General features: G+C 31.7%; 2 protein-coding genes across 2 annotated transcripts in view; both read right to left on the reverse strand.

Annotated features, from left to right (window-relative positions):
* Window positions 1-7,614: 7,614 nt before the first annotated feature.
* On the reverse strand, window positions 7,615-29,614 carry Rh2 (Rhodopsin 2). The gene is made up of 3 exons (XM_075307636.1): window positions 29,345-29,614; window positions 17,319-17,809; window positions 7,615-8,373 (listed from the first exon to the last, which is right to left on the reverse strand). Exons 1-3 carry the CDS (start codon window positions 29,411-29,413, stop codon window positions 7,827-7,829), a joined length of 1,107 nt encoding a protein of 368 aa, XP_075163751.1. The 5' UTR covers window positions 29,414-29,614; the 3' UTR covers window positions 7,615-7,826.
* A 35,344-nt stretch (window positions 29,615-64,958) lies between these two features.
* Window positions 64,959-72,089, reverse strand: part of LOC142236469 (uncharacterized) — a 9,119-nt gene continuing 1,988 nt past the window's right edge. The window contains exon 2 of the mRNA XM_075307715.1: window positions 64,959-65,498. Coding sequence (XP_075163830.1) covers window positions 65,139-65,498 — 360 coding nt within the window. The 3' untranslated portion in view covers window positions 64,959-65,138. The remainder of the gene's footprint in view (window positions 65,499-72,089) is intronic.

Raw genomic sequence — 72,089 nt, forward strand, 5'->3', positions numbered from 1 at the left:
TTTCTATAGAAAAACAAATTTGACAAAATTTTCAATTGAAAACAATTTTGACAAAATTTTTATAGAAATAAAATTTTGAGAAAATTTTCTATAGAAATAAAATTTTAACAAAATTTCCTATAGAAATAACATTTTGACAATATTTCCTATGGAAATAAAATTTTGACAAAATTTTCTATAGAAATAAAATTTTGAGAAAATTTTCTATAGAATTAAAATTTTGATAAAATTTTCGGTAGAGACAAAATTTTGACAAAGTTGTCTATAGAAAAAAATTTTTATAGAAATAATAAATATATATATCGTCTTAGAATATAGTTGGAAATAGTTATTTCGATATGCTACAAATGAAATGTCAAACTTATTATATTATCACCATTCAATAATGGTGGGTATAAAAAACCAGAGATAGTTTAGGTTCACAAATAGAGTGTGAAATGTGGTTTATAATTTTTATTCGATTTGTAGGAAATTAAAAACTGGAGTTATTTTAGTACCAGAAATAACTTTCATATAAATCGATGCACCGGTTTGACTTCTCGTTCTTTTAGACACCACAATATTTTCCTATTTGCCGGAAATTGTAGATCTAGAGGTATTTAGGTCTACCCTAGAGCTATTTTAGGACCGCAAATATTTATATGTCGAATTAAGTTTACAGCGGTCCATGGTTTGGTAAAGCCTTTTTATAGAGGGCATTGTGAAAACGCAAGTTTCATCGGATTTGACTGAAGCTAAACTTCTAGGGGCATTTTAGTTCCAGAAATAGGTGTGTAAAATATGTATTTATCGGTCTCTATTTTGATATAGCCTTTATATAAAATGATCCTAAGATATGAATTATTGTTCTTCTATACAGTGCAATATTTCCAATTTACTAAAGTTATAGATCTAGAGGTACTTTAGGTCTAACCTATAGATATTTTAGGTCCACAAAGATCTATGTTGAATATGGTCTATATTGTCTATATGGTACTCAAAAAAAGTTTATTGGAGTCCAAAGATTTAGAGCTTGCCTTAATGAGTTTCGTATTGATTCCGAGTTATCATGTACACCTCTACCAAATGTAACTTTTTGAAGGGACTAAAGGCTCACTAAAAAATATCCCAATTTTACATCCTAAATTCATTGCAGTAATGGAGATAGAAATCTACAGAACTTATATTTCAAATCATATGAATTGTGGTATTTAATCGGATTTACTTACACGCTGAGATGCGACATTCCTCTAAAACTCAAACCAAAAAAAAAAGTTCTTTTAAATCCAGATTCTGATGTTGTGTCCATATGAAGTCATTTCAAATTTTTCTTCGGAAAGCTTACTATTCCAACAAATCTTCTTGAGAGTGTATGTTTCATCAAATCCACCTGTAATTCTTTATATGTTCAAGTAACCCGCTACGTCGAGGGATTTCTCAAAGGAAACTATTATATTTGATTCATGATTTTGGATATTTAGATTCGTCACGGGCTAACTTACGGCCGTATATGCATGGTTTTACTTATAAAGGCCAAATAGTTTATTTTTTAAAAGCACTTCACCAGAAGCGAAAAAATGGCTAGAGGACCCCAGTAGGCGCTTAAAAAGAAATGTTTGTGGAACAACTTCCAATCTTTGTTGTGTTGGACAACTAAAGGCAAAGAGAACATCATTAGAGTAATTGCAATATTCCTGTATTAACTTCACTTACTAAAATATAATCGTATATCTCTATAGTGTGACTGTGTATATTTCAAGAAAACAATAATGATTTTTTTCTTCGTATTTTCTCTAATGAATGCCCATTGTAGTCGTACGTGTGAGGAACACATACCATATCATTCCTTTCCAATAAAAACAAACTTTGATGTGATAACTTTAAATGATTCCTTCATTTCATCTCAATTTTCTTGCCATTTCAATTAACCAAATTATACGAATGTCCATCCAGCACTGGACTTAAGTTAACTTTCACTTTTCTTTGTTTTTCTCCGAATTCTACCGATGAATGAAGTCTATGTCCTAAAGAGTTCTAATTGAACTAATTTATCCCCTGTGGAGAAAAGTAAACAAACTTTGTTTCATCCCCCTCTTTTTTCTTCTCCAGGACTCGACACCCACAATGAAATGCTTAATTATTACCAAAATATAAGAATAACACAATTTGAAAAGTTAACACTTCGGGGGTGAAAACCCCAACAGAAATTATGAAAGAAATCAACAGCAATGTTAGTTATTGTTTTTTTTTTCGTTTTGCATGATGAATGTTTGGAATACTTGGAAGTTTCCAAAAAGAGTTTGGGAGATCTCAAGAAAGATACATATACTCGTAGTATATAGAGATGATGTTTATTAAATTAACATTCTTCTACTTCCTATTTCATCATATTCCCTTTTCAACTTGAAATATTTTGTATTTGGGGCATTACTATCTATGGTTAGGCAAAGAGGATTGAGCACTGCCATTGTGAAACAGGAGGGACAAATTCATAAATCCTGGTCTTTTTTTTTTTGATATCCAAGATAGAAAGGTAGGAATTCTTCTTCATTCAATTGATGATTTAATCCCTAAAACTGTAGCAAATCTTCCACAAAGCTTTGCCCAATTACTCAAGACTTCTATCTCTAGAATAATAAAATTTTGTGTAGAAATAAAATTTTGACAAAATTTCCTATAGAAATACAAAGTTTTGGCAAAATTTTCTATAGACATAAAATTTTTAAAAAATTTTCTATAGAAATAAAATTTTGGAAAAATTTTCTATACAGATAAAATGTTGACAAAATTTTCTCTACAAATAAAATCTTGACGACATTTCTATAGAAAAAAAATGTCTATAGAAATAAAATTTTAACAAAATTTTGTGAAGAAATAAAATGTTGACAAACAATTTTCTGTAAAGATAAAATATTGACAAAAATTCGTATAGAAATAAAATGTTAAAAAAATTTTCTATAGAAATTAAATATTTACAAAATATAAAATAAAATTTTGACAAAATTTTCTATAGAAATAAAACATTGGTAAAATCTACTATAGAAATAAATGTTGAAAAAATTTTTCTATAGAAATAAAACTTTGACAAAGTGGAAATCACATTCATCTATGAAAATTTTCAATAGAAATAAAACTCGTACAAATTTTTCTATAAAAATAAAATTCGTACAAAATTTTGTGTAGAAACAAAGTTTTGACAAAATTTTGTGAAGAAATAAAATTTTGACAAAATATTGACACAATTTCCTATAGAAATAAAATTTTTGACAGTTTTCTATAAAAATATAAATTTATAAAATTGACTATAAAAATAAAATTTTAACAAATTTTTCTATAGAAATAAAATTTTGACAAAATTTTGTGAAGAAATAAAATTTTGCCAAAATTCTATAGATATAAAATTTTGGCAAAATTGTCTATAGAGATAAAATATTGACAACATTTTCTATAGAAATACAATTTTTGACAGTTTTCTATAAAATAAAATTTTCTATAGAATTTACTATAAAAATAAAATTTTAACAAAATATACTATAAAAATAAAATTTTAACAAAATTTTCTATAGAAATAAAATTTTAACAAAATTTTCTATAGAAATAAAATTTTGACAAAATTTTCTATAGAAATAAAACGTTGACAAAATTTTGTGAAGAAATAAAATTTTGACAAAATTCTATAGATATAACATTTTGGCAAAATTTTCTATAGAGATAAAATATTTACAAAATTTTCTATAGAAATAAAATTTTTGACAGTTTTCTCTAAAACCAAAATTTTCTATAAAATTTACTATAAAAATAAAATTTTGGCAAAATTTTCTATTGAAATAAATTATTGAAAAATTTTCTATAGAAATAAAATTTTGACAAAATTTTGTGAAGAAATAAAATTTTGAAAAAATTCTATAGATATAAAATTTTGGCAAAATTTTCTATAGAGATAAAATATTGACAAAATTTTCTATAGAAATGAAATTTTTGACAGTTTTCTATACAAATAAAATTTTCTCTAAAAATTACTATAAAAATATATAAATAAAATTTTGACCAAATTTTCTATAGAAATAAAATTTTGACCAATTTTCTATAGAAATAAAATTTTGATAAAATTTTCTATAGAAATAAAAATTTGACAAAATTTTGTGAAGAAATGAATATTTGACAAAGTTCTATAGATATAAAATTTTGGCAAATTTTTCTACTGAGATCAAATATTGACAAAATTTTCTATAGAAATAAAATATTGGCAAAATCTACTATAGAAATAATTTTGACAAAATTGTCCACAGAAATTAAATTTTGACAAAATTTTCTATGGAAATTAAATTTTGAAAATTTTTTTTGAAGAAACATAAATTTTGACAAAATTTTCTGTAGAAAAACAATTTTGACAACATTTTCTATTGAAATAAAATGTTGACCTATTTTTGATAAAAATAAAATTTTTGACAATTTTCTATAAAACTGATATTTTCTATAAAATTTACTATAGAAATAAAATTTTAACAAAATTTTCTATAGAAATAAAATTTTGACAAAATTTTCTATAGAAATAAAATTTTAACAAAATTTTCTATAGAAATAAAATTTTGAAAAAAAAATCTATAGAAATAGAATTTTAACAAAATTTTCCATAGAAATAAAATTTTGACAAATTTTTCTATAAAAATAAAATGTTGACAAATTTTTGTATAAAAATAAAATTTTGAAAAAAATTTCTATAGAAATAGAATTTTAACAAAATTTTCTATAGAAATAAAATTTTGACAAATTTTTCTATAAAAATAAAATATTGGCAAAATCTACTATAGAAATACAATTTTGACAAAATTTTCTATAGAAATAAAATTTTGGCAAAATTTCCTATAGAAACAAAATAACAAAATTTTCTATAGAAATAACATATTTACAAAATATAAAATAAAATTTTGACAAAATTTTGTATGAAAATAAAATTTTGACAAAATTTTGTAAAGAAATTAAATTTTGACAAAATTTTGTAGAGAAATAAAATTTTGTCAAAATTTTCTATAGAAATACAATTTTAACAAAATTTTCTATAGAAATAAAATTTTTGACGATTTTCTAAAAAATAAATAAAAAAGAAATAAAATTTTAACAAAATTTTCTATAGAAATAAAATTTTGACAAAATTTTCTATAGAAATAAAATTTTAACAAAATTTTCTGTAGAAATAAAATTTTGAAAAAAAAATCTATAGAAATAGAATTTTAACAAAATTTTCTATAGAAATAAAATTTTGACAAATTTTTCTATAAAAATAAAATGTTGACAAATTTTTCTATAAAAATAAAATTTTGACAAAATTTTCTATAGAAATAAAGTTTTGACAAAGTTTCTATAGAAATAAAATTTTGACAAAATTTTCTGCAAAAATAAAATTTTGACAAAATTTTCTATAGAAATAAAATTGTTGACAATTTTCTACAGAAATAACATTTTGTCAAAATTTTTTATAGAAATAAAATTTTAACAAAATTTTGTATAGAAATAAAATTTTGACAAAATTTTCTATAGAAATAGAATTTTGACAAAGTCGAGACCACATTCATCTATGAACTATGAACCTCCATCTGATCAGTGTCCGATTTTATTCTCTAATCCAAAAATTGTGTCACTATGGCCCTTAACCTACAGAATGTCGATTTGCAATATCACCCCAAGGAATTTATTTAGATGACCAAACAATGTCCTTTAAATGGTGAAGGAAATTATGCGCACACTAAAAAAAAGCATACTCGGTTCCAAAGATTTTGTCTTTACTTTAAAAAATTTGGTATTGATTCCGAGCCAAAGAAGCGGAGAATACAAGGAAGGATACTTTTAAGACACAATTCTCTTTTAAATTTAGGTTTTGTGTACTTGCTTCTAGGAAGCAAGTTTTAATTTTTCGCTTTCTCAGCTTTTTTCTTCATATGCTATAAAAGTCCTTTAAAAACGAGTTAACGGCAACATTATTTTCCAAACTAGGACTCGACTTCCAGTAGAAATTATGCTATGTCTGAAGTAAAAAACTTCTTTAAAATAAAGTTTTGAAAAACATGTCCTATATTTGAACGATTTTTTGCTTTGTTGTCAAGATGCAAAAAGACAACAAATTTAAAGACAATTTCATTAAATTTAAAGAATTTTTCTGAATTATTAAAGTCAAGTGGACCTTAGCCTAGAAATTTTTTCTTTCATGTTAAGATACCAATTTTTAAGTCAAATCACTTAATTATAAGGACAATACGACTTCATTGAAAAGTTTATCGACTTTTGGACAAGGAAAATAACTTTATTTTAGAGAAATGTGTCTCCTACGCTAAGCAACATTTGTATTCGTATTTTAAAGACATGAAATCTTTGACCTCACGACAATGTTTTTTTCAGTGCACATGCAGGTGTGTTGCAAACGGATTGACAAAGGTAGTATATCCCCCTATTAAATAATGAAGGGTATAAAAATACTTTCTAACGGCCATTTTCTTGTAGGCTTTAACTGCCACCCAGCAAAAAAAAAATTGGAAGTTCTTCCAAAGGCACAACTTTAAAAGCACTTCCACAAGATGCACTTCCAATGATGTTCTTTATTTTAACTACCCAGGAAGTTATTTTAAAGCAATTTTTTATAAATTGGGTTTTTTATACATTTAATGGGAATTTTTAACTTGGTTTGTTTCAAATAGATTAAAAACAGAGTAAGAACTCATAAATCATTTAAATTTTGTCGAAAAATATGCTAAATGCAATCTGAAAAAATTGTGAATTTTTGAAAATATTTGACAAGCGTTAGAATCCATTAAAAAATTATAAAAAATTATAAAAATTATTTATTTAACAAAATATCACAGAATTTTTTAATTTACATCTAAAACATTGAATTCGGATTACACCTAAAGAAGTGATGCAAATTCAGTGCAACGGCTGTTGAAATGGAGGAATTCCATCCTATGACAAGCCCATGTTAAATTCATCGCTTCTGCGTCAATTTTGCACTACTTCCGGATCCAAAAAGAACATTTTCGTTATTTTTTGGCGACGCTTTTTTTGCTGGGCAGTTAACAAAAAATAAATTTCAATTATCTTTTCTCCTGTTAACTTTAACTGAAAAATTTCCTGTAGTTAAGTTCCTAATTGGCATATGGAATATATAGGCAAATTGTCAGATATGTCCATAGTACGGTTTAAAATTCGTTAGCTAAGGGAGCTTCATGAAAATGGGGGTAAAAATAAGTTTTAAACTAAATGTTTAGATTTTTTCTCTTTAATCCCAAGATCCAATATCTCAGATAATTAAAAGTTTATTTCTGTAAATGAAGAATGTTTTTTTACTCTAAGGAAAATCTTCCTCAATTCAAAGAACTGCGACTTTATGCTAAATTGAATGAAAACAAATAATATGAAAATTTATGATTATTTGGTTTTGAGAAATTTGTCATAAAGCTATATTTTTTTTCAGTGCAATGTGGCTCAAGCTGTTTCAAAGTTAATTTTTATTAACTCGGTTTTCGATCTGGGCCAGTGCTTTAAATATGTTCATTTTTGGGCCAGTTTAGTTATTCATCATATACTTTGTTTAACCTGAAAAATAAGAATTGTAAGCATTACGTCCAAAACAAGATCTAAAGTATATTTAAATTTGCATTAATATTTTATTTGCTTCATTGCTTTGCTATTAAAATAATACATGTTCTTCTTTTATTTTTAGTATTTTTTCTGCTTCACAATATGTTTTTTTTTCAATTTTTGGCCATTTTTTGTTTGGCATTGCTTTGTTTTGCTTTTTTGTTCGCTTATTTCAAATAATATCATCATTTATCAAAACCATTAACACCCCGTTTAGTTTATGCTGTGGATTCAGCTTGTGATGTGGTCGTTGTCTCTGAATCTGGTTTAGGTTCCTCTGTTGAACCAAATACACACATAGGACATTTCTCTTTCAATACTAACCGATATTTAGGATGACTTATTCCATAAACTATTGGATTGTAGACAGCACTGGTTTTGGCAAATGTTGCTCCCAGGATGGTGGTTGTAGGTGTTAGACCATCAATTTTAAACAAACCATGATAGCAGATTACTAGGTAAGGTGTCCAGGCCAAAAACCACAGTGAAATTGTGGTCAATGCAACTTTGGCCAATTTTGCTTCAGCACTTTTATCACAATCTTCCGAAGACCTCAAGGATTTCACATTCATTTTTTTCGCCTGCTCACGCATAGCTTTTTCATGAGCTGACACTGCAGCTATGATGAACCAATACGAATAGCAGATCAAGAATAAAGGCGTGTAGTAAACCAATAGGGAATATGAGATTAAATATGAACGTGGATTCCAGCTACGTGTCATGTAGTCAATACTGCAAGCTGTTAAATTGCCTTCAGGAACATAACTGAAAGGTAATGACAGAAAAAAAAAAATTAATTTAACAGATACGGAGTGGAGGCTACATTGTACCCTACACAAATGCCGGTGCGAATTTTAAGTTTTTTTCCGGAGAGTCTTTATCCTACAACGAAATATTTTTATCTAATTCATTTTCGGGGGTATTAGTTATGCCTCACTGAGATTTCGGTCTGTAGATCAACCAACTTGTATTTTAAATTCCACCACTGAAATTTCGGTCTCTAATTGAAACTCTGACCTCCACAGGCTAAAGTTTTATCAATTTAACTTTAAATATAAATAATTCCATATCCAGGCCAAACACTGACAATTCAGTCTCTAACTTTATTACTGAAACTTAAATCAGAAGTGTGAGAGAGGTTGCTGTTTGTAGTTCAACCACAGACATTTCAATCTGAAGTTCTAACTCTATGGGAACCACTAACGCTTCCATCGGAATTTCTAGCACTAAGACTTCGTTCTACAGTTCTACCAAGGAGATTCAATTTATAGCACTTTGTTTTCCATTTGCAATTCAAACACAGGATATTCGATTTCCAGGTCACCTACTGAGACTTCAGACTCTAACTGAACCACTAAGGCATTGGACGGCACTTCTTTTACTGAGACTTCAATACGTCAATATGTCACTGCGAATTCGAGCTGTGGCACCGGAGGTCAAATCTGGGGATCGGTTTATATGGGGGCTATATATAATTATGGACCGATGTGGACCAATTTTTGCATGGTTGTTAGATACCATATACGAACACCATGTATCCAATTACAGCCGGATCGGATGACATTTGTTTCTCTTAGAGGCTCCGAAAGCCAAATCTGGGGATCGGTTTATATGGGGGCTATATATAATTATGCACCGATGTGGACCAATTTTTGCATGGTTGTCAGATACCATATATCAACACCATGTACCAAATTTCAGCCGGATCGGATGAAATTTGCTTCCCTTAGAGGCTCCGCAAGCCAAATCTGGGGATCGGTTTATATGGGGTCTATATATAATTATGGACCGATGTGGACCAATTTTTGCATGGTCATTAGTGAACATATACTAACACTATGTACCACATTTCAGCCGGATCGGATGAAATTTGGTTCCCTTAGAGGCTCCGCAAGCCAAATCGGGGGATCGGTTTATATGGGGGCTGTATGTAATTATGGACCGATATGGACCAATTTTTGCATGGTTGTTAGAGACCATATACTAACACCATGTACCAAATTTAAGCCGGATCGGATGAAAATTGCTTCTCTTAGAGCAATCGCAATCCAAATTTGGGGGTCCGTCTATATGGGGGATATACGTAAAAGTGGACCGATATGGCCCATTTTCAATACCATCCGACCTACATCAATAACAACTACTTGTGCCATGTTTCAAGTCGATAGCTTATTTCGTTCGAAAGTTAGCGTGATTTCAACAGACGGACGGACGGACATGCTCAGATCGACTCAGAATTTCACCACGACCCAGAATATATATACTTTATGGGGTCTTAGAGCAATATTTCGATGTGTTACAAACGGAATGACAAAGTTAATATACCCCCCATCCTATGGTGGAGGGTATAAAAAGTGGGGACTAAAACCGAAAATTGTGCATTGGCTATACACGGCAGTGGTTAGACCTAATGCAATATGGTATTGTAGTCTGGTGGCCGGCACTTCAGCAGCCGACAATTTTAGACAAAGTTCAGCGTGTGGCGTGCTTGTGTATCTCAGGCGCATTCAGTAAGACAGGAACAGATTCCCTTAATGTCATGCTGCATCCATTGCCTTTAGACATTTTGGCCAAACAGTCAAGCTGCAACAACGGCTGTGCGGTTGCGCCAGCTATCGCTGTGGTCGGAAAAAAATTACGTTCACAGTTCGGTCCTCAAAATAATGCCAGATGTGCCTAACGTAGTGGATTACACTCTGGCGAAACCACTTTTCGACAAAAAGTTTGAAACTCTAAACCCAACAGTGAGGCGTGGTGTACACAGACCCCGGGGAATAAAAGATATATAGATTTCTATACTGAAGGCTCCAAATTGGATGGACCAATGGGTTTCGGAGTATATTCCAAAGATCTGGAACTTCGAATAGCGAAAAGATTACCTGATCACTGTAGTGTTTTTCATGCTGAAATATTAGCAATAAGAGAAGTGGTGAATTGGCTAAGAAAAAGAAATGTCCCAAAAATGTTGGAATTAATATATACTCAGACAGTCAACCTGCAAAAAAATCCTTGGACTATGTGTTCCTTAACTGGAAAACGGCCATCGACTGCCGCAAATCTCTCAACATACCGGGGGACTGCGAAGCAGATGAGTTAGCAAGGCTAGGAACTACCTGACATATTCCAGGGGAACTAGAATCTGTTGGTATGTCTCTGGCAACCTGCAAGCTCTTACTGCGTTTGAAGGCCGTCATGATGGCAAATGCTCGATGGGAGAATTGCAAGGGTTGTAACGACACCAAGCAAATATGGCCCCATTTAAACTTGAACCGCACACTAGATATGCTATGTTAGTGTTCTCAAGACGTCAGATATCACTCCTGATATCTGCTATAACGGGTCGCTGCCTGATAGGTGAATATGCAAAAACTATTGGTGCGTATAATGACTATTGTACGAGCAGTCATGATGCGGAGGAAAAGGAATCAATTAAACACCTCTTGTATGAGTGTCCTGGATTTTGTGTAAGGTGTAAGCAAATTTTAGGGGCATATAGCTTTAGATTACTGGCGGACCTGGAAAACGTTAACTTAAGCAGTCTGTTAATGTTTTTGGAACAATCTGGTTGGTTCAACAAAAGAAAAAAATATAGAAGATTCAGTGGTTAAAACTAGAAGTGTCCATATGTAATAGGCACTTTTAGTTAATTGTGGTATTACAATGGACTGAATAGTCTAAGTGAGCCTGAAACTTAATCGGGCTGCCACTTTAACCTAAACACTGCCAGTCTCTAATTCAAACTCTACGTCTAAGGCCTGAAATTCCACCAGGAATTTATCCAGGAGACTTTAGTCCTGGATACGCATGCCGACGCTTTTGTTTTGAGTTTGAAATTCTCTCACAGAACCATAAGGCAGCAGTGAGTGAGAACTTGGTGCTTGTAGTTCAACCATCGATATTTCGATTTTAAGTTCCACCCCGAGACTTAGTTATCAATTCATATATTGGGAACTTGATCTCTCTAAAACGTCTATGGTTCTGTGGTTGGGTCTACATTTCTAACATTAAGATTTTGTTTCGAGTTCTACTACTGTGTCTGAATTTATATCTATTATCTGCCATTAACAGTTCGCTAGGCCACCGTGGTGCAATGGTTAGCATGCCCGCCTTGCAGACACAAGGTCGTGGGTTCGATTCCTGCTTCGACCTAACACCAAAAAGTTTTTCAGCGGTGGATTATCCCACCTCAGTAATGCTGGTGACATTTCTGAGGGTTTCAAAGCTTCTCTAAGTGGTTTCACTGCAATGTGGAACGCCGCCCGGACGCGGCTATAAAAAGGAAGTCCCTTGTCATTGAGCTTAACATGGAATCGGGCAGCACTCAGTGATAAGAAGTTCACCAATGTACCAATGTGGTATCACAATGAACTGAATAGTCTAAGTGAGCTTAATACATCGGTCTGCCACCTAACCTAACCTAACCTAGGCCATTCTATCCATGCGACTTTGCGCGATAGTCCAAGCAACTTAAATTCTATCACCGAGATTTCGGCCCCTGGTAGAAGCGGAGCGTAAAAAATTCCCCATCCAGGAGACCTCGATCTCCACATACGATTCGCAATTCAAACATCTGAAATCTTTCTAGTGGAACCACTGACGCTTCCTCATTTCTAACACTAAGGGCGTTTTCGATTCACAAAAAATATGTTGCCTTGGTGTTACACTATTTTTCCCTCATTGTATTTTCGCCCAAATGATAGTGCCATTCCAAAGTTATTGTTAATTAATAATATTATGAGGGATACAGGATACAAAATTTATGACATGCATTTCGAGAATGTTGCACCTATTTTTCCAATCGAAATCGCCATAAGACTTCGTTCTACTGTTATACCACCAACAGCGAATTTATAGCACTTCGCTTGCCATTTGCAATTCTAACACAGGAAATTCTATCTTCAGATCATCCTTCGGTTTCTAAATAAATACCTCAGTGGTTGGTTCGCAATTCTTCCACCGAGAATGTGTTACTGCGACTTCGCCCTGTGGTTAAACTGCCTAAAATTGAGTCTTCATTTCGACAACGGAGATTGCGGTATCCAAACAGAACACTGAGACTTTCGTATGCAGGTCTACGACTGAGACGTCGTTCTCTAACTATATTACTGACGCTTCGGCTTGCATCCTTGAATCAAGGAGAACCACTGATGCATTTCTAACACTAGTTCTACAGCTGAAGTTTAAGTATGTTATAACGAAATCCGATTTCATGTCAATTACTAACACTTCGGTCTCTAACTGTACAAAGGATGCTTCAGTTTGCAGTTTTTTCAGAGATATCTAAGACAGCAATCTCTCACTCATTGCTGTCTTAGATATCTCTGAAAAAACTGCAATTGCTGCTTAGTTCAATCACCGATATTTCGATCTTAAGTTCTCGGTAGAGACTTCGTTATGCAATGCAATCATCGGTAATTTGATATCTCTAGGCTCTGTATTTTTAACACCAGGACAAAAAATCGTGTATTTAGGTCTCTTGGGTTTCTAACTGAACCACTGAGGCATTGGGCCCACTGACACTTCGCTAGTCCATACTCCCACTTTGTGCTGAAGTTCACCCACCTATACTTGGGTCTTAAATTCTGGCACTGATAGTTCGGTGTCTAATTAGAATACAACGACTTCAACCTGCACCACTGAGACTACAAGTGAAGGGAGTTTAATTTCGAGATCATCCACTCAGACTTCGGACTATTGTTGTTGTAACAGCTTTTAATGTAGTTTAATCCATTTTGTTCTATGCTTGTGTAGTTCAGCTGGTAGCCAGATCAAGGAACTCTGCGACAAGGATGGGGTGTGTCCAGAGTGATTTGGTAGTGAGACGGGTAGGCTTAGCTGGGCAAGCACAAAGGTGACGAGTGTCATGTGGCCCCTGATTACAGATGGGACACACGTCAGATACGCTGCTATCAATCACTGATAAGTATGAATTGAGGCGGCTGCACTTGCCTGATCTTAGTTGGGCCAAAACTACCCTTGTCCGCCGTGGGAGGTCTCTCTCCTCCGGTGCAATGGGCGGCGGTCGGACTCCGAGAACAGGATTAACCTTGTAGCTTCTCACCGCTCATGAACCCTGTTCAGACCTGTCTGGTATGCTGCCTTATCTAGAGGCTCTCTTTTGTAACGCTGGATCTCGGCTCTAGAAGGTGAAGATTAACTCTTACATTCCTGGGTGGAGGTTGTCTATCCACAAGATGGAGATTCGGATGACAACTTCGATGGCAACCGAAGAGGTACAGCTTTGACATCATGTACTTGGATGATCTTGGTCTCCGCATAAAGGTGATACATGGGTGTATGTTATTCTACTGCGTATCGCTCGTTTGAGGTGTCCACACTGGCGCTGCATAGTTTACCACTGACCGGCCAATTGCCTTATATGTAGTTAACAAGGTTTCTTTGTCCGCATCCCAAGTGCTGCCGGCAAGCGACTTGAGGACATTGCTTCTACCGCGGAGCTTATCACAAATTGCAGTGGCATGGGCGGACGACTTAAAAAGGCTGTCGAATGTGACCCCGAGAATCTTGGGGTAATTTGTTGTCGGAATTGTTTCGCCATCGACTCTGACATTCAACTGCCTGCGTACTTCCGCCGTCCATGTAGTGAATAGTGTGCCTGAGGATTTGGCGGGAGATATCCTCAAGTTTCTTGCAGTGAAATAACTGGTAAGATCAGCGAGGTAGACATTCAATCGATCGCAAATGTCATCAACAATGGGCCCGGATGCCATGATTGTGCAATCGTCCGCATAAGACACAATCTCGATGCCGTCAGGAGGGGTGGAATCGAGGACAGGTAGAAGTTAAACAGTGCCGGAGATATCACCCCGCCCTGGGGAACTCCCTGTTTCACTCTACGGGGTTTCTTGTCCCTAGAGTTGGGTAGTTCGCGAACGAACTAGTTCAACTGAACGGATCACTGAAATGAACGGGTTGAACTAGTTCACATCAATCGTTCGTTTTCGTTCACCATGTCAATTTAGCAAACTAAACACATTGTATCAGTTTCTTCGCTCAGTTATTTTCGCTTCCCTTGGCACTGCCAAAATTTTCAGTCTTTATACTCATATCACTTTTTCCACACAGAAACTATTAGGTATTATTTTCGTATGCGTTTCTGTGGAATAAATCAACGCACGGCTAATACTCCTAACGGCTAATACTCAGCGGTGTATTATCCCACCTCAGTAATGCTGGTGACATTTCTGGGGGTTTCAAAGCTTCTTTAAGTGGTTTCACTGCAATGTGGAATGCCGTTCGGACTCGGCTATAAAAAGGAGGTCCCTTGTCATTGAGCTTAACATGGAATCGGGCAGCACTCAGTGATAAGAGAGAAGTTCACCAATGTGGTATCACAATGAACTGAATAGTCTATGTGAGCCTGCTACATCGGGCTGCCACCCAACCTAACCTTGTGTATGCAAGGCGGGCATGCTAACCATTGCACCACGGTGGCTCGGTCCCTATAATAATCTTTGGGACTTCGGTCCTCAGTTCTCCAACTAAACTGAGACTTCCATCTGTTAACCTCTCAAATTTCAGTCTGAAGTACTATCACTTAGGCAATTTTCTGCACATCGATAGTTAAACTTCTAGTTTAACCACTGAGGTTTCGCTCTTGTATTGTATTACTGAGTCTCTGGAATGGAATTTTATCGCGGTCTATAATTCTACTAACAAGTCTTTAGGTACTACGACTAAGACTTCAGTTTGCAACACATAGTTCAATGTCGACAATTACCACTCAATCCGATTATTCCGAAGAGCGGGAGTTTCTACTTCTAAACTGGCTCTATAGTCTAGCTCATATGTATGGCGAAGTTTCCACAAATACGATAGGATCACCTCATTTATTTCTATTTCGGTTCGCCTATATCTATCTATCTATATATATAAAATTCAAATTATGTTTGTTTATTTGTTTGTTTGTTTGTTTGCATGTTCCGGGTTGGCGCGAAAACGGCTGAACCGATATACTTGAAACTTTCAGAGATCGTGGGGGGCACTCATGTGCTGAAAATAGGGCACCTTATTTTTTGACATATGGTCGCGGAGAGGAACCTCCCCTTTGTCCGACTTTTTGAAAATTAAACCAAACTTGACCGATTTGCACGAAGTTTTCAGGGATAGTAGGGGGGTGATCCCTAGACAAAGATTCGCAATTTTTTTTCGAAATTTGATCGGGAGGGGGTACCTCCCCTTAAGCGACTTTTTGTTTGTTTGTATGGTCCGAGTTGGCTACGAAACGGCGGACCGATTTGCTTGAAATTTTCATTGAAGGTTGGGGTTGGCATCTAGAGAAAGATCCGCTACTTTATATTTCGCTATTTGGTGGCGGAGGGGGACCTCCCCTTTGTTCGACATTTTTTAAAGTACAGTGAAAAAACTAAAATTCTCTAAATTATCTGAGATTTACAGAGAACATGCGGTGAGGTTATTTAATTAATATCGGATACCTGATGATTTCATATGTCGACGGGGAGAGGGACCTCCCCCTTGCCCCACTTTTTGAAACTTGGAACAAAATTATGCGATTTGCTTGAAATTTTCATTGAATGTTGGGGTTGGCATCTAGACAAAAATCCTCTACATTACTTTTCGATATTTGGTCGGAGGGAGGGGGGGGGGGTTGGAACAACCCCTTTGCCCAACTTTTTTTTAAAGTACAGTGAAATTCCCCCGACTGAAATTTTACGGAAAAACTGGGCGAGGTTACGAAATTTATATCAGGTTCCTGATTTTTTAATAAAAACAAAGGGGCATAGGGAGACATCGGCTTCTCTTAAGTACATACAGAGAAACAATTAAACTTTACCGAGTTAATTGAAATTTACAGATGACTGGGGAGAGGTTACGATATTAATAGTTGATACCTGACTTTGTGATATTTGGACGGAAGAGAGGCCGCCCCTTTAGGCTTATAATTCCGATATCAGGTCGGTGTGGAGTGAAGGTGGGGAGAGGGTTCCCCTTTGTCCGTTTTTTTTTTTCTTAAATTGAAAGTAGAGGGTTGTCCATAAATGGGAACTCGGTACATAATTTTATGATTTTTGCACAAGCTTCTGCCAGACTTATTTTTAGTAACGAACTTAAATTTTCATGAAATTGGCAGCCAACATAGAGGGTTAATGCGGTAAGCTTTTTTACCACTTTTGCTTTTTCCGATTTATTGGATGGGAAACAGCAATTCTTTGTATGTTATTATAATATAGTGCTTAATTTTGAGGAGAAGGATACCTTTCCTTGACAAACCACACTTAAAATTCTCAAGAAATATAGAAGATTGTCCAACTACTTGAATACAGAACATTATTTAAAAAATTTGGAGGAAAGGGTACACCCTCTGCCAGACATTTATTAAGACGAACCGTTTTACATATGAATATCCTCCGTATTTTCGAATTTGTTTTCAGCACGAAGGATATGGTTGACTAAGTTAACGCAAATTGTTCCTACAAATATGCTTCGGAATGCGCAGCGAAGCAGGCCGGGTTACGCTAGTATGTCTATATATTTAACAACAAATGTTTTCAGAAGTAGATGAAAACTTGTCTTTTTAACATCACTCAAAAATTCAATATACTCCTCATTCAGTAGCAATGATGTAGGGTTCCGCCAAAACTGGATTTCCTCAACTATTGCCTTTTCACACTTTAGTTTTTCACTTTCTTAACAAACATATATGAAAATATCTTCTTTCGAAAACTCACCGACTCCATCCAATCAATGGCATCAATGTCCAAAATGTTGCAAACATCCATATGAATGTAATCTTCACCATAGCCAATTTCACTGTCATCGGTCGTCCAGAGACACCTTTCACTATGACATTGTAACGATCCAAGGCTATCATACACATCGACCATATCGATACACAGCCAAACATTGATCCACATATGGAATAAATGTCACACCACATTGGTCCCAAAATCCATGTTTCAAAATAAAAATTTATTATCATTACCGGTGACTGGGAGAGCATCATACAAAAATCGGAAAAGGCCAAATTTAGTACCAACAAATTCGCTGGGGTACGTAGAGATTTTGTACCGCCAAAAATGTAGACAACAACACCATTGCCACAACATGATATCACCATAATTGCCGCTGTGAAAATGCCGAATAGTTGACTGGTGGCCGAAGGCATGGGTGGAAAACGACCCCAATAGGGATTTACCAAATGGGCCATGTCAGGTGTGACCTGGAAAAAAACAGCAAGAGAAAGAGAAAATGTTTTTTACGAAGTCATAAAATTGCCACAAGTAAGGAAAGTGTTAAGTCAGACTGGGCCGACTATGATTATACCGCTTTGTAAATCTACATTTTCAATCACATATTTAAATCTGAACAGATATGGATAACAATTTTAGACTTCTACAAACTTTCATGTATTAGAGATATAGTAACATTTTAGTTATTTTACAAGTTTTTGACTTAGTAGTGGCGATTTTACAAGGAAGATGTGGGCACTTTTAGCCAATTTTTTCCAAATCGGAAGAATAAATGGGGCTTTATCTAACCCTGAGCCTCTCTATGTTAATTATGATGTCAATTGGACTAAAATCTCGTCAAATATCGGTGGTAAAAATTTAAGTATTCGAACCACACTTCCCCCGTCGAACAAACATATATATGGGGGTTATATTTAAATATGAACCGATTTTAACCAAATTTGCCAACTATTTCAGAATATTCGGAGTGAGTTGGAAATTTGGAGCTAAGAAAAGTATGCTTGTCAAATTTATTTCGTCAAAGTCTTGTGAACTGCAAGATGGTTGGAAAGACTACCTTTTCGAAATGACCACATTCATCATCAGCATCCTCTACAAGCAGCAAAACTATCAACTAATTATCAAAATAAATTCGGGTAATTCACTAAACCCAAAGTAAATTACAATTGAACCTATCGAAAAAAGATTTTTGATAGTTGGATTTGCCTAAACAAATTTACCTTTGTCAAAGTCAAATCATCCATTTACTCAACCATTATAAATAAAAATTTGAAAAAAAATTCTATATAAATAAAATTTTGAAAACATTTTCCATATAAATACAAATTTAAACAAGTATATACGGCCGTAAGTTCGGCCAGGCCGAAGCTTATGTACCCTCCATCATGGATTGCGTAGAAACTTCTTCTAAACACTGCCATCCACAATCGAATTACTTAAGTTGCGGTAACTCTTGCCGATGGCAAGGTATCTTTAAACCTCCTAACACCATCTTCTAAATTGTATGTAAGTCCATACGTGGTATATATTAAATCAAAAAAGATCGATCCAATACGTATATAATTCAGTTTGACAAAGTAGACATAAAATTTTGACAAAATTTTCTACAGAAATAAAATTTTAATAAAATTTTCTATAGAAATAACATTTTCACAAAATTTTCTATAGAAATAAAAATTTTCTATAGAAAGAAAATTTTGACACAAAATTTCTACAGAAATAAAATTTTAACAAAATGTTCTATAGAAATAAACTTTTGACAAAATTTTCTATAGAAATAAAATCTTCGTAGATTATTTTTGGCTCGAGTGGCAACCATTATTATGAACCGAATAAAATTTGAACAAAATATTCTATAGAAATAAAATTTTTACAAAATTTTCTATAGAAATAAAATTTTGACAATGATGAAAATTTTATTATGAACCGAATAAAATTTTAACAAAATTTTCTCTAGAAATAAAATTTTGACAAAATTTTCTATAGAAACAAAATTTTGGTAGATTATTTTTGGCTCTAGTGGCAACCATGATTATGAACCGATATGGACCAATTTTTGTGTGATTGGACCTATTTTGGTATGGTTGTTAGCGACCATATACTAACAACACGTTCCTAATTTGAACCGGATCGAAAGAATTTTGCTCCTCCAAGAGGCTCCGGAGGTCAAATCTGGAGAACGTTTTATATGGGGGCTATATATAATTATGGACCGATATGGACCAATCCTGGCACGGTTGTTAAAGATCATATACTAACACCATGTTCCAAATTACAACCGGATTGGATGAAATTTGCTTCTCTTGGAGACTTCGCAAGCCAAATCTGGGGATCGGTTTATATGGGGGCTATATATAATTATGAACCGATGTGGACCAATTTTTGCATGGTTGTTAGAGACCATATACCAATATCATGTACCAAATTTCAGGCGGATCGGATGAAATTTGCTTCTCCGCAAAATTTTGTCAAAATTTTATTGCCATAGAAGATTTTGTAAAAATTTTATTTCTATAGAAAATTTTGTCAACTATTTATTTCTCCAGAAAATTTTGTTAAATACTTATTTCTATAGAAAATTGTGTCATAATTTTATTCCTATAGAAAATTTTGTTAAAATATTATTTCCATAGAAAATTTTGTCAATTTTTAAAATTTTATTTCTTTAAAAATCTTTGTTAAAAATGTATTTCATTCAAAATTTTATTTCTATAGAAAATTTTGTCAAAATTTTATTTCTATAGAAAATTTTGTCAAAATTTTATTTATATACACAGAAAAAAATATCACCAAAATATTTCCAATTAAAAAGTTAATTGAAGTTGACAATTTTTTCAATTAATAAATTCATTGATACAATTAACTTTTTAATCATGATAGAAACATTAAGTTAATTAAGTCAATGATTGAAATTTTTAAAATGTTTAATTAAAAAATTAATTGATACAATTAACTTTTTAATCAAGTTCGGAAGACTAATTCAGTTAAAACAAGTATGTACGGCCGTAAGTTCGGCCAGGCCGAAGCTTATGTACCCTCCATCATGGATTGCGTAGAGACTTCTTCTAAACACTGCCATCCACAATCGAATTACTTGAGTTGCGGTAACGCTTGCCGATGGCAAGGTATCTTAAAACCTCCTAACACCGTCTTCTAAATTGTATGTAAGTCCATACGTGGTATGTTTTAAATCAAAAAAAAAAGATCGATCCAATACGTATATAATTCAGTTTGACAAAGTAGACATAAAATTTTGACAAAATTTTCTACAGAAATAAAATTTTAACAAAATTTTCTACAGAAATAAAATTTTCACAAAATTTTCTATAGAAATAAAAATTTTCACAAAATTTTCTATAGAAAGAAAATTTTGACAAAAATGTCTACAGAAATAAAATTTTAACAAAATTTTCTATAGAAATAAACTTTTGACAAATTTTTCTATAAAAATAAAATCTTGGTAGATTATTTTTGGCTCGAGTGGCAACCATAATTATGAACCGAATAAAATTTGAACAAAATTTTCTATAGAAATAAAATTTTGACAATGATGAAAATTTTATTATGAACCGAATAAAATTTTAACAAAATTTTCTCTAGAAATAAAATTTTGACAAAATTTTCTATAGAAATAAAATTTTGGTAGATTATTTTTGGCTCAGTGGCAAACATGATTATGAACCGATATGGACCAATTTTTGTGTGATTGGACCAATTTTGGTATGTTTGTTAGCGACCATATACTAACACCACGTTCCTAATTTGAACCGGATCGGATGAATTGTGCTCCTCCAAGAGGCTCCGGAGGTCAAATCTGGAGAACGTTTTATATGGGGGCTATATATAATTATGGACCGATATGGACCAATTTTTGCACGGTTGCTAGAGACCATATACCAATACCATGTACCAAATTTCAGCCGGATCGGATGAAATTTGCTTCTCTTAGAGGCTCCGCAACCCAAATCTGGGGATCGGTTTATATGTGCGCTATATATAATTATGGACCGATGTGGACCAATTTTTGCACGGTTGCTAGGGACCATATACCAATACCATGTACCAAATTTCAGCCGGATCGGATGCAATTTGCTTCTCTTTGAGGCTTCGCAAGCCAAATGTGGAGATCGGTTTATATAGGGGCTATATATTGACCGATGTGGACCACTTTTTGCATGATTGTTTGAGACCATATACCAACACCATGTACCAAATTTCAGCCGGATCGGATGACATATGGTTCTCTTAGAGGCTCCACAAGCCAAATCTGGGGATCGGTTTATATGGGGGCTATATATAATTATGGACCGATGTGGACCAATTTTTGCATGGTTGTTAGAGACCATATACCAACATCATGTACCAAATTTCAGACGGATCGGATGAAATTTGCTTCTCTTTGGGGCTCCGCAAGCCAAATATGGGGATCGGTTTATATGGGGGCTATATATAATTATGGACCGATGTGGACCAATTTTTGCATGATTGTTAGAGACCATATACCAACACCACGTACCAAATTTCAGCCGGATCGGATGAAATATGCTTCTCTTAGAGGCTCCACAAGCCAAATCTGGGGATCGGTTTATATGGGGGCTATATATAATTATGGACCGATGTGGACCAATTTTTGCATGATTGTTAGAGACCATATACCAACACCATGTAGCAAATTTCAGCCGGATCGGATGAAATATGCTTCTCTTAGAGGCTCCACAAGCCAAATCTGGGGATCGGTTTATATGGGGGCTATATATAATTATGGACCGATGTGGACCAATTTTTGCATGGTTGTTAGAGACCATATACCAACATCATGTACCAAATTTCAGCCGGATCGGATGAAATTTGCTTCTCTTTGAGGCTCCGCAAGCCAAATCTGGGGATCGGTTTATATGGGGGCTATATATAATTATGGACCGATATGGACCAATTTTTTCATGGTTTTTAGAGACCATATACCAACACCATATACCAAATTTCAGCCGGATCGGATGAAATATGCGTCTGTTAGAGGCTCCACAAGCCAAATCTGAGGGTCCCTTTATATGGGGGCTATACGTAAAAGTGGACCGATATGGCCCATTTTCAATACCATCCGACCTACATCGATAACAACTACTTGTGCCAAGTTTCAAGTCGATAGCTTGTTTCGTTCGGAAGTTAGCGTGATTTCAACAGACGGACGGACGGACGGACGGACGGACGGACGGACGGACGGACGGACGGACATGCTTAGATCGACTCAGAATTTCACCACGACCCAGAATATATATACTTTATGGGGTCTTAGAGCAATATTTCGATGTGTTACAAACGGAATGACAAAGTTAATATACCCCCATCCTATGATGGAGGGTATAAAAAGTGCTGATTTTTTTAAATTTTTAATTAAAAATGTATTTCAAACAATCATTTGTTAATCCAAATAAAAACTCTAAGCCAATCTAACTAAGTAATTAAAAATAGTTACCCTTTTTAATTAATAAATTAATTGCGTTTTGCAATCAACATCAATTAAATTTTTAATTGAATCAATTAAAAAATTAATTGAATTTTGCTGAAAAAATCAATTAATTTTTTAATCAAGAATTTTTTCTATGCCCAATTAAAACTGTGATTGATACTATCATTTTCGTGATTGAAGACATTTCAATTAAAAAATTAATTGGATCAATTAATTTGGTGATTGAATCAGAGAAAAAATTTTTTGTGTGTAGAAAATTTTGTAAAAATTTTATTTCTGTAGAAGATTTTGTCAAAATTTTATTTCTATAGAAAATTTTGTCATAATTTTATTCCTATAGAAAATTTTGTCAATTTTTAAAATTTTATTTATTTAAAAGACTTTGTCAAAATTTTACTTTGATAGAAAATTTTGTTAAAATTTTATTGCCATAGATAATTCAAATTAAATTTTTATCAAATTTTGTTGCCATAGAAAATTTTGTAAAAATTTTATTTCTATAGAAAATTTTGTCAAAATTTTATTTCTATAGAAACTTTTGTCAAATATTTAATTCTATGTTGTCAATTTTTAAAATTTGACTTCTTTAAAAACTCTTGTCAAAATTTTATTCGCATAGAAAATTTTTCAAAATTTTATTTATATAGAAAAGTTTGTCAAAATGTTATTGTCATAGAAGATTTTGTAAAAATATTATTTCTATAGAAAATTTTGTTAATTTTTAAAAATTTATTTTAAAAAATCTGTTTCTATACTTTACAAAATTTTCTATAGAAATAAAATTTTGACAATGATGAAAATTTTATTATGAACCGAATAAAATTTTAACAAAATTTTCTCTAGAAATAAAATTTTGACAAAATTTTCTATAGAAACAAAATTTTGGTAGATTATTTTTGGCTCTAGTGGCAACCATGATTATGAACCGATATGGACCAATTTTTGTGTGATTGGACCTATTTTGGTATGGTTGTTAGCGACCATATACTAACACCACGTTCCTAATTTGAACCGGATCGAAAGAATTTTGCTCCTCCAAGAGGCTCCGGAGGTCAAATCTGGAGAACGTTTTATATGGGGGCTATATATAATTATGGACCGATATGGACCAATTCTGGCACGGTTGTTAAAGATCATATACTAACACCATGTTCCAAATTACAACCGGATTGGATGAAATTTGCTTCTCTTGGAGACTTCGCAAGCCAAATCTGGGGATCGGTTTATATGGGGGCTATATATAATTATGAACCGATGTGGACCAATTTTTGCATGGTTGTTAGAGACCATATACCAATATCATGTACCAAATTTCAGGCGGATCGGATGAAATTTGCTTCTCCGCAACCCAAATCTAGCAATCGGTTTATATATGGGCTATATATAATTATGGACCGATGTGGACCAATTTTTGCACGGTTGTTAGAGACCATATACCAATATCATGTACCAAATTTCAGGCGGATCGGATGAAATTTGCTTCTCTTTGAGGCTCCGCAACCCAAATCTAGGAATCGGTTTATATGGGGGCTATATATAATTATGGACCGATGTGGACCAATTTTTGCATGGTTGTTAGAGACCATATACCAACACCATGTACCAAATTTCAGCCGGATCGGATGAAATATGCTTCTGTTAGAGGCTCCACAAACCAAATCTGAGGGTCCCTTTATATGGGGGCTATACGTAAAAGTGGACCGATATGGCCCATTTTCAATACCATCCGACCTACATCGATAACAACTACTTGTGCCAAGTTTCAAGTCGATAGCTTGTTTCGTTCGGAAGTTAGCGTGATTTCAACAGACGGACGGACGGACATGCTCAGATCGACTCAGAATTTCACCACGACCCAGAATATATATACTTTATGGGGTCTTAGAGCAATATTTCGATGTGTTACAAACGGAATGACAAAGTTAATATATCCCCATCCTATGATGGAGGGTATAAAAAAATCTATACACATAAAATTTTGACAAAATTTTCTATAGAAGTAAAATTTTGACAAAATTTTCTCTAGAAATAAATCTTTTACAAATAAATCTTTTTTATATAGAAATAAAATATTGACAAAAATTTTTAATGAAATAACATTTAAAAAATTGACAAAATTTTCTATAGAAATAAAATTTTCACAAAATTTTTCTATGGCAACAAAATGTTGACGAAATTATCTATAAAAATAAAATTTTGACAAAATTTTCTATTTAAATAAAATTTTGACAACGTTTTCTATAAAAAAAAAATTTCAAAACTTTCTTATATAGAAATAATAGTTTTACAAAATTGTGTATGGCAATAAAATTTTGACACAAATTTCTATTGAAATAAAATTTTCACAAACAAAATTTTAAAAATTGACAAAATTTTCTATGTAAATAATATTTTAACAAAATTTTCTTAGTAATAAAATTATGACAAAATGTTCTATAGAAATAAAATTTTGACAAAGTTTTCTATAGAAATGAAATTTTTACAAAATCTTCTATGGCAAAAAATTTTCTACATAAATAAAATTTTGACAAAATTTTCTATAAAAATAAAATTTTGACAAAATTTTCTATAGAAATAAAATTTTAACAAGGTTTCTATCTAAATAGAATTTTGACAACGTTTTCTATAGAAATCAAATGGTGTCAAAATTTCCTATAGAAATAATAGTTTTACAAAATTGTGTATGGCAATAAAATTTTGACAAAATTTTCTATAGAAATAAAGTATAGAAACAGATTTTTTAAAATAAATTTTTAAAAATTAACAAAATTTTCTATAGAAATAATATTTTTACAAAATCTTCTATGACAATAACATTTTGACAAACTTTTCTATATAAATAAAATTTTGAAAAATTTTCTATGCGAATAAAATTTTGACAAGAGTTTTTAAAGAAATCAAATTTTAAAAATTGACAACATAGAATTAAATATTTGACAAAAGTTTCTATAGAAATAAAATTTTGACAAAATTTTCTATAGAAATAAAATTTTTACAAAATTTTCTATGGCAACAAAATTTGATAAAAATTTAATTTGGATTATCTATGGCAATAAAATTTTAACAAAATTTTCTATCAAAGTAAAATTTTGACAAAGTCTTTTAAATAAATAAAATTTTAAAAATTGACAAAATTTTCTATAGGAATAAAATTATGACAAAATTTTCTATAGAAATAAAATTTTGACAAAATCTTCTACAGAAATAAAATTTTTACAAAATTTTCTATATAAATAAAATTTTGACAAAATTTTCTATAGAAATAAAATTTTGACAAAATGAAATACATTTTTGACAAAGATTTTTAAAGAAATAAAATTTTAAAAATTGACAAAATTTTCTATGGAAATAATATTTTAACAAAATTTTCTATAGGACTAAAATTATGACTCAATTTTCTATAGAAATAAATATTTGACAAAATTTTCTATAGAAATAAAATTTTTACAAAATCTTCTATGGCAATAAAATTGTCTATATAATATAACAAAATTGTGTATATAAATAAAATTTTGCAAATTTTTCTATGGGATTAAAATTTTGACAAAGTTTTTTAAAGAAATCAAATTTTAAAAATTGGCAACATTTTCTATAGAAACAAAATTTGGCAGAATTTTCTATAGAAATAAAATTTTGACAAAATTTTCTAACGAAATAAAATTTAGACAAAATTCTCTATAGAAGAAATTTTAACAAAATATTCGACAGAAATAAAATTTTGCCAAAATTTTTCTATGGTAATACAATTTTGACAAAATTTTCTATAAAAATAAAATTTTGACAAAATTTTCTATCAAAATAAAATTTTGACAAAATTTTCTATAGAAGAAATTTTAACAAAATATTCGACAGAAATAAAAATTGGACAAAATTTTTCTATGTTAATTCAATTTTGACAAAATTTTCTATAAAAATAAAATTTTGACAAAATGTTCTATCAAAATGAAATTTTGACAAAATTTTCTATCAAAATAAAATTTTGACAAAGTTTTTTAAAGAAATAAAATTTTAAAAATTGACTAAATTTTCTATATAAATAAAATTTTGACAAAATTATATATAGAAATAAAATGTTGACAACATTTTCTATCAAAATAAAATTTTGACAAAGTTTTTTAAAGAAATAAAATTTTAAAAATTGACAAAATTTTCTATATAAATAAAATTTTGACAAAATTATATATAGAAATAAAATGTTGACAACATTTTCTATGGCAATAAAATTTTGACACAAATGTCTATATAAATAAAATTTTGACAAAAATTTCTATGGAAATAAAATTTAGACAACGTTTTGTAAAGAAATATAATTTAAAAAATTTACAAGATTTTCTATAGAAATAAAATTTTGACAAAATTTTTTATAGAAATAAAATGTTGACAAAATTTTCTATATAAATAAAATTTTGACAACTTTTGGCAATAAAATTTTGACAAAAATATCTATAAAAATAGAATTTTGACAAACATTTCTATGGAAATAAAATTTTGACAAAGTTTTGTAAAGAAATACAGTTTAAAAAATGTACAAGATTTTCTATAGAAATAAAATGTTGACAAAATTGTGTATAAAAATAAAATTTTGACAAAATTTTCTATTGCAATAAAATTTTGACAAAAATTTCTTTAGTTGACTAAAATTTCTGTAGAAAGAAAATTTAGACAAATTTGTCTATGGAAATAAAATGTTGACAACTGTTTCAATATCTTTAAAAATTTTCGTGGTCAGTATTATGGTGGTATTATCAAAGTCCATTGTGAGGGAGTTCTGTCCTTTTGACAAAATTTTCTATCAAAATAAAATTTTGACAAAGTTTTTTAAAGAAATAAAATTTAAAAAATTGACAAAATTTTCTATATAAATAAAATTTTGACAAAATTGTGTATAGAAATAAAATTTTGTCAACATTTTCTATGGCAATAAAATTTTGACAAAAATGTCTATATAAATAAAATTTTGACAAAAATTTCTATGGAAATAAATTTTTGACAAAGTTTTGTAAAGAATTAGAATTTAAAAAATTTACAAGATTTTCTATAGAAATAAAATTTTGACAAAATTTTTTATAGAAATAAAATGTTGACAAAATTTTCTATATAAATAAAATTTTGACAAAAATATCTATAGAAATAAAATTTTGACAAACATTTCTATGGAAATGCAATTTTGACAAAATTGTGTATAAAAATAAAATTTTGACAAAATTTTCTATTGCAATAAAATTTTGACAAAAATTTCTTTAGTTGACTAAAATTTCTGTAGGAAGAAAATTTAGACAAATTTGTCTATGGAAATAAAATGTTGACAACTGTTTCAATATCTTTAAAAATTTTCGTGGTCAGTATTATGGTGGTATTATCAAAGTCCATTGTGAGGAAGTTCTCCCCTTTTATTAACTTTCTCTTGGTAGTACAAGATTTCTGTCGAAAAAAAACATATTTTTCATACTAAACACCAAAACTTGATCACAAACTTCAAAAAAAAATTTAATTTGGTAGATTTTAGGTAAAATTGTCTTCAAATTTTGGTAGTTTATTTTTAGCACTAGTCGCAGCCGTAATTGCAATATCTCACAACTTTAAGGTATATGCCCCATATAAACCGTATTATATTAGGGTACATTCTGCAAGAGCAAATTTCATACGATCCGGTTGAAATTCGGTACATAATGTTAATATATGCGCTCTAACAACCATACAAAAATTTGTCCATATCGATCCATAATTCCCATGAAAACTGACCCCTCAAAATTTAACTTCAGAAGCCTCATGGACGAATAAATTGCATCTGATCCTATTGAAATTACTTGCACTGTTTCCACAACCTAAGTAATTCGATTGTATATGGCAGTCTTTTGGCCATAGTGGCGGGTACATAAGATTCGACCGTATTTAATCCCTATTTCCAATTAATGACGTATTTATTATTATTATTTTCGCAATTTAAGCATTTTCAGTTAAAAATTTAATTGAACCAAATAATTTCGTTATTAATTCAGAGAGCAATTTTCTGTGTATCTTTGTTAATATATTGGAAAACGAGAACGAAAATCCCATAAATAAAATCTGTATGCCAATTTTAATATTTTAGAGACTTGATTTGAAGCTAGAAGAATTCGCATCTTTGGGCTCTGAGCCAATATCAAATTCCTTAAAGGAAGTTTAAAATTCTTGGGTCCAAGTAAACATTTTTGAGTGCACGATTTTTTTTTTTTTTTTTTTTTGTTTATTTTTTGAGATGTGAAAAGTGAAATTTAAGACCATCCCTAGAAAAAACTTTTTTGGATTTATATTAACAGTAATGACTTGGATAGGTTAAGTTAAGTGGCAGCCCGATTTCAGGCTCACTTATACTATTCTGACTATTGTCCATGACTTGGGAAGAACTTTCATTTTTTTTTTTTGTAGTTGATCGTTCATATTTTTGCCATGCCTTTTTTCACTTATGTCCTTAATTGAATAAAACTCAAATCCTTTATTAAATCACAAATATTTATATACACAAATATACACACGCACACACACCATCCTTACTTACTCTATCCAATACAGAGCCATTGCCCATTTGAGCCTCAAAACGGGGTGATTTGAAGTAATCCAACTCCATGCTGTTGTTCAATATTCACCTCCAACACCCACAATTTCGATTTGGAATAAAAATAAAAATTTAATTTATCAATTAGAGTATAATTTCCATTTAAATAATCCAATTTCCATTTAGATTTATGAATCCACCGTGTCAAACGTGCTCACAAAATTCCACTTTGTATAACGCGGCCGTCGAGTGTTATTGAAATAATTTCGAATTTTATCAAAGAGCCTTCATGACATCGACAGCCTTTTTATAGCAAAACAAAAACTATTGAGTGGTCAATTACTTTGTGGCATTTTTTGCAGTTAATTCGATTAGCAATGATATGTGTCTGAAAAAAAAACACACACACACACAAAATGCTGGAAGACTGCTGCAGACATCAAATCTATGCAACCACAAAACAAAAATCTCATTTAATATTAAAAGCTTAAAAAACAAGGCATAAATCCTCACGCAATCACAGCGACAAACCCAGTCATGCTAAATAGCATTCATTCTTTTAGACAATGCAGCCCTAATGCTGATTGGGTATGTGTGTGTGTGTGTGTGTGTGTGTTTGTGTGGACATGGCATGCATTAATTACTGTCAATGTAACAGCTGAGTAGCCATTGTTGTGGGATTGCTTTATGGGCATTTTATTAGATTGTTGAACAGCTTGCCACAGACAATGGCTTATGATTGCAGTGTTTTAGCTTCACAGTAGTTTTGTGGGCATGTCATAGAGAACGTTTTATTCGGCAATTATTTGAAATAGATTTGTATTCAAATATTTGAGAATCGTTTGCACCATATGCTCATATACGACTACTATTACTCTACACATGAGAAAAGGGAAAAATTCTAAGCCGTTATAAACATGTCCGTCTGTCTGTTTGTCTGTCGTAATCACAATACAGCCTTCAATAAAGGCGCTATATTCTTGAAATTTAGCAGAGATTCGTATTTTTTCTGCACGTAGCCCAAGTACGAAAATGGTGTATATCGACCCATGTTATATATATATCGGACTCATATTGACCGATCTCGCGATTTATCTTTTTGGGCGTATAAACAGCTCAATTTTTATCCGTGCTGTGCCGAATATGGAACATGTCTGTCCATGTTTTGGTATAGACCCCATATAGACCGACTTACCGATTTGACTTGTTAGGCGCCTAGACACTTCAATTTTTATTTTATTTGGCTGAAATTCAAAACGTAGAGCTACTTTACTACAGGCCGACCTTAATACTGTATACGCTTCTTTAATATAGTACTCTTCGATACACTTTTTGTACTGACTTGAGTTGTCCTCCAATCTTTGATAAGAAAAAAATCCCCTTTGGTATTTCTGGGATGTTCTGAGGAAAATATTTGGTCCCAAAAAACACTGTGCAACAAAATGCTACCGGCTACTAATATTAACTTGGCATGCATTCTTATAAGACAATTCAATCAATGTGGCTACAAAAGCTAGTATTTAGTGTCATTTCCGATATTAAAATTCAGATTCAGTCGGTGTTTAAACATTTGCTTTAGAACAATGTGGCGTATAATTCACAGAAAATAGTGGCACAATTACTCATACGCACCGAGGGTCAATTGAATATTGCCGATTTCGCGGGATATATCAACATATAAAACAAGTAAGGAAAGTCTAAAGTCGGGCGGGGCCGACTATATTATACCCTGCACCACTTTGTAGATCTAAATTTTCGATACCATATCACATCCGTCAAATATGTTGGGTGCTATATAAAAAAGGTTTGTCCCAAATACATACATTTAAATATCACTCGATGTGGACAGAATTTGATAGGCTTTTACAAAATCTATAGACTCAAAATTTAAGTTGGCTAATGCACTAGGGTGGAACACAATTTTAGTAAAAAATATGGGAAACATTTAAATCTAAAGCAATTTTAAGAAAATCTCGCCAAAGTTTATTTATGATTTATCGCTCGATATATATGTATTAGAAGTTTAGGAAAATTAGTGTCATGTTTACAACTTTTCGACTAAGCAGTGGCGATTTAACAAGGAAAATGTTGGTATTTTGACCATTTTTGTCGAAATCGGAAAAACATATATATGGGAGCTATATCTAAATCTGCACCGATTTCAATCAAATTTGGCACACATGACTATATTACTAATTGTACTCCTAGTGCAAAATTTCAACCAAATTGGGCCAAAACTCTGGCTTCTGGGGCCATATAAGTCCATATCGGGCGAAAAATATATATGGAAGCTATATCTAAATCTGAACCGATTTCAATCAAATTTGGCACACATGACTATACTACCAATTGTACTCCTTGTGCAAAATTCCACGCTAATCGGGATCAAAATCTGGCTTCTGGGTCCATATAAGTCCATATCGGGCGAAAGATATATATGGGAGCTATATCTAAATCTAAATCGATTTCAACAAAATTGTGCACGCATAGCTACAATGCTAAATCTACTCCCTGTGCAAAATTTCAACCAAATTGGGCCAAAACTCTGGCTTGTAGGACCATATTAGTCCATATCGGGCGAAAGATATATATGGGAGCTATACCTAAATCTGAACCGATTTCAATCAAATTTTGCACGCTTAACTATACTACTAATTGTACTCCTAGTGCAAAATTTCAATCAAATTCGGCCAAAAATCTGGCTTCTGGGGCCATATAAGCCCATATCGGGCGAAAGATATATATGGGAGCTATATCTAAATATGAACCGATTTCAATCAAATTTTTGCACACTTGACTATACGACTAAGTGTTATGTTTGTACAAAATTTCAAGCAAATCGGTATAAAACTCTGGCTGCTGGGCCCATATTAGTGCATATCGGGCGAAAGATATATATGGGAGCTATATCTAAATCTGAACCGATTTCTTCCAAAATCAATAGGGTTCTATTCTGACCCAAATTAGGAACATGTGCCAAATTTGAAGGCGATTGGACTTAAATTTCGACCTAGACTTTGATCACAAAAATGTGTTCACAGACAGACGGACGGACGGACAGACGGACATGGTTATATCGACTCAGGGACCCACCCTGAGCATTATTGCCAAAGACAAAATGTGCCTATCTCGTCTCCTTCTGGGTGTTACAAATATGCACTAACTTATAATACCCTGTTCCACAGAGTGGCGCAGGGTATAAAAACAGTAAATATTGATACAAAAAAATCGAAAAAAGAGATTTTTTTATAGAAATAAAATTTTGACAAAATTTTCTAAAAAAATAAAATTTTGATAAAATTTTGACAAAAATTTCTATAGAACAGACAGAATTGTCTATAGATATAAAAATGAAAATCTGTTGAATTTTAATAGAAATAAAAGTTTGACAAAATTTTCTATAGAAGTAGAAGTTTGGCAAAATTTTCTATAGAAAAAAAAATTGATAAAACTTCCTATACAAATAAAATTTTAACAACATTTTCTATAGAAATAAAATTTTTACAAAAATTTCTATAAAAATAAAATTTTGACAAAATTTTCTATAGAAATAAAATTTTGACAAACTTTTTAATAAAAATAAAAGTAAAACAATTTTGATAAAACTTCCTATAAAAAGACAATTTAGATAAAACTTCCTATAGAAATAAAATTTTGACAACATTTTCTATAGAAATAAAATTTTGACAAACTTTTTAATAAAAATAAAATTGTTACACAATTATTATGTAGAAATAAAATTTTGACAAAATTTCCTATAGAGTACAATTTTGACAACATTTTCTATGTAAATAAAATTTTGACAAATTTTGACAAAATTTTCTATCAAAATAAAATTTTGACAACATTTTCTATATAAATAACACTTTGACAAAATTTTTGTATAGAAATAAAATTTTGACAAAATTTTCTGTAAAACTAAAAAGTTTAAAAAAATTTTCTATAAAACTAAAATGTTAACAAAATTCTCTGTAGAAATAAAATTTTGACAACATTTTCTATATAAATAAAATGTTGACAAACTTTTTAATAGAAATAAAATTGTTACACAATTATTATGTAGAAATAAAATTTTGACAAAATTTCCTATAGAGTACAATTTTGACAACATTTGCTATATAAATAAAATTTTTACAAATTTTGACAAAATTTTCTATCGAATTAAAATCTTGACGAAATTTTCTATCAAAATAAAATTTTGACAAAATTTTCTATATAAATAACACTTTGATAAATTTTTTGTATAGAAATAAAATTTTGACAAAATGCTCTATAAAACTAAAATGTTGACAACATTTTCTAGTTAAATAAAATGTTGACAAAAATTTCTTTATAAATACAATTTTCTACAGAAATAAAATTTTGACAAAATTTTCTATAGAAATAACATTTTGATAAAATTTTCTATACACACAAAAAAATTTTTTTCTGAATCAATCACGAAATTAATTGATCCAATTAATTTTTTAATTGAAATGTCTTCAATCACAGAAATGATAGTATCAATTAAAAAATTAATTGACATTCAATTAAAAAATTAATTGATCCAATTAAAAAATTAATTGATACTATTAATTTGTGTGATTGATTTTTATTTCAATTAAAAAATTTGTTGGTTCAATTACATTTGTAATTGAATATTTTTTAAAACTCAATTAAGATTTTAATTGGAAAAATTTTCGTGAAAATTTTTTCTGTGTAGAAATAAAATTATAACAAAATTTTTTATAGAAATAAAATGTTGACAAAATTTTCTAAAAAAATAGAAATTTTATTTTTATAACAAAATTTTTTATAGAAATAAAATGTTGACAAAATTTTCTAAAGAAATAAAATTTTCTATAGAAATAAAATTTTTGACAACATTTTCTGTAAAAATAAAATTTTTACAAAATATTCTATAGAAATTAAATATTGACAAAATTTTCTATAAAAATACAATTTTGACAAAATTTTCTATAGAAATAAAATTTTTTACAAAATATTCTATAGGAATAAAATTTTGACAAAATTTTCTATAGGAATAAAATTTTGACAAAATTTTCTATAGAAATAAAATTTTTACACAATTTTTCTGTAGAAATAAAATATTGACAAAATTTCCTATAGAATACAATGTTGACAAAATTTTCTATAAAAATAAAATTTTGACAAAATTTTCTAGACAAATAAAATGTTGACAAAAATTTCTTTATAAATAAAATTTTCTACGGAAATAAAATGTTGACAAAATTTTCTATAGAAATAAAATTTTGAACAATTTTCTACAGAAATGAAATTCTCTATATACATAAAACTTTGACAATATTTTTTATAGAAATAAAATGTTTACACAATTTTTCTGTAGAAATACAATTTTTACATTTTTGAAATTTTGAAAAAATTTCCTATAGAAAACAATTTTGACAAAAATTTTTTTTTTGTAATAGAAATAGCATATTGACCATTTTTTCAATTGAAATAAGATTTTGATAACATTTTCCATAGAAATAAAATTGTGACAACATTTTCCATAGAAATAAAATTTTGACAAACTTCTCTATAAATTAAAACTTTGACAAAATTTTTATAGAAATAAAATTTTGACAAAATTTTCTTAGTTATGCAAAATGATATCTCAAATATTAAAGGTTGTAGCGTGAGTTGAACAGACAGACAAGCCGACATTCTTAGCTCGTCGATAACGAGTTGTTGGACATTCCCCCAGAAAATAAGGGATACTTGGCGTACAAACTTCCATTTTCCTTCAATTGTCATGGATGGTTTTATGTATTGGTTTAGCAACAAATTGTCAGAATCCAAAGAGACTCCGGTTTCTTAAGTGGCATACATACCTTAACGATTGCAACTGCCTATTGTGTATATATAACATTGCTCTACAAACTTAGAGTACTGACATGTATCAAAGCAATTTTCCGCATAAAACATCAGATTCATGAACTATATTGTTCGTTTGGCATTATTCAATCATCCCTTTCACTGATTGCCTTGCATCATGTTTTCAGCTATATCGTATTACAACACCATCAAACTCTACAAAAGGACTCGTTGGGGCTACTCGAACAAATGATGGTGCTTACATTGTGAACAATGTAAAAGAATCAATTTTGTGAACTTTGCCATGAATTAGCCTCGCTTGAATGAATGCATCTTTCGTTATGATATACCGTGAATTTCCTTGGCCATTTCTTTTGTTTGCCAATGCATTTCCTTAGATCTGTATGGGGTACAGTAGAAGAAAGTTGGACCTATGAGGAATATGGTAGACACAAAAAGAAAAGGAAATAATAGCTTTAAAGGTTTCAGACATAAACAATGAAAAAGCCAAAGAAAAAAGTTCAAATTTAAATTTGATAAAATTTAAAAAAAATCTATAGAAATAAAATTTGAGAAAATTTTCTATAGAACAAAAATTGATAAAATATTCGTTAGCAATAAAATTTAGACATAATTTGCTATAGCAATAAAATTTTGACAAAATAATATTTGATTGTTTGGTAGTTTTTTGGTAGATTATTTATGGCTCGAGTGGCTACCGCCGTAGAAATTTTTCTCGACCCCGACTTCGACAAAATTTTCTATAGAAATAAAATTTTTACAAAATTTTTTATAGAAATAAAATGTTGAAAACATTTTCTATAGAACTAAAATGTTGGCAAAATTTTCTACAGAAATAAAATTTAGACAAAATTTTCTATAGAAATAAGATTTTGATAAAATATTTGTTAGCAATAAAATTTAGACAAAATTTGCTATAAAAAAATAAAATTTTGATAAAATTTGCTATAAAAAAATAAAATTTTGACAAAATTTTCTATAGAACTAAAATTTTGGCAAAATTTTCTACAGAAATAAAATTTAGACAAAATTTTCTATAAAAATACAATTTTGATAAAATATTTGTTAGCAATAAAATTTTGATAAAATAATATTTGATTGTTTGGTAGTTTTTTGCTAGATTATTTTTGGCTCGAGTGGCTACCGTCGTAAAAATTTTCTACGAAACCAAAATTCGAGTTCATATTTCTCAAACTAAATACACAATTATGGCTACTAGATTCTTGGAACCTCTATAGAGCCTTTTAGTCCTGAGGTTTACATATGGCAAATAGGAATATTTATATCAATCCTATTAAAATGAAAGTAGAGTGATTTTATTATGGAGTGCCATTAAACTGAAATCAAATTACATTTCCCGGAGTTGACACTGGAAACGGAGTCGGGGTAGGAGTCAAATAAAATTTACTCCATTCGACAGCCCTGTGAAATATTTATTTCTAAATTCAATTGATCAAAATGCTTTGGTAAGCATGAAAAAAAACTAACTATCACTGGAATAAATTTGTCAGCTGTAAGGCGAGCGCTTCTTAATTCTATTTGTATCTTAATAAAGACATCCTCAATTAAAGGAACGAGCTTTGTATTTATAACACTCATGTTAGCGTTGTTGAGAGAAATGATCATTATTGATAGACGTTTTGTATTTTCCTCACGTCTGGGAATATCTATTTATCTAATATATACGACTCTCAACCACGGTTACCACTCCAGCCAAAAACAAGTATATACGACCATAAGTTCGGCCAGACCGAATCTTATGTACCCTCCACCATGGATTGCGTAGAAACTTCTACGAAAGACTGTCATCCACAATCGAATTACTTGGGTTGTGGTATCTTAAAACTTCTTAACATCGTTTTCTAAATTGTGACTTAGTCCATACGTGGTAGAGAGCCAGAATTGAAATATGGGGGTCGCTTATATGGGGGCTATATACAATTATGAAATTGATATGGATCAATTTTTGTGTGATTGGGGATCGATTTATCTGAGGGCTAAATATAATTATAGACCGATATGGACCTAGTTAGGCATGGTTGTTAACGGCCATATACTAGCACAATGTACCAAATTTCAACTGACTCGGATGAAAGTTGCTCCTCCAAGAGGCTCCAAAACCAAATATCGGGATCGGTTTATATGGGGGCTATATATGATTATGGACTGATATGGACCACTTTTGGCATGGCTGTTAAATATCATACACTACCACCACGTACCAAATTTCAACCAGATCGGATGAATTTTGCTTCTGGGGATCGGTTTATATGGGGGCTATATATAAATATGGAGTGATATGAACCAATTCCTGCATGATTGTTGGATATCATATACTAACACTATGTACCAAATTTCAACCGATTCGGATGAACTTTGCTCTTCCAAGGGGCTCCGGAGGTCAAATCTTGCGATCGGTTTATATAGGGGCTATATATAATTAAGGACCGATTTCGACCAATTTTTGCATGGGTGTTTGAGGCCATATATAGTAACACCATGTACCAAATTTCAGCTGAATCAGCTGAATTTTGGTCTTCCAAGAGGCTCCGGAGTTCAAATCTGGTGATCGGTTTATATGGGGGCTATATATAATTATGGACCGATGTCGACCATTTTTCGCATGGTCATTAGAGACCAAATACTAACACTATGTACCAAATTTCAGCCGGATCGGATGAAATTTTCTTCTCTTAGAGGCTCCGCAAGCCAAATAGGGGGATCGGTTTATATGGGGGCTATATATACTTATGGACCGATGTGGACCAATTTTTGCATGGTTGTTAGAGACCATATACTTACACCATGTACCAAATTTCATCCGGATCGGATTAAATTTGCTCCTCTTAGAGTCCCCGCAAGCCAAATTTGGGGGTCCCTTTTATGGGGGCTATTCGTAAAAGTGGACCGATAATGCCCATTTGCAATACCATCCGACCTACATCAATAACACCTACTTGTGCCAAGTTTTAAGTCGATAGCTTGTTTCGTTCGCAAGTTAGCGCGATTTCAACAGACGGACGGACGGACGGACGGACGGACGGACGGACGGACGGACGGACGGACGGACGGACGGACGGACGGACATGCTTAGATCGACTCAGAATTTCAACACGATCCAGAATATATATACTTTATGGGGTCTTAGAGCAATATTTCGATGTGTTACAAACGGAATGACAAAGTTAATATCCCATGGTGGAGGGTATAAAAATGCCAAACAAAAAAAAGTTGCAAAATTTAATTTCTATTGAAAATTTTTTCAAAATTTTATTTCTATAGAAAATGTTCTCAAAATAATATTAAAATATTTCTACAGAAAATGTTGTCAAAATTTTATTTCTTTACAAATTTTGTCAAAATTTTATATCTATAGAAAATTTTGTCAAAACTTTATTTCTAGAGAATATTTTGTCAAAATTTTATTTCTATAGAAAATTTTGTCAAAATTTTATTTCTATAAAAAATTTTGTCAAAATTTTATTTCTTTAGAAAATTTTGTAAAAATTTTATTTCTATAGAAAATTTTACCATAATTTTATTTCTTTACAAAGATTTGTCAAAATTTTATTTCTATAGAAAATGTTATCAAAATTTTATTTCTTTACAAAATTTTATCAAGATTTTATTTCATTGTTGTTGTTTTTTATTGCAGCTTAAAACCATACATTGACTAAACTACAAGTGTAGCTTAACCAACAGAGGAAAAGAATGTTTGTCAAATTTATTTGGGCAAAGCCCTATAGACTGCAAGATGGTTGGATGGACGCACGTTTCGGAATTACCACATTCCTCATCAGCATCCTCTACTTGCAGCAAAACTATCAACCAATTATTAGAATAAATTCATGCAGTTCATTAAACCCAACAATGAACCACACTTGAACCTACCGAAAAAAGGTTTTACATTGATAGCCGGCTTATGCCGAAATAAATTCGAAACAAACATATCTCTTTTCCTATGCCACTGTCAAATCATCGATTTGACAGTTGGCTGGGTTTATTTTGAGCGTGCCTCCTCTTCTTTTTTCATTCGTTTTGTTTTGTTATTGTTGGTTTTGTTCTTTAAGCATTGTTGTTGTTTTTTATTGCAGTTTAAAACCATACATTGACTAAACTACAAGTGTAGCTTAACCAACAGAGGAAAAGAAGAAACGTGCGTCCATCCAACCATCTTGCAGTCTATAGGGCTTTGCCCAAATAAATTTGACAAACATTCTTTTCCTCTGTTGGTTAAGCTACACTTGTAGTTTAGTCAATGTATGGTTTTAAGCTGCAATAAAAAACAACAACAATGCTTAAAGAACAAAACCAACAATAAAAAAACAAAACGAAAATTTTATTTTTATAGAAAATTTTGTCAACATTTGATTTCTATAGAAAATTTTGTCAAAATTTTATTTCTATAGAAAATTTTGTCAAAATTTTATTTCTATAGAAAATTTTGTCAACATTTTATTTCTATAGAAAATTTTGTCATAATTTTATTTCTCTGGAGAATATTTTGTCAAAATTTTATTTCTATAGAAAATTTTGTCAAAATTTTATTTCTCTGGAGAATATTTTGTCAAAATTTTATTTCTATAGAAAATTTTGTCAAATTTTTACTCCTCTAGAAAATTTTTTCAACACTTTACTTCTATATAAAACTGTGTCAAAATGTCATTTCTATAGAAAATTTTGTCAAAATTTTATTTCTATAGAAAAATTTGTTAAAATTTTATTTCTATAGAAAATTTTGTGAAAATTTTATTTCTACAGAAAATTTTGTCAAAATGTTATTTCTGAAGAAAATTTTATCAAAATTTTAATTCTATAGAAAAGTTTGTCAACATTTTGTTTATATAGAAAATCTTATTTCTACAGAAAATGTTGTTAAAATTTTGATTCTTTAGAAATATTGTTGAAATTTTATACATCGAACAACAACATTTTATTCTGCAGAAAATTTTGTAAAAATTTTGTTTCTATTCGTTTTGTTTTGTTATTGTTGGTTTTGTTCTTTAAGCATTGCTGTTGTTTTTTATTGCAGCTTAAAACCATACATTGACTAAACTACAAGTGTAGCTTAACCAACAGAGGAAAATAATGTTTGTCAAATTTATTTGGGCAAAGCCCTATAGACTGCAAGATGGTTGGATGGACGCACGTTTCTCTGTTGGTTAAGCTACACTTTAGTTTAGTCAATGTATGGTTTTAAGCTGCAATAAAAAACAACAACAATGCTTAAAGAACAAAACCAACAATAACAAAACAAAACGAATGGAAAAATTTTATTTCTTTACAAAATTTTACCAAAATTTTATTTCTTTACAAAGTTTTGTCAAAATTTTATTTCTATGGAAAATTTTGTCAAAATTTTATTTTTATGGAAAATTTTGTCAAATTTAATTTTTTTAATTTGGCTAAAATTTTATTTCTATAGAAATTTTTGCCAAAACTTTATTTCTATAGAAATGTTTGTCAAAATTTTATTTCTATAGAAGGTTGTTCTATCGGGGGATTTCAACTGCTTTCAATTTTTTTTTTTTCATTGTGAACTTTTTAAAATTTTGAAACCAATGTATCCAATACATTTACCTCATTGTGCAATAAGGTCATAGCCAGAAGTTCACTGAATAACTGGGGCATTGTATAAATGCCATTGTCCTGAAAATAGGAAATTTTTGGAATGTTTATTTTCTACCTGAGTGTTTCACTGAAAGTCTTTTATATCTCTGGCTCGTTCATGTTACAAAACGCTATGGATCAAAGTGGAAAATGTGCACAAGGTGTACACCAGGAAGCAAACATTATTACGGGCACATAATTGCAAAGCGATACGAGTATCCATGGTTTAAAGGTTAGCGTTGCCGTGATTGCAATGTGAGATAAATACAGAAAGTTATCGGCACGGAATGGTGGTATTTGTATACTTGTACAATATGAGCAGTTGCGGCATTACACTCGGTCAAATCGAAGTTTATATACTTACCACTGATTGATGAATAGAACGCAGAAAATTGATTAAAGTTGAAAACGTAGTAAATTAACCCTCTGAATGGTAGTAAAGTCCCTATGGACTTTTATTCATGCATAAATAAATCTGAGAATGAGGAAGGAGTATGTTTCATAAAATCTCCCAGAATTTCTATATATTATCAAGTACCCATCTACGACGAGGGGTTTTCCATGATTGGGAGATATTTAAGATTCCCCCGGCACCAACCTACATTCGTATACATTTATTATTTTTCGTTTGAAAAACTATTTCTTTGAAAACTTCCCTGCCATGAAGATATGATTTAATTTTACTTCTTTAATTCTTTCTGTTTGACATTCACTTCTGTATTTTATGATATGAATTAATTATTTGACTATTTTTCATCATAACTGAAGTTGCTTTATTTACTACAACGAAATCATAATGATTTCATTTCTTTGTAATCACTTCATGGAATTGCTTTTTTACTTCAGTCAGTCAACAATGAATGAATGAATGGTATATGTAAGAATAAAGTATATCGAAATAGTCGAAATTTATTTATACAAAAGCCAACAAACAAATATCGCATACAAAATTAATTGCAAAGAGAAAGTGGGAAAACATTGAGATTTTTTTTTACATTCAACGAAATGTCTCTCATATAATAAAAAAACGAAAACCAATCGGAAAAAATATAAAATAAATTTTTATACCCTCCTCCATAGGATGAAAAGTATACGAAATTTGTCATTCCGTTCGCATCGAAATATTGGTCTAAGATCCACGCAAAAATTTACATCTATAGAAAATTTTGTCACAATTTAAAAAAAATGTTGTCAATTTCTTTAGAAAATGTTTTCTATATTTTATTTCTATAGAAAATTTTCTCAAAATTTTATTTCTACAGAAAATTTTCCGAAAATTTTATTTCAATTTTTATTGCAAATATTCCAAAGTTTTATTTGTATAGAAAGATTTTTTTGAAAATTTTATTTCTAAAAAAATGTTATTTCTATCGAAAAATTTCTCAAAATTTTATTTCTATAGCAAAATTTATTTCTATACAAATTTTTCTCAAAATTTTATTTCTATAGAATATTTATTTTTTTAGAATATTTTATTTCTACGGAAAATGTTGTCCAAATTTTATTCCCATCGAAATTTTCTCAAAAATATTTATTTTTATAGGAAATTTTATTAAAATTTTATTTCTATAGAAAATTTTGTCTAAATTTTATTGCGATAGAAAGTTTTATAAAAATTTTGTTTCTATAGAAAATTTTGTCAAAATTTTATTTCTATAGAAAATGTTATTTCTGTAATGTTATTTCTATAGAGATTTTTATCAAAATTTTATTTCTATAGAAAATTTTGTCAAAATTTTATTTCTATAGGAAGGAAATTTATTTCTATTGAAAATTTTGTCAAAATTTTAATTCTATAGAAAATTTTGTCAAAATTTTAATTCTATAGAAAATTTTGTCAAAATTTTATTTTTATAGAAAATTTTGTCAAAATTTTATTTCTATAGAAAATATTGTCAAAATTTTGTTTCTATAGAAATTTTTTTTCATAATTTTATTTCTATGGAAAATTTTGTTAAAATTTTATTTCTATAGAAAATTTTAGCAAAATTTTATTTATATCGAAATTTTCTCAAAATTTAATTTTTATAATAAATTTTCTCAAAAATATTTATTTTTATAGGAAGTTTCATTAACATTTTATTTCTATAGAAAATTTTGTCTAAATTTTATTGCTATAGAAAGTTTTATCAAAATTTTGTTTCTATAGAAAATATTGTCCAAATTTTATTTCTACAGGAAGTTTTATAAAAAATATATTTCTATAGAGCATTTAATCAAAATTTTATTTCTATAGTAAATTTTGTCAAAATTTTATTTCTATAGGAAGTTTTATAAAAAATTTATTTCTATAGAAAATTTTGTCTAATTTCTTGCTATAAACCTTTTTATCAAAATTTTATTTCTACAGGAAGTTTTATAAAAAATGTATTTCTATAGAATATTTTATCAACATTTTATTTCTACAGAAAATTTTCCGAAAATTTTATTTCTATAGAAATTTTTTCAAAATTTTATTTGTATAGAAAGATTTTGTTTGTTTTATTTCTGAAGAAATGTTATTTCTATCGAAAAATTTTATTTCTATAGCAAATTTTATTTCTATACAAATTTTTCTCAAAATTTTATTTCTATAGAATATTTCTGAAAATTTTGTCAAAATTTTAAATCTGTAGAAAATTTTGACTAAATTTTATTGCTATAAAAAATTTTATCAAAATTTTATTTCTACAGGAAGTTTTATAAAAAATGTATTTCCATAGAATATTTTATCAAAATTTTATTTCTACAGAAAATTTTCAATTTTTATTGCAATTATTCCAAAATTTTATTTGTATAGAAAGATTTTATTGAAAATTTTATTTCTAAAAAAATGTTATTTCTATCGAATATTAATTATTATTAATTATTATAGAATATTAATTTTTGTAGAATATTTTATTTCTATGGAAAAAGTTGTCCAAATTTTATTCCCATCGAAATTTTCTCAAAATTCTATTTTTATAAGAAATTTTCTCAAAAACAGTTATTTTTATAGGAAGTTTTATTAAAATTTTATTTCTTTAGAAAATTTTGTCTAAATTTTATTGCTATAGAAAGTTTTATTAAAATTTTGTTTCTATAAAAAAATTTTGTCAAAATTTTATTTCTACAGGAAGTTTTATAAAAAATTTATTTCTATAGAGATTTTTATCAAGATCTATAAGAAGTTTTATAAAATTTTTTTCTCTATAGAAAATTTTGTCAAAATTTTATTTCTATAGAAAATTTTATTTCTATGGAAAATTTTGTCAAAATTTTATTTCTATAGAAAATTTTGTCAAAATTTTATTTTTATAGAAATTTTGCCAAAATTTTATTTCTATAGAAAATTTTGCCAAAATTTTATTTCTGTAGAAAATTTTGTCAAAATGTTATTTCCATAGAAAATTTTGTCGAAATTCAAGTGTGGTTTATTCTTGGGTTTAATGAGCTGCCTGAATTTATTCTGATAATTGGTTGATAGTTTTGCTGCAAGTAGAGGATGCTGATGAGGAATGTGGTAATTCCGAAATGTGCGTCCATCCAACCATCTTGTAATCTATAGGACTTTGCCCAAATAAATTTGACATATATTCATTTCCTCTGTTGGTTAAGCTACTCTTGTAGTCAACAAAATGGTTTTAAAGCTGAGATCAAAACAACAAATAAAATTTGATTTCTATAAGAAATTGTTTCCAAATTATATTTCTATAGAAAAATTTGTCTAAATTTTATTTCTATAGGAAATTTTATAAAAAATGTATTTCTATAGAAAATGTTGTCAAAATTTTATTTCTATAGAATATTTTATTCACAATTTTATTTCTGTAGAAAATTTTCTCTAAATTATATTTCTAAAGAAAATTTTGTCAAAATTTTATATCTATAGAAATTTTTGGGACAATTTTTTATCTATATGAAATTTTGTGAATAACTTGTTTCTATGGAATTTTTTCCCAAGATTTAATTTCTATTAAAATTTTTTCCAAATTTTTTTCCTGTAGAAAATTTTCTAAAATTTTATTTCTATAGAAAATTTTATCAAAATGTTATTTCTATAGAAAATTTCGTCGAAATTTTATTTTTATAGAAAATGTTGTCAAAATTTTATTTCTATAGAGAGTTTTATCAAAATTTTGTTTCTCTAGAAAAATTTGTCAAAATTTTATTTCTATAGAAAATTTTATCAAAATATTATTTCTATAGAAAAACTTCTCAGAATTTTATTTCTCTAGAAACTTTTCTCAGAATTTTCAAAATTTAATTTTCTCAAAATTTTATACACACAAATTTCCTAAAAATTTTACTTCTATAAAATATTTTGTCAAAATTTTACTTCTATAGGAAATTTTCTCAGAATTTTATTCCTCTAGAAAATTTTCTCAGAATTTTATTTCTTTAGAAAATTTAGACAAAATTTCATTTCTATAGAAAATTTCCTCAAAATTGTATTTCTATAGAAAATTGTTTCAATATTTTTTTGAAGAATGTCTACACATACTCGTAGTTTCAGCAAACCAATTTCGTCTCTGTGTGTAAAATACCACCCTATCATTCAATGAACAATCCCACTTTTATTTATACAATGTGGTATTTAAATATTAATTTCGAATTCTTTTTTTCTCAAGTGAATAATGGAGCCATTTATGCACTTTTATATCTCACATATTTTCCTACCTTCCTCCACTAGGATTTCCCATGAATGCAATGGTAAACGTGTAGTGCATTTCCTTTTTGCCATTTTTATATGGAAGCTACAGGCATTGCTACAAGTGACATTGTCATAAACTTCCATACCGCCCCTCCCCCACAGTTTTATGGAATTATCTTTTGTCTGGCGAGCGGGAATGTACGTGTGCATAAGTGCACAATTTCCATTGACAAATTTACTCTCAACTACAGTTCTTGCCACTTGTATGCTCACATATATCTACACGCAATCATTTAGGTATGGATGGCATATGCCAGAGCCATAACGGATATTCGCTGGGTATTCCAATGGCAAGCATTTCTCAAAACGGAGTTGGTGGTAAACAAAAGCATTTGTATATAGGTATGTAAGGATGGAAAACGATTATTAACTTGAAAGAAATACTCTAGATTTTCACAGAGTTAATTTAAAACTAATTTCCAGTGAATCCAAAAGTGAGGGAGTGCCCAGCAGTGTATATACATATGACTGCATATAGATCAAAACCTTAAGAGATATAAAGGACAACCCCAGAGATTTTATTAACCTATTTTCAATGAAGAACTAGAATGTGAAATGTTGTACCCCAACGGAAGGTAGTAGAAAACAAGTAAGGAAAGTCTAAAGTCGGGTGGGGCCGACTATATTACACCCTGCACCACTTTGTAGATCTAAATTTTCGATACCATATCACATCCGTCAAATGTGTTGGGGGCTATATATAAAGGTTTGTCCCAAATACATACATTTAAATATCACTCGATCTGGACAGAATTTGATAGACTTCTACAAAATCTATAGACTCAAAATTTAAGTCGGCTAATGCACTCGGGTGGAACACAATGTTAGTAAAAAAATATGAGAAACATTTAAGTCTGAAGCAATTTTAAGAAAACTTCGCAAAAGTTTATTTATGATTTATCGCTCGATATATATGTAATAGAAGTTTAGGAAAATTAGAGTCATTTTTACAACTTTTCGACAAAGCAGTGGCGATTTTACAAGGAAAATGTTGGCATTTTGACAATTTTTGTCGAAATCAGAAAAACATATATATGGGAGCTATATCTAAATCTGAACCGATTTCAATCAAATTTGGCACACATGACTATATTACTAATTGTACTCCTAGTACAAAATTTCAACCGAATTGGGCCAAAACTCTGGCTTCTGGGGCCATATAAGTCCATATCGGGCGAAAAATATATATGGAAGCTATATCTAAATCTGAACCGATTTCAATCAAATTTGGCACACATGACTATACTACCAATTGTACTCCTTGTGCAAAATTTCAAGCTGATCGGGATAAAACTCTGGCTTCTGGGTCCATATAAGTGCATATCGGGCGAATGATATATATGGGAGCTATATCTAAATCTGAATCAATTTCAACCAAATTTGACACGCATAGCTACAATGCTAAATCTACTCCCTGTGCAAAATTTCAACCAAATTGTGCCAAAACTCTGGCTTTTAGGACCATATTAGTCCATATCGGGCGAAAGATATATATGGGAGCTATATCTAAATCTGAATCGATTTCAATCAAATTTTATACACTTGACTATACTACTAATTAAACTCATAGTGCAAAATTTCAACCAAATTCGGCCAAAAACCTGGCTTCTGGGGCCATATAAGTCCATATCGGGCGAAAGATATATATGGGAGCTATATCTAAATCTGAACCGATTTCTTCCAAAATCAATAGGGTTCTATTCTGAAACAAATTGGGAACATGTGCCAATTTTGAAGGCGATTGGACTTAAATTGCGACCTAGACTTTGATCACAAAAATGTGTTCACAGACAGACGGACGGACGGACGGACGGACAGACGGACATGGTTATATCGACTCAGGGACCCACCCTGAGCATTATTGCCAAAGACACCATGTGTCTATCTCGTCTCCTTCTGGGTGTTACAAACATATGCACTAACTTATTATACCCTGTTCCACAGTGTGGCGCAGGGTATAAATATCCCGTATTTAAAAATGGAAATCACCAAAGTAAAGACATACACCGAAAAATATATTGACCTAATGTGAAAGTTTTTTCAACCTTATTTCAATGTAAACAATATTAGGAGACAATTATTTAAAATGAAGACATGTCTTTCTATAGGCTACATGTTAGGTTAGGTTAGGTATGATAGCGGCAGGATATTTCAATGTTGTCTCAATGTTAATATTTGGACTAGAAAGCGACACAGAATTTTATTGTGGGACCCAAGGCTAAATTATATATTGAATCAGAAAAAAATTGTGTGACTTGAGTACCCAGTAAAAAAAAGCGTCGCCAAAAATGTAGTGAAAATGTTCTTTTTGGATCCAGAAGTGGTGCAAAATTGGCGCAGAAGCGATGAATTTAACATGGGCATGTCATAGGACGGATGTCGACCATTTCAACAGCCGTTGCACTGTTTTCGATTTCCGACTATATAAAGTATATATATATATATATATATTCTTGATCAGGGAGAAATTCTATGACGATATAACCATGTCCGTCTGTCTGTCTGTGAGTATGTTGTAATCACGCTTTAATAATGAAGCAATCGTGCTGAAATTTAGCAAACAAACACGTCAAAATACACGCACAGAAAAAACATGTTTGGACATGGTTGCCGCATCCATTTAATGCTTATTTAGAGTATGTAATGGTCGCGAAAACCATGTATTTTGTCTTTGTAAAAATAATTTTCGAGCGGAGAAAAATATATGTTGGCAATAAGCATTTAAATGGTTCTCAAATGCCGCAAACATGTTCTATTATTTAAATGATAGAATTTGAGACCATTATATGGTCAGGAAAATCATGTACCTGACCATTCAATTTTTTTACTTTTTTGCAGAGAAAAAAGTATTTTTATAGTTTACGTATAGACATGTCTACAACCATTACATGGCCATAAAGACCATGTACATTGTTTTCGTGACCATTTAATTTTTTTAATTTTTTTGCAGCGACAAGAATTTTATAAAAACATTGAGCAGGTACACACGATTTTCATTTTGCGCGTCAGTCGTGTGTTGATTGTTTCTTGGAATGGACGGAGAATACGGATTTACTGTGTTTTGTGTTAATTTATTTATTCAGAAGTGGCACGTGGTTTTATGTGAACACAAAAAAGGAAAGTGTAATTGAAAAATGTACCTGTTTTTTGTTCTGCATTTTGCTATATGGATCATTTATTTTTATTTGCAGTTACATGATGCCTGCGTTTGTACATTTGTTGGGCACGATGTAAATATGGAATAATTACTTATTGTTGAAATTGAAATAAAATAGTGTGTAAAAATATATGATGTTTGCTTGAACGACATTATAAATACAAATAAACAATGAATTAGTTTATAAATAAATAAAAACAAATAAATAAAGTTAATTTTGTGTTTTCTTTTCTCAAGTGGCGTCCTTTTTTCGACGACGAAAAAAGTTTTTTCATAAAGATCAAAACATTTTAGGTTGTGACCATGTTCTTTTAACTGGAAGAAAAACATTTTGAATGAATACCAAAACATATTAAATCGTGACCATTGTCTTTTAATGGAAACAAAATTCTTTTTATCAATATAATAACATTTTAGATGAGGACAATTGTATTTTTCTTAGAACCATGTTCACTGAGCCAACATGGTTGCAGGTTAAAATGTTACATGGTCGCCGCAAAAATAGCTGCTATCATATTATTTTGCTCTTCGAATATGATTGTGACAATCATGTTTCTTCTCTGCGTGTAGGCAGGTCAAGTTCGAAGATGGGCTATATCGGTCCAGGTTTTGATATAGTCCCCATATAAACCGACCTCCCGATTTGAGGCTTATAGAAATCGAAGTTTTTATACAATTTGTCTGAAATTTGAAATATAGAGGTATTTTATGACCATTAAAAGGTGTGCCAAAAATGGTGAGCATCGGCCCATGTTTTGGTATAGTCCGCATATAAACCGACCTCCCGATTTGGGCTCTTGGGTTTATAGAAACCGTAGTTTTTATCCAATTTGCCTGAAATTGGAAATCTAGAGGTATTTTAGGATCATAAGGAGGTGTGTCGAAAATGGCGAGTATCCGTCCATGTTTTGGTATAGCCCCCATATAGACCGATTTCCCGATTTTACTTCTTGGGCTTCTAGAATCCGCAGTTTTTATCCTATTTGCCTGAAATTGAAAATCTAGAGGTATTTTCGGGTCATAAAGAGGTGTGCCAAAAATTGTGAGTATCGGTCCATATTTTAGTATAGCCCCCATAAGAACGATCTCCCGATTTAACTCCTTGGGTTTCTAGAAACCGTAGTTTTTATCTGATTTGCCTGAAATTGTAAATATTCTGGTATTTTAGGCTCACAAAAACGTGTATCGGATTAAGTTTTTATCGGTCCATTTGGTAAGGCCTCCATATAGACCGATTTCACATCTTGAGTTTACACTGAAAAAAATATTTCCGTGATATTAAAGATTACGCAACCTTAATTTACAAAATATTAACGCCAAATTTCTTCACAATAATGAAATTTTAATTAAAATAAAGTTTATAGTCTTTACTTCAAAAAAAATTGTCATTAAATTTAGGACACAAATTTTGTAAATTTGTTTATTTTAAAGAAGCCGCATCTTTGGCTCGGAATCAAATCCTTAAGGGAAGGTCAAAATCTTTGGATCCAAGTAAACTTTTTTTTTTTGAGTGTATGGAAGGCGCACTGATCATGAAAATTGCTTGAAACGGAATGTAAAATTTCCAGATTTTACTTCTCGTAATCATTTAACTAATAGAGGTGAAAATCTACAAATTCTAGATTTCAAATCAAGACGTTATTTTATAATTTTCTTGCACACTTACAAGAGATGTTAATGATTCCTCTAAAACTCAAACAAAAATGGTTCTTATAAATCCATAATCTGATATATTCTTCATACGTAAAATCTTTAAATTTATCTTCGTGAAGTGTACTGGTTGATCTGCTCTGCTTGATCTGTCCTCAAACCCACCTGAAATTTCAAAGTAAACCCTAATATTTGATTCATGGTGGTGGGTATTTAAGATTCGGCCCGGCCGAAATTACTGCTGTATATATTTGTTTCTTTTTAATTTTTTAATTATTTCTGGTTTGTACATCAAAGCATATTTTATTATTTTTCGTGAAAACTTTAAATTTATTAATTGAGAAGTTTTGTGGAGAATTTTAGTTTAAATTGGGGATCTTTGGGAAAACATCGTGCCAATTTAGGGACAATAGTCAGAAAAATACTGGCAACACTATTCGGCATACCTATTTATGTACCTCTACATCTCCTATTTCAGGCAAATCTGATTAAAAAATGGAGTGAAAATTTTCACGTTAATCGGAGTAAAACTTTCGCCTCTGGGAACATATGAGTTTAAATGGGGCGAATGCTCTATATGGAAGCTATATTTAAATCTTAACCGATTTCAATTAAACTTGACGTACACATTTCGAATGTTAATTCTACTCATATCACTATATCTAAATCTAAACTAATTTCTTCCAATAGGGTTATATTTTGACCCAAAACGCATACTTATGTCGATTGTATTAAAACTGCGACCTAGACTTTGATCACAAAAATGTTTTCACAGACAGACGGATGGACAGACGGACATGGCTAGATCGACTCAGAGACCGGCCCTGAGCATAATTGCCTGAGCGACACTATGTGTCGATCCCGTCTCCTTCTGGGTGTGGCAAACATATGCTTTAACTTATAACACCATGTTCTACAGTGTGACGCAGGGTACAAAAATGGGGCTTGTACAATCCTAACATAATATCAAATTTTAATAAAATCAATTGATTCAAATTGAAATCTCGAAAAAGAACAAATTCTCCATAACTCTTCACTCTTTAGTTCTGTTTCTCTCTCGAGAGACTTCTCTGCCTTCAATCGAAATCACCCAAAAAAACTAATCAGTCATAAATCACCACTCAGAGCGCCTAAATGCTATACAATGACGATTGAAGTTGAGTCAATTATCATTATTATTAGTTATTTGCTTTTGGTCAATAAAAGCTAATAGAAAAATTATGCAAATGTTCAAGTCATTGACTATCCATAGACCATCGACCATAGAGACTGCCATTATGATTTGTTCTGCTTTAAGCGGAAATCATAAAATATTAGCAAACTCTATAAAATTTCAATAAAACGAATACCCCAAAACCACCAATACAGAGAGGAGCCATTAAAAATAACTATGCTTGACCATAGAATACAAAAATATGTATGTATATTAAATATTGAAATATTTTCAATGAACCAAAGAAGATGGGCATAGGAAAATGAAACTATATTATGCTGATAGAACTTTAAGCTACTGCACCAAGACCAACTAGAATTCGAGAATTTCCAGCAACGAAATTTCTAAAAATAGTATAAGGATAAAATTCTTTTTAAGATAACTAGTAGCATATTTCAACTAAAATTTGAGGGATTTTAATTAATCATTATGAATAAGTGGCGATAAAGAGAGTGAACACAATTTCATAGGTATTTGTCACAGAAATGCGAGGAGTAGCGCCATGCTTATGACCAGGGAATGGATCCAACCCACCTTCGTTAACGGTGTCTAAGGAAACAAATTTCACATAATTGCCGTTAGCATCGACGATTATACGAACATGTACCTCAGATGCCAGCCCTGCACTATGGGTGAAATCGCGCTCATATAAGTCCATGAGGGTTTACTAACGAACATGTTTGTAGTAAAAAATCAAAATAAATTGTTACTGTTGACAACCCTGTTTATGCAGTTAATGTTGACAAAAGTTTTAATAGGTGGTGACAAGAGTAAAGTAGCACAATTTTTGTAAAATTAAAAATTGTGTTTTAAATAAATATTTTTATAAAAAAAAATATGTAAATACGAGTTCTAATACTCAAGGTAAGAAGTTTAACCATATAGCAGGTTGGCTGATAAGTCCCCGGTCTAACAAAGAAAAACACATTTTTTTTTTTTGTCAAAATTCGTTTTTATTATTCAATATATTTAGTTCCCTTCAAGAGCGATACAACGATTATAACGACCTTCCAATTTTTTGATACCATTTTAGTAGTACTCTTTCGGTTTTGCCTCAAAATAGGCCTCAGTTTCGGCGATCACCTCTTCATTGCAGCCAAATTTTTTGCCTGTGAGCATCCTTTTGAGGTCGGAGAACAAGAAAAAGTCGCTGTGGGCCAGATCTGGAGAATACGGTGGGTGGGGAAGCAATTCGAAGCCCAATTCATGCCATCATTCTCAATGACTTGCGGCACAGTGCGTTGTGTTGGTGGAACAACACTTTTTTATACCCTCCACCATAGGATGGGGGTATATTAACTTTGTCATTCCGTTTGTAACACGTCGAAATATTGCTCTAAGACCCCATAAAGTATATATATTCTGGGTCGTGGTGAAATTCTGAGTCGATCTGAGCATGTCCGTCCGTCTGTAGAAATCACGCTAACTTCCGAACGAAACAAGCTATCGACTTGAAACTTGGCACAAGTAGTTGTTATTGATGTAGGTCGGATGGTATTGCAAATGGGCCATATCGGTCTACTTTTACGTATACCCCCCATATAAACCGATCCCCCGATTTGGCTTGCGAGGCCTCTAAGAGAAGCAAATTTCATCCGATCCGGCTGAAATTTAGTACATGGTGTTAGTATATGGTATCTAACAACCATGCAAAAATTGGTCTACATCGGTTCATAATTATATATAGCCCCCATATAAACCGATCCCCCGATTTGGCTTGCGAGGCCTCTAAGAGAAGCAAATTTCATCCGATCCGGCTGAAATATAGCCCCCATATAAACCGATCACCAGATTTGACCTCCTGAGCCTCTTGGAAGACCAAAACTCATCTGAGTGAGTTGAAATTTGGTACGTGGTGTTAATATATGGCCTCAAACTCCCATGCAAAAATTGGTCGAAATCGGTCTATAATTATATATAGGCCTTCATATAAACAGATCCCCAGATTTGACCTCCAGAGCCCCTTGGAAGAGCAAAATTCTTCCCATTCGGTTGAAATTTGGTACGTGATGTTAGTATATGGTATCCAACAACCATGCAGAAATTGGTTCCTATCAGTCCATAATTAATATAGCTCCCATATAAACCGATCCCCAGATTTGACCTCCGGTGCCTTTTTGAGAAGCAAAATTCATTCGATCTGCTTGAAATTTAGTACATGGTGGTAGTATATGATATTTAACAACCATGCCAAAAGTGGTCCATATCAGTCCATAATCATATATAGCCCCATATAAACCGATCCCGAGATTTGGTTTTGGAGCCTCTTGGAGGAGCAAATTTCACCCGAGTGAGTTGAAATTTGGTACATTGTGCTAGTATATGCTCGTTAACAACCATGCCTAACTATGTCCATATCGGTCTATAGTTATATATGGCCCTCAGATAAATCGATCCCCAATCACACAAAAATTGGTCCATATCAAGTTCATAATTGTATGTAATTGTATATGTATATAGCCACCACATAAGCGAGCCCCATATTTCAATTCTGGCTCTCTTCGTACCGTGCAAAAAGTCCACATCGATTCGTAATTATTTGTAGACTTAACTATACATAACTTTTTTGTCTAATATATACCACGTATGGACTAACTCACAATTTAGAAAACGATGTTAAGAAGTTTTAAGATACCACATCCCAAGTAATTCGATTGTGGATGACAGTCTTTCGTAGAAGTTTCTACGCAATCCATGGTGGAGGGTACATAAGATTCGGACTGGCCGAACTTACGGCCGTATATACTTGTTTCATATAGTTTAAAAACAGAGTAAGAATTAATAAAATGGTACAAATTATTAAAATTTTGTCGTAAAAAAATGTTAAATTAATTCCAGAAAAATTGCGAATTTTTGACAATATAGAATTTTTTTTATTTGGCGAAATATAACAAATTTTTTTAATTCACATCCAAAACACTGAATTCGTATCACACCTTAAGAAGTGGTGTAAATTCAGTGCAACGGCTGGTGATGCGTCAATTTTGCACCACTTGCACAAAAAGAAAATTTTCACTACTTTTTTAGCGACGCCTATTTTGATGGGATGTAATTCCTATAATTATATAATTTTTCTTAATTGCCAACAAAAACTCAAAGATTTTAAAATGTTTAAACCAGAGTGTTTCATTCATTCGTTGGCAGTCAAAAGGAGACAGTTTTACCAAATTTCAACTGACTCGGATGAAATTTACTCCTCCAAGAGGATCCAAAACCAAATATCGGGATCGGTTTATATGAGGGCTATATATGATTATGGACTGATATGGACCACTTTTGCCATAGTTGTAAAATATCATATACTACCACCACGTACCAAATTTCAAGCAGATCGGATGAATTTTGCTTCTCCAAAAGGCACCGAAGGTCAAATCTGGGGAATGGTTTATATGGGGGCTATATATAATTATGGACTGATATGAACATATTCATGCATGGTTGTTGGATACCATATACTAACATCACGTACCAAATTTCAAACGAATCCGATGAAGTTTGCTCTTCCAAGGGGCTCCGGAGGTCAAATCTGGGGACCGGTTTATATGGGGACTACACATAATTATTTGACCAATTTTTGCATGGGTGTTTGATGCCATATATTAACACCACCATACGATGGGTGGTGTTCCTCCTCCATAGGATGGGGGTATATTAACTTTGTCATTCCATTTGTAACACATCGAAATATTGCTCTAAGACCCCATAAAGTATATATATTCTGGGTCGTGGTGAAATTCTGAGTCGATCTGAGCATGTCCGTTTTGAAATCACGCTAACTTCCGAACGAAACAAGCTATCGACTTGAAAATTGGCACAAGTAGTTGTTATTGATGTAGGTAAGATGGTATTGGTAATGGGCCATATCGGTTCACTTTTACGTATAGCCCTCATGTAAACCAACCCCCAGATTTGGTTTGCGGAGGCTCTAGGAGAGAAACTTTCATCCGATCCGGTTAAAAAATATAATTTTTATATAGTACCAACCTTCAAATGATTCGTGTCAAAATTTGACGTTGTAAGTCAGTCAGTTTGTGAGATAGAGGGTCTTTTGTGAAGCAACTTTTGTTATTGTGAAAAATATTGGGGAAAAAGGAATTTGGTGTTTTGATAAAATTCTGTTTTCTGAAGGGCAAAAATACGGTGGAAGCAAAACCTTGGCTTGATAATGAGTTTCCGGGGTCTGTCCCAGGGAAATCAACAATAATTGAACGCAGTGGACGCCCGAAAGAGGTGGTTACCGACGAAAACATCAAAAAATCCACAAAATGATTTTGAATGACCGTAAAATGAAGTTGATCGACATAGCAGAGGCCTTAAAGATATCAAAGGAACGTGTTGGTCATATCATTCATCAATATTTGGATATGCGGAAGCTCTGTGCAAAATGGGTGCCGCGCGAGCTCACATTTGACCAAAAACAACAACGTGTTGATGATTCTGAGCGGTGTTTGCAGCTGGTAGCTCGTAATACACTCGAGTTTTTCCGTCGATATGTGACAATGAATGAAACATAGCTCCATCACTACACTCCTGAGTCCAATCGACAGTCGGCTAAGTGGACAGCGACCGGTGAACCGTCTCCGAAGCGTGGAAAGACTCAAAAGTCCGCAGGCAAAGTAATGGCCTTTGTTTTTTGGGATGCGCTTGGAATAATTTTTATCGATTATCTTGAGAAGGGAAAACCCATCAACAGTGACTATTATATGACGTTATTGGAGCGTTTGAAGGTCGAAATCGCGGCAAAACGGCCCCATATATAGAAGAAAAAAGTTTTATTCCACCAAGACAACGCACCGTGCCACAAGTCATTGAGAACGATGGCAAAAATGCATGAATTGGGCTTCGAATTGCTTCCCCACCCACCGGATTCTCCAGATCTGGCCCCATTGACTTCTTCTTGTTCCCAGACCTCAAAAGGATGCTCGCAGGGAAAAAATTTGGCTGCAGTAAAGAGGTGATCGCCGAAACTGAGGCCTATTTTGAGGTAAACCCGAAGGAGTACTACCAATTTGGTATCAAAAAATTGGAAGGTCGTTATAATCGTTGTATCGCTCTTGAAGGGAACTTATTAATTGACAAAAAAAATGTGTTTTTCTTTGTTAGACCGGGGACTTATCAGCCATCCTGTTGTGACCTATAATACCTATGCAAAAATGTATCCATATAGGTCCATAATTATATATAGCCCCCATATAACCAATTCCCAGTTTTGGCTTTCGGTTGAAATTTTCTATGTTTTTTTGAGTATGGGGCCACTAATAAACATGCAAAAATTTATCCATATAGGTCATTAATTATATATAGCCTCCATATAAACCGATCTCCAGATTTGACTCCTGAGCCTCTTGGAGAAGCAAATATCGACCGATTCGGTTAAAATTGTGTACGTTATATTAGTATATGGTCTCTAATAACCATGCAAAAAAAATGGTCCATATCGGTCCATAATTATATAAGCCTCCATATAAATCGATCCCCAGATTTTACCTCAGAAGCCTCTTGGAAGAGCAAATTTCTTGGAGGCGTATATTTCATCCGATTCAGGCTGAAATTTGGTACGTTGTGTTAGTATATGGTCGCTAACAACCATGCCAAAAGTGATCCATATCGGTCCATAGTTATATACATATATCCCCCATATAAACCGACCCGAACCGAGATTTTACATCTTCCAGCATAAACAAATTTCTTTTGATCTTGAAAAAAGTTAGTACTAATAACACAAAAATTGGAGCAATGGGTTCATAATTATATGTAGCCCACATATTTCACTTCGGGCTCTTCTGCCAAAAGCGGTCCATATCGGTCCATAGTTATATACATATATCCCCGGTATAAACCGATCTCCAGATTTTACATCTTCCAGCTTAAACAAATTTCTTTTGATCTTGAAAAAATTTGGTACTAATAACACAAAAATTGGACCAATGGGTTCATAATTGTATGTAGCCCACATATTTCACTTCTAGCTCTCTTTTACCGCGCAAAAATTCATACCGGTCAAGAACTGAATTATGTAGGTTTTTAGTCTGCCTTTTTTGCCGAATATATACCCCGTATGGACTAACTTCCCATAGAAAACGATTTTAAAGAGTTTTCAAATGCCTTTCCATCGGCAAGTATTACCACAACCCAAGTAATTCGATTGCGGATGACAGTCTTTAGTAGAAGTTTTTTACACATTTCATGTTGGATGGTACATAAAATTCGGCCTGGCCGATCTTACCATCGTATATACTTGTTTTTCATAAAATGTACGATGTTAGATGTAGATATAAAACTTTCAAACAAAATCTGACCAAAAAGATTATTTTTCTATATAACCGCCATTACATATCGCCAATCGTAACTGCATGAAATGTGTAATCCCATAGCGTTTCGTTAATAGTGGCTAATTGACTGTGCCAATTGTAAACCCTTAAGTAAAGCCAATTGACACTTAAAAGCATAAAAAGTCAAAAAATTTGTTCTCCAAATCTACTCGCTAATGTTCAAAGGAAATCCAACCACCACTTTCTGAAGAAAAAAAATCAGAACAATTTACCAAAGCGTCAAATATACGCGGGTACAACACTAAAAGTCACTTCCATCACGAACATCGTGACATCGACATTCTCTTAATGCAGCCACTATTCTGCAATCAAGTCATCATCGTCATCATAGCCATCATCTTTTGGTGGCAAACAAGCAAAATGCTTTGTTTGGCCTTTTGTCAATGGACCAGCAGTGGACCATTACCACTCGTATTCGCTCAAATGGCTTCGATGAAACCTAAACCATCTTTGACCAACCACAAAGACCTAAACTTGTGCAGTACAAAATTGGCTTCGTTTATTGTGCGACAAAAACGAATGCAGCAATCACTTTGCTATGGAATGCATGGAACGGAAACTGCATTAAATCGTTGATGGCATTTTAGTGGTTCAGCTGCCAGATACGGATTTTTAGTTAGTTTTTTTTTTTCAGAAATATCGGACGAAGGCTAATATCTTCACTGGTACATGCTCTTGTTGTGGCATCGATTGGACTCTGGCTTTTGCAAAGTATGACCTTACTCACCCTTAGCTAATAATGTCGTCAACAGAAAAACGAAAATCACAAAACGACCAAAGAAACTGAATGCTATGAAAGAGCCATGCTATTTGGAAATAATTCAAGAGAAAAAGGATTTTTGGAACATTTCACTTAACGTTCATCAACAAAATAAAAAAAAAAACTAAACCGTATTAGAGGAAAATCTGATGAGAATTAAAATCTAAATCCTATTAACCATAGCGTAAGTGATTCCTTGGAGTAGCCTAAGTGGAATTATTGAATTCTGAATTGGCTTAGAAATAATTGCTTGGCAGGAGTTGGTATTTCCTAAAATCGTAAAAACATGAAAGTTTGGTCCTGATTAAATCGTACGAAATCTCCACCAAATATTGTACTTCCGTAGAGAAAAACTTGCTACGGTATATGAATATGAAGGCCATAAAAGTAAAAATTATGTGTGTGTGAAGATAAATTGTTAACTAGACCAAGACACGTCATTTTTACCTCCGTACTTAATGGGTTAATTACAATTAGATAAAATATTTAATAACAAGTATATACTGCCGCAAGTTCGGCCAGGCCGAATCTTATGTACCCACCACCATGGATTGCGTAGAAACTTCTACGAAAGACTGTCATCCACAATCGAATTACTTGGGTAGTGGTATCTTAAAACTTCTTAACATCGTTTTCTAAATTGTGATTTAGTCCATACATGGTATATATTAGACAAAAAAGTTATGTATAGTTAAGTCTATAAATAATTACGAATCGATATGGACTTTTTGTACGTAGAGAGCCAGAATTGAAATATGGGGGTCGCTTATATGGGGGCTATATAGAATTATGAACTTGATATGGACCAATTTTTGTGTGATTGGGGATCGATTTATCTGAGGGCCATATATAACTATAGACCGATATGGACCTAGTTAGGCATGGTTGTTAACGACCATATACTAGCACAATGTACCAAATTTCAACTCACTCAGATGAAATTTGCTCCTCCAAGAGGTTCCAAAACCAAATCTCGGGATCGGTTTATATGGGGCTATGTACGATTAAGGACTGATATGGACCACTTTTGGCATGGTTGTTAAATATCATATACTACCACCACGTACCAAATTTCAAGCAGATCGGATGAATTTTGCTTCTCCAAAAGGCACCGGAGGTCAAATCTGGGGATCGGTTTATATGGGAGCTATATATACTTATGGACTGATAGGAACCAATTCCTGTATGCTTGTTGGATACCATATACTAACATCATGTACCAAATTCCAACCGAATGGGAAGAATTTTGCTCTTCCAAAGGGTTCCGGAGGTCAAATCTGGGGATCGGTTTATATGAGGCCTATATATAATTATGGACCGATTTCGACCAATTTTTGCATGGTTGCTAGAGACCATATACTAACACCATGTACCAAATTTCAGCCGGATCGGATGAAATTTGTTTCTCTTAGAGGCCTCGCAAGCCAAATCGGGGGATCGGTTTATATGGGGGCTATATATAATTATGGACCGATGTCGACCAATTTTGGTATGGTTGTTAGAGACCATATACTAAGACCATGTACCAAATTTCAGCCGGATCGGATGAAATTTGCTTCTCTTAGAGGCCTCGCAAGCCAAATCGGGGGATCGGTTTATATGGGGGCTATATATAATTATGGACCGATGTCGACCAATTTTGGTATGGTTGTTAGAGACCATATACTAAGACCATGTACCAAATTTCAGCCGGATCGGATGAAATTTGCTTCTCTTAGAGGCCTCGTAAGCCAAATCGGGAGATCGGTTTATATGGGGGCTATATATAATTATGGACCGATGTGGACCAATTTTTGCATCGTTGTTAGAGACTATATACTGACACCATGTACCAAATTTCATCCGGATCGGATGAAATTTGCCTTTCTTAAGGGACTCGCAAGCCAAATCGGGGGATCGGTTTATATGGGGGCTATATATAATTATGGATCGATGAGGACCAATTTTTGCATGGTTGTTAGAGACCATATACTAACACCATGTACCAAATTTCAGCCGGATCGGATGAAATTTCCTTCTCTTAGAGGCCTCGCAAGCCAAATTTGGGGGTCCGTTTATATGGGGGCTATACGTAAAAGTGGACCGATATGGCCCATTTGCAATACCATCTGACCTACATCAATAACAACTACTTGTGCCAAGTTTCAAGTCGATAGCTTGTTTCGTTCGGAAGTTAGCGTGATTTCAACAGACGGACGGACGGACGGACATGCTCAGATCGACTCAGAATTTCACCACGACCCAGAATATATATACTTTATGGGGTCTTAGAGCAATATTTCGATGTGTTACAAACGGAATGACAAAGTTAATATACCCCCCATCCTATGGTGGTGGGTATAAAAATAAGCACCTGGCAATATTGAATCCTTGGTAGTTTTGGTATCAAAAGAAAGATAATGCAGAATGAAAGTGGTTTTCATTTCCGAAAGAATCCCAAAAGTTTAGAGTTTTCTTAATTAAAAAAATGATTGCACAATTTTACATAAAGTTCAAATGCACAAATTTATACAATACCCGATCTACTTTTTTTAAGGAACTTTGATCAACAGAGTCATTGAAATGAAAAGATACAGATACAAATCTGTACACGCCTGACTGTACATATTTCCGTACGGGCGATTGAACTTTTTCACAGTCTTTAGTACAGATCCGGCTGAGAAAGATAATTCAATTTGGGTCCTTAATGCAAACTCTTAATGGAGAAAACATGTAGGAATTAATCTCCTTTAAATTGACATTTTTGTTTAGAGAAATTTCGTGCTATTCTTTTTTACAACATCGACGTGGATTTACTCAACAATAGTTAATCGAAAGGTGTTTATTAATGGTATGGTGAATTCAACTGACGTCATAGTTCACTCCAATACCTCTTTTTCTATATAAATAAAATTTTGGAAAACTTTTCTGTAGAAATAAAATTTTGACAAAATTTTATATACAAATAAAATTTTTTAAAAATTTTGATAAAATTTTCTATTGAAATAAAATTTTGACAAAATTTGCTATAGAAATACAATTTTGACAAATTTTTCTTTAGAAATAAAATTTTGACAAACTTTTCTATTGAAATAAAATTTTGAAAATATTTACAAAATTATCCATAGAAATAAAATTTTGGAAACACTTTCTTTAGAAATGAAATTTTGGAAAAAACTTCTATAGAAATAAAATTCTTACAAACTTTTCTATAGATATAAAATTTTGAAAAATTTTCCATAGAAATAAAATTTTGGTAAATTTTCGATAGAAATAAAATTTTGGTAAATTTTCGATAGAAATAAAAAAAAATTTTATAAAAATAAAATTTTGGCAAAATTTTCTTTAGAAATAAAATTTGGACAGAATTTTCAATAAAAATAAAATTTTCTCAAAATTTTCTATAGAAATAAACGTTTGTCAAAATGTTTATAGAATGAAATTTTGACAAAATTTTCTATAGAAATACAACCTTGACAAAATTTCCTGTAGAAATATAATTTCTACAAAATTTTCTATAGAAATAAAATTTTAACAAAATATTCTACAGAAAAAAAATTTGCTCACATTTTTCTACAGAAACACAATTATGACACAATTTCTACAGAAATAAAATGTTGAAAAAATTTTCTATAGAAATAAAATTTTAACAAAATTTTCTATAGAAATAAAATTTTAACAAAATTTTCAATAGGAATAAAATTTTCACAAAATTATCTATAGTAATAAAATTTTGAAAAAAAAATCTATAGACATAAAATTTTGACAAAATTTTCTATAGAAATAAAATTTTACAAAAATTTTTATACAACTAAAATTTGATAAAATTTTCTATAGAAATAATTTTATTTCTATAGAAAATTTTATCAAATTTCTACAGAAATAAAATTTTGAAAAATTTTCTACAGCAATAACATTTCAAAAATTTTTCTATAAAATAAAATTTTCAAAAATTTTCTATAGAAATAAAAAAAAATCTATAAAAATAAAATTTTGGCAAAATTTTCTATAGAAATAAAATTTTGACAAGATTTTTTATTGAAATAAAATTTAGACAGAATTGTCAATAAAAATAAAATTTTCTATAAAAATAAACTTTTGTCAACATTTTTTTATAGAATGAAATTTGGACAAAATTTTCTATAGAATTAAAATGTTGGTATTTCTTAAGAAATAAAATGTTGGTAAAATTTTGTATAGAAATAACATTTTGACAAAATTTTCAACAGAAATAAAATTTCTACAAAATTTTCAACAGAAATAAAATTTGCTCAAGATTTTGTATAGAAACACAATTTTGACAAAATTGTCTATAGAAATAAAATATTGACAGGACTCCCACATTTATAGGACTCCCACATCCAGAGAAGGAATATGTTCGCCCCAAACATGTCTCAAGAGAACTATTTAACATTTTCACGGGAAAAATGTCACATTTTTATTGCAAAAAAATTGTTTGTATCCCTGTGCTGGTTCTTGTTTGTGTATGTCACATTGACTTAATGTAAAAATTTTTCGACCTTATCGAAGAATTCAAATTACATTAAACAATTATTATAAAAAAACAACAAGTAAATGAGCTTTAATTCTAATAAATGTTTAATTAAATTTTCTCATTAAAATTTTGACAAAATTTTCTACAGAAATAAAATTTCTACAAAATTTTCAACAGAAATAAAATTTGCTCAAGATTTTGTATAGAAACACAATTTTGACAAAATTTTCTATAGAAATAAAATATTGACAAATGTTTCTATAGAAAAAAAAATATTGACAAAATATTCAATAGAAATAAAATTTTTTAAAAATATTTTTGAGTGTTGTTGACCTATTTTATGTTTATTCTGATTATTAATTTTGTTCGGCTTGAGGTCATAGAAACAATCGATTATTGATTTGTTTTAATATTTATTTCCAATATTTCGGTTAGTGCCACTAACCATCTTCTGGGATTTTGTATCTACATAAATTACAAAAATTAAATTACTTTTAATGTTCACAAATCACAATATTATTTTAGATATAATATATTGAAAATAACTAACGTGAGTTCGTGTGATGCTGTTCGTTCTGCAATTCACCGTACACTAAGCTTCGTTTGTGTCGATGCTTGTTTATGATGTGTCGATACATTCTCGCGCATTCTTCCGTGTCTTTTTTGAAATTCATTCTCTTGTCAGGAGAGAGATCTATTATATTAAGCATCTCAAGAGTGTATCTACGCCTATGATTATTCTCTTGAGCAAGTATCTCGACAATTTTGACAAAATTTTCTATAAAAATAAAATGTTGACAAAAATTTCTTTATAAATATATACAAAATTTTCTATAGAAATAAAATATTGACAAAATTTTCTATAGAAATAAAATTTTGACAAAATTGTTTTTATAGAAATAAAATTTTGACAATTTATTTTTATATAAATAAAATTTTGACAAAATTTTTCTGCAGAAATAAAATTTTACACAATTTTTCTGTAGAAATAAAATTTTGAAAAAATTTCCTTAGAATACAATTGTGACAAAATTTTCTATAGAAATAGCGATTGACCAAATTTTCAATTGAAACAATATTCTGACAAAATTTTCGTTAGAAATAAAATTTTGACAAAATTTTTTATATAAATAAAATGTTGACAAAATTTTTCTGCGGAAATAAAATTTTTACACAATTTTTCTGAAGAATAAAATTTTGACAAAATTTCCTATAGTATACAATTTTGACAAAATTTTCTATAGACCAAATTTTCAATTGAAATAAAATTCTGACAAAATTTTCGTTAGAAATAAAATTTATCAAAATTGTCTATAGAAAGAAAATGTTGATAAAATTTTCCTAAATCGACTAAACTACAAGTGTAAATTAACCCACAGTGGAAAAAGTATGTTTGTCCAATTTATATAGCATTTTTTTAATTTGGTAGATTTGTGTTAAAATTTTCTTCAAATTTTATTAGATCATTTGTGGCACGAGTGGAAACGAGTGATTGGATTCCACACTACTTTTTAATCGCTCTAAATGCTCCCAAAATACGATCGCGGTTTTTCGAAACACGACTATGACATTGTGACAGGTTATGAATCGTGGCAGTCGACTGTATGAGCCTGAAGAAGGAGTTCGATCAATCTTTCGATATAGCTACCTTACAGACCAATAACCCGATTTTATTTATAGGACTCCCACATCCAGAGAAGGAATATGATCGCCCCAAAAATGTCTCAAGAGAACTATTTAACTTTTTCACATTTTTATTGCAAAAAAATGGTTTGTATCCCTGTGCTGGTTCTTGTTTGTGTACGTCACATTGACTTGATTTAAAAATTTTTCGACCTTATCGAAGAATTCAAATTACATTAAAAAATTATTATAAAAAAACAAGTAAATGAGCTTTAATTCTAATAAATGTTTAATTAAATTTTCTCATATAATCTTTATTATCATTTATGTTTTTGTTCATAAATTTCCTTAAATAGATATTTTTGACTTTTGCATATTTTATTAAACAATTTCAAATCACAGAATATTTATTTCCATGTTTCCTCCTTTATATACATACTATCGACATCTATCTATACATATATTGATTTACCAAAATAATGTTGCTCTTGTTGCAGAGGATGCCGAATATGGCCGATATTTTTCTTGTAACAAAGCCAACGAAGACATTGCATCACGACGCAAAGCACTGGCACATTGTTTATATTCCCAGATATTGACCACCGATTGCAATAAACTATCGCAATTAGTAAGTCCTTGCTGAATATGCTTTAGAATTTCTTCTCCTTCAGCTTTTCCTTGTGGCGGCAATTGGTATTGGATGTATTGCTGAACCGTACCTATAATGGCATCCGAAAACTCTTTGGCTTCTTGAATATCTTGATCAGCAGGAGAGGAAATACTTAGGAATCCATCTTCGGATCTAATTGCGGGAGAATGATGTAAAATCTAGAAAGACGAAAGAAAGAAAGAATATTAAGTAAGGAATAAAATATTTTGATGGTCATGGATGAGATTTTTCTGTCGCCAGTTAAAGTTAACATGTAAATACGACCGAACGTTCTGCCATGCTAAATTTTATGTACCATGGATTGCGTACAAAATTTTAGTAAATAGTACATGGTCGATGCGTATGTAAAAGTCCATCAATAATTATGAACCACTATGAACCAATTTTCGCTCGGTAATTAGAGGGCAAAATTTCATTCGGATCGCATGAAATTTCTTCTTTCTTTACTCCAGAAGTAAAATCTGGGGACCGGTTTATATTAAGGCTATATAATTATGAAACATTGTGGACCAATTTTTGGAAATTGCAACTGGATCTGATGAAATTTTTTCATCCAAGGGATTTCTAAAGCATCCCAGCAAAAAAAGCGTCGCCAAAAAAGTAGTGAAAATGTTCTTTTTGGATCCGGAAGTGGTGTAAAATTGACACAGAAGCGATGAAATTAACATGGACTTGTCATTGGACGGATGTCCACCATTTCAACAGCCGTTGCACTGAATTTGCATCACTTCCCAAGGTGTTATGCGAATCCAGTGTTTTGGACGTGAATAAAGAAATTTTGTGATATTTTGACGAATAAATAATTTTTAAAATTTTTTATGATTTTTAATGCATTTTTATTTGGAATGTTTTACATCAAATATTTTCAAAAAATCGCAATTTTTCAAAAAACTTTCTATAGAAATGAAATTTTGACAAAACTTTCCATAGTAATAAAATTTGACAATTTTTACATGGCTGTTAGAGGCCATATACTAACGAAATGTACCCAATTTCAAACGCATCGGATGACTTTTGCTCCTCCAAGAGGCTCCGGAGGTCAAATCTGGGGATCGGTTTATATGGGAGCTATATATAATTATGGACCGATACGGACCAATTTTTGCATGGTTGTTAGAGACCATATACTAACACCACGTACCAAATTTCAATTGGATCGGATGAATTTTGCTCATCCAAGAGGCTCCAGAGTTCAAATCTGGGGATCGGTTTATATGGGAGCTATATATAATTATGGACCGATATGGACCAATTTTTGCATGCTTGTTAGAGACCGTATACTAACATCAGGTACCCAATTTCAAACGGATAGGATGAATTTTGCCCCTCCAAGAGGCTCCGGAGGTCAAATCTGGGGATCGGTTTATATGGGAGCTATATATAATTATGGACCGATATGGACCAGTTTTTGCATGGTTGTTAAAGACCATATACTAACACCACGTACCAAATTTCAATCGGGTAGGATGAAGTTTGCTCCTCCAAGAGGCTCCGGAGGTCAAATCTGGGGATCGGTTTATATGGGAGCTATATATATTTATGGACCGATATGGACCAATTTTTGCATGGTTGTTAGAGACCGTATACTAACATCAGGTACCAAATTTCAACCGGATCGGATGAATTTTACCCCTCCAAGAGGCTCTGGAGGTCAAATCTGGGGATCGGTTTATATGGGGGCTATATATAATTATGGACCGATATGGACCAATTTTTGCATGGTTGTTAGAGACCGTATACTTAGACCACGTACCAAATTTCAACCGGATCGGATGAATTTTGCTGCTCCGGAAGGCTCCGCAAGCCAAATTTGGGGATCGGTTTATATGGGGGCTATACGTAAACGTGGGCCGATATGGCCCATTTTCAATACCATCATCAATAACAATCAATAACAACTACTTGTGCCAAGTGTCAAGTCGATAGCTAGTTTCGTTCGGAAGTTAGCGTGATTTCCACAGACGGACGGACAGACGGACGGACGGACGGACATGCTTAGATCGACTCAGAATTTCACCACGACTCAGAATATATATACTTTATGGGGTCTTAGAGCAATATTTCGATGTGTTACAAACGGAATGACAAAGTTAATATACCCCCATCCTATGGTGGAGGGTATAAAAAAATAGACTCAAATGAACTTCCTGTGCAGTTAAAAAATAAAGAACATCTTTGGGATGACATTTTTGGAAGTGCTTTTAAAGTTGTGCCTTTAGAAGAACTTCCATTTTTTTGCTGGGATTATGAACCGATGTCAACCAATTTTTGCACAGTACTTAGGAAGCAGACACTCTTTAAACCGGCTCGTACGAAATTTGCTCCTCCAAGAGTTTTTATGAACCGATATGGACCAATTTAAATTTACTAACACCACGTACAACGAGATCGGATGTAATTTGCCCCTCAATGAGACTCCGGAAGTCAAATCTGGGAATCGGTTTGTATAAGTGCTATATGGTTGTTAGAGGACATATGGGAGCCACCTTGGTGCAATGGTTGGCATGCCCGCCTTATATACACAAGGTCGTAGGTTCGATTCCTGTTTCGACCGAACACCAAAAAGTTTTTCAGCGGTGGATTATCCCACCTCAGTAATGCTGGTGACATTTCGGAGTGTTTCAAAGCTTCTCTAAGTGGAATCTGACCGCACTCAGTGATATCACAATGGACAGAATAGTCTAAGTGAGCCTGATACATCGGGCTGCCCCCTAACCTAACCTAGAGGACATATACTACTATATAAATGACTTTGCCCTTTATATAAATGACTTGCACGATAGCCTGATGGGAGGTATTAACATAAATGGGCACAACATCAGGATACTATTGTATGCAGACGATATTGTGGTATTGGCGGATGATCCTGACGTTATGAGGAGTATGATAAGCAAATTAGAATGTTATTGTCAAATGTGGAGTATGAAGGTGAATATGAGTAAATCAAAAATGATGGTGTTTAGCAAAGGGGGACGACTAGCACGGGACGAAAAATGGAAACTAAATGGGCAAGATATTGAAATAGTCTCGGAATATAATTACTTAGGAGTAGTATTAACCCCTAAACTGTCTTTTAGAAAGCACATTGAAAATAGAAATAATCAAGCCAAACGTGCAATACAAATGACGTGGCAAAATTTTCTCAATGCACCTAATATTTCGCTGCATAGCAAGTGGAACCTATTTATGGCAGTGTGCAGATCAATTCAGTCATACTCAGCTCAAATATGGGGATTCAGTTATTTCGACCAAGTTGATAGACTACAACGTTATTTCATAAAACGAGTATTGAAACTACCAGATACAACACCCAATTATACAATAGAAATAGAATTTGGAATTAAAAGTGGGCATCTACATACGCTAGAACTGCACTTACAATACATAAAGAAAACACTATTTAGATATGGTTCCAATCGTTTACCTCATATATTAAAAAAAATCATAATCGCTAAAAATTTGTTTTGGGCTAAAAGTTTAAAGGATATGGCATATAATCTGGGTATTAACTCGCTCCAATCGACAACGTCGGAAATGGATTGGATAACATTCAGTGAATCAATATTAAGACGACTTGAAATAAACGATGCAAGCACAAATTTTAGAAAAGCTGTTGAAAGTCAGTCGCGAATATATAGACTACTTGATCACACCAGAGGTAGGCTATATATAAATCAGTGGTATACTCAAAGCGATATAGCATGGATATTTAAAGCACGCTCGGACCTAATCCGGCTTAATGGAAATGCCCCTTTTGTCTTGAGAGAAGGCAGTGAAATCTGCACACTATGCAATTTACAGGAAAAAGAAACTCTACAGCATTTCCTCGGCAAATGCCAAATATTCATTAATTACAGGATATGCTTCTTTAAAAAACCAGTATTGAGCCTAACAGAAATCATCAACTTACTAAATGGAAGACATGATATGGATTGGAAAAACCTTATTGGATACTTGAAATCCGCAGTGAATTATTGGAAATTAATCTTAACAGAGTTTTCATAAATACTTTTCATTTTTAAACATTTTGCAAAATTGTATTTGTGTGTAACATAATGAAATTTAATTTAGATAATTCGACTGACGACCTTGTCATAGTCGTAAAATCTTCAATTTGATTAAGAACATAGTTATAATTTTATAAGCTATACAAAAGAATTTACTAACATCACGTGTCAAATTTCTATCGGATCGGTGAAAATTTTCTTTTTGGATCCGGAAATCATGCAAAATTAGCACGGAAGCAATGAATTTAACATGGGCTTGTCATAGGACGGATGCCCACGTTTTCAACATCCATTGCACTGAATTTTCATCACTTTTCAAAGGTGTATCTGAATTCAGTGTTTTGGATGTGAATTAAAAAATATTGTAATATTTTTATAAATAATTAATTTTTAAAATATTTTGTAATTTTTTTTTATGTACTCTAACGCTTGTCTGAAACGTTTGATCCCAAATATTTTCAAAAATTCGCAAGTTTTCTAGAATGAGTTTAGAAAAATTTTCGACAAAATTTAAACAAGTTGTATCATTTTATTATTTCTTACTCTGTTTTTAACCTATTTGAAACAAAAATGGTAAAATTACCCATTAAGAACATGAAAAAAAAGGGTGAAATAAAATAAACAATTAAAAGAACTTCCTCAAGTTGGCAAAGAAGATAGATAAAGAAGGACATCAACCTAACACAGTGAGCGAATTAAATAAGGGCAAATGTTGTGTATACATGTGCTTGCATTCCATATTGGTTGTGTCTGCCACACAAAGTTGTGTGGAGGATATAAAAATGGTCGAATTTAAGGACTTTTTCAATAATATTTATTTAGTTATTTCGTATTTTTTAGGTCAGATTGTGTTCAGTTCATGGGACTTTTCCTTTATATAATGATAGTCATTTTGATTAGCTTAGATTAAGTTTGGCAGACTGATGGACTGAATAGGCTCACTTAGCCTATTCAGTCCATTGTGATACCACAGTGGTGAACTTCTCTCTTAGCACAGGGTTCTGTCCAATTCCATATTTAGCTCAATGACAAGGGGTGTCGTTTAGCATTGCAGTGAACTTTCTGATGTCAGGTTGAAGCAGGGATTGCACCCACGGTTGCCACAGTGGGTAGAATTCTACCAAAAATGGTAGATGTTTTACTGTTTGGTAGATTGGTAGAATTCTTCATCGTTTTGGTAGATATTTTCTATAGAAATAAAATTTTAACAAAATTAAAATAAAATTTTTCTTTAAAATTAAAATTTTGCAAAATTTTTCTATAGAAATAAAATTTTGAAAAAATTTTCTCTAGAAATAAAATTTTGAAAAAGTTGTCTCTAAAAATAAAATGTTGCAAAAATTTTCTATAAAAATAACAATTTGCACAAACTTTCTATAAAATGTGTCTTTAGAAATAAATATGACAATATTTTCTATAGAAATAAAATTTTGACAAAATTTTCTACAGAGATAAAATTTTTACAACATTTTCTGTAGAAATAAAATTTTGACAAAATTTTCTATAAATTAAATATGCAACATTTCTTTCGAATAAGACAACATTTTTATACCCTCCACCATAGGATGGGGGTATATTAACTTTGTCATTCCGTTTGTAACACATCGAAATATTTCTCTAAGACCCCTAAAATATATATATATATATATATATATTCTGGGTCGTGGTGAAATTCTGAGTCGATCTAAGCATGTCCGTCCGTCTGTTCGTCCGTCCACCTGTTGAAATCACGCTAACTTCCGAACGAAATAAGCTATCGACTTGAAACTTGGCACAAGTAGTTGTTATTAATGTAGGTCAGATGGTATTGCAAATGGGCCATATCGAATCACTTTTACGTATAGCCCCCATATAAACGGACCCTCAGATTTGGCTTGCGGAGCCTCTAACAGGAGCATATTTCATCCGATCCGGCTGAAATTTTGTACATGGTGTTGGTATATGGTCTCTAACAACCATGCAAAAATTGGTTCATATCGGTTCATAATTATGTATAGCCCCCATATAAACCGATCCCCAGATTTGGCTTGCGGACCTCAAAGAGAAGCAAATTTCATCCGATCTTGCTGAAATTTGGTACATGGTGTTAGTATATGGTCTCTAAAAATCATGCTAAAATTGGTCCATATCGGTCCATAATTATAAATAGCCCCCATATAAACCGATCCCCAGATTTGGTTGCGGAGCCTTAAAGAGAAGCAAATTTCACCCGATCCGGCAGAAATTTGGTATATGGTCTCTAACAACCATGCACAAATTGGTCCACATCGGTCCATAATTATATATAGCCCCCATATTAACCGATCCCCAGATTTGGCTTGCGGAGCCTCAAAGAAAAGCACATTTCATCCGATCCGGCTGAAAATTGGTGCATGCTGTTGGTATATGGTCGCTAAAACCATGCTAAAATTGGTTCATATCGGTGCATAATTATATATAGCCCCCATATAAACCTTTCTCCAGATTTGACCTCCGGAGCCTCCTGGAGGAGCAAAATTAATCCGATCCGGTTCAAATGCGGAACGTGTGTTAGTATATGGTTTCTAATATACATGCAAAAATTGGTCCACATCGGTTCACTATTATATATAGCCGCCATATAAACCGATCCCCACATTTGGCTTTCGGAGCATCTTGGAGGAGCAAAATTCATCCGATCCGGTTCAAATTTGGAACATGGTATTAGTATATGGCCGCTAACAACCATACCAAAATTGGTCCATATCGGTGCATAATTATATA

Source organism: Haematobia irritans, chromosome 1 (genome assembly GCF_050003625.1).
Source record: "Haematobia irritans isolate KBUSLIRL chromosome 1, ASM5000362v1, whole genome shotgun sequence".
Lineage (NCBI taxonomy): Eukaryota > Metazoa > Arthropoda > Insecta > Diptera > Muscidae > Haematobia > Haematobia irritans.

Excerpts from the sequence above, each read along its gene's own strand:
- Rh2 (XM_075307636.1), bottom strand. The coding sequence starts at position 29,413 with ATGGAGTTGGATTACTTCAAATCACCCCGTTTTGAGGCTCAAATGGGC. Across the intron at positions 17,810-29,344 it reads ATGGCTCTGTATTGGATAGA|GTCACACCTGACATGGCCCA; the intron begins GTAAGTAAGGAT and ends GTTTTTTTCCAG. Across the intron at positions 8,374-17,318 it reads CCATTGATTGGATGGAGTCG|TTATGTTCCTGAAGGCAATT; the intron begins GTGAGTTTTCGA and ends ATTACCTTTCAG.